Source organism: Arachis ipaensis, chromosome B3, assembly GCF_059453495.1.
Source record: "Arachis ipaensis isolate K30076 ecotype BB chromosome B3, ASM5945349v1, whole genome shotgun sequence".
Taxonomy (NCBI): Eukaryota; Viridiplantae; Streptophyta; class Magnoliopsida; order Fabales; family Fabaceae; genus Arachis; species Arachis ipaensis.
The window spans coordinates 50,030,740-50,102,828 of record NC_142438.1 but is presented as its reverse complement, the minus strand read 5'-3'; the positions used below and the strand labels follow the sequence as shown (position 1 = coordinate 50,102,828).

Sequence of the window (72,089 nt, the reverse complement as noted above, 5' to 3'; positions counted from 1 at the left end):
ATTGCATTGAACTACTTCTTTGCTTAGCCCTATATGTTCATATGCTTACTTGGAAATTTGTTAGTTTGTTTTCACCAATTCAATAGGATAGTATAGTATAGATAGATATATATATAGCATTTAGTATACTTGCATGCATATAGATAGTTGCATTTAATTAGATGCTTGCCCTTTTTCCCCTCTCCTTTATTTGTGTTTAGCATGAGGACATGCTATTGTTTAAGTGTGGGAGAATTGATGAGTCCATATTTGACGCTAAATTTTTGCTTAAATTGGACAGATTTCATCATATAAACTCACACTTAATCACCAAAATAGCGTACTTTTGTGTTTTATCCCTAAATTGAACCTAAATGTGAAAACATGCATTTTGTGCTTAAATTGAGCATTTTAATCCCACTTTTATTCCATTCGATGCCGTGATATGTTTTGTGAGTGATTTTAGGTCAATTAGGCAAGAATGGGTTGGTAGAAAGTGGAAGAAAGCATGCAAAATGGGAGAACACATGAAGAAAACAAAGGAGAATCATACAGCCAAGTGTGCGTACGCACGCGTGACTTCATTAATGAAGCATGTGGCTTGCGATTTTTGGTGCTCTTTGGCCCAATTTTGGAAGGCTAGAGGCTGAATTGAAGTGCTATATGAAGGGGACATCAACACATATGAAGGCATTAGTTTAGATTAGTTTACGAGGCCTCATTACATTACATAGATAATTTAGGGGTAGGAGTAGTGTAGAGTAGAAAATTCTCTCTTAGGGTTTACTTAAATTTTCATTGTAGCATTTTATAGTTAAGTTTTGATCTTGGATTTTGCTCATCTTTATTGTAAGTACTCTTTAATTCCCTCTTTAATTACACTACTTTTGCTATATTTTTCTCTTGTTCAAGTTACTTTGTTAATATATGAAATTTTGGTTTCTTGAAGTTTTGGTTAATGAATTTAGTATTTTATGGTTTATATTTGCATGATTGCATGTTTATTGTTGATATTGTGAACAGTTTGGTTATAGTTTTCCTTTTCCTTTGCAATTTCTTATGTTTTGTTTTTATGCCCACAAGGTGTTTGTGAAAATGTCAATTATGAATTTTGAGTAGATTTTCACACCTTGCCTTGGAAAATGAGTTCCTAGGATACTGGAGTCATAATGTTTGACATTTAGTGGTAATTCTTGGATAGTTAGTTGACTCTTGTTTCCATTGACGCTAGCTTTTTACAAAGTTAATTGGTAAGTTAGCTAGGACTTATAGATTAAAGTCAATTATGCTTTCTTGACTTACTCGTCGATGTTAGGGGTTGACGAAGTGAGATTGACTCATCATAGTTGCCATAGTTATGGTTATGACAATGATGGGATTCCTTAATTCTCATTCCCAAGTCAAGGCTCTTTATGCATTTATAGCATTTTCACTAGTTTTGACCTTACTTCCTTTTTACTTGCATTAATATCCTTTTTTTTTTATCATTTCTTAGTTCTTTTATACCTTAATTCTTTTAATTTTTTGTTCCTTGCTTCAAAACCCCTTTTCCTCACAAACCAAGAGTGTGACATCTTAATTGCATTGTCCGAGGGAGATGACCCGAGGTTTAATTACTCTCGGTTATTTTTATTTGAAAATTATACTTTGATGGTGGGAATTGGTTGTCGGTTTGGTCTATACTTGCAATGGAAGTTCTTTTAAGTGAAAAAAATTCCAAACTGGTGCAATCCCCTACTGCATCAGAGTCACCGGCGAGTGCGGCAGGATCGAGAGCGATGACGGTGGTGAAGGAGGAGTGGGGGCGGTTGACAGAGCGCTTGAAAACAGTGTGAAAGTATGAAATTTGGACGGCGAGGTCGGAGAGCACCTCGATCTCCTGGTGGTGAGGAGAAGCAAATTGGGAGTATGAAAGACTAGGTTGGGAGGGGCGACCGGCGCGGCACCAAAATAAAGGCCAGCGACAGAGAGCGTTGAGAAAAACTTGCCTTTGCAGTTGTGAATGAGAGAAGGGGAAGGGAAAGGGAATGCTCGGGGAAGGGTGGGGCTTTAGGCTTTAGTGTGTTTTTTTAGTAGACACAAAACTACGTCGTTTCCAATGTTTTGGTGAACGTTGCTTTTTTTTTTCCTCTCTAAATGATGTCATTTTAAGATTTCGATGAATGGAAAATGCCTCAAGAACTACTGTTCATACCCTGGGTCGAGCTATGCGACCCGGGCTGATTGAAGACAAGAGCTACCGACCTCTTCAAGTTGGGTCACCCCCGATCTCTCCTTAAAGAGTTCGGCCAAATCGCCATAGAGGCCCAAACAGGCCCAAATGAAGGAACGCAGCCCATTTTAAAGGCGACAAAGCCTAGAAAGATAAGGCGGTTCCCCTAAAAGATAAGAGTAGATAACTAACTTATCTTAAAGGACATCCCACACTACTATAAATACACTAGAGCACCCAGGTATAACTCATACTCTGATTCTACATAAAAACCTGCCTAAAGCACGTGCTAACTTAAGCATCGGAGTCTCTTGCAGGTACCACCATCCTACGGTGATCAAGGATCAGCAGCACCACCAGATCCAACAAGTCGGACACGACAGCTCCGGTCACCATAGCAGATCTCGTCCAAGATCGACCTCCAGTTTCAGGTAACCCTCGGAACAACTACTATGAGTCCCGAAGTGCAACTTCGGGATGAATTTGGGTAATTATTAACTTCAGGGATTACTTTGAGGCTCGAGTGCAATTTCAGGGACAACTTTGAGGCTTAACTTATTTAAAACACTGCACATTAACACTCATTTTGTTGAAGTTCTTGAACAAATGTCTATGTATATTAATTTCATGGAGGAGCTATTGTTTGAGAGGGTGCCTCTGAGGCGCGATCAAATAGTGGTATTAACCAGAGAGTGTAGTTCCATTATTCAGAGGAATTTACCAAGCAACATTCCTGACCCGGGGAGTTTCTGAATCCCATGTACTATCAGACATAGCACCTTTGAAGGGGGCATTGTGTGATCTAGGAGCAAGCATCAACTTAATGCCCCTCTCTGTGATGAAAAAGCTGCAGATTCAAGAGGTGAAGCCCACAAGGATAGCTCTTCAATTGGCAGATAAATCCGTAAGGGTGGCACACGACGTGGTGGAAAATGTGTTGATCAAGGTGGAAAAGTTCTTTCTTCCAACAGATTTTTTGATTCTTGACATGGAGGAAGATAAAAATTTCTCCATTATTCGGGAGAGACCATTCTTAGCCACTGGGCATGCTCTCATTGATTTAGAAAGAGGTGAGTTAGTATTGAGGGTGCATAATGAGCACTTAGTCTTTTGTGTCTTCAAAGCCTCACATCACTCCAACAAAGAGGAGAAGTGTGATAAACCACTATTTTATGGTTTATCTTGTACTCAATTGAGTGGTTTTTATCAACTCTTTACCCACTTATTTATACTATTTGCATGTTTTACATTTTTCTCCCTGGTTTTGTGCTATGATTGAAAACATGCTTCTTTGATCTTTGATGAGCGGATAATTTATACGCTTTTTGGCATTGTTTTTAGTAGAATCTAGTTACTTTTAGGGATGTTTTCATTAGTTTTTATGCTAAATTCACATTTCTGGACTTTACTATGAGTTTGTGTGTTTTTCTGTGATTTCATGTATTTTCTGGCTGAAATTGAGGGACTTGAGCAAAAATCAGATTCAGAGGTTGAAGAAGGACTGCTGATGCTGTTGGATTCTGACCTCCCTGCACTCAAAATGGATTTTCTGGAGCTACAGAACTCAATATGGCGCGCTTTTAATTACGTTGGAAAGTAGACATCCAGAGCTTTCCAGCAATATATAATAGTCCATACTTTGGCCGAGTTTAGACGATGCAAATGGGCGTTGAACGCCAGTTCTACGCTGTTGTCTGGAGTTAAACTCCAGAAAGAGCCTCTGCACGTGGAAAGCTAAAGCTCAGCCCAAGCACACACCAAGTGGGCCCCGGAAGTGGATTTATGCATCAATTACTTACTTCTGTAAACCCTAGTAGCTAGTTTATTATAAATAGAACTTTTTACTATTGTATTTGACATCTTCGGATCATCTTGGATTGTATTTTTGATCCTGTGATCTCGTTTTGGGGGCTGGCCATTCGACCATGCCTGGACCTTTCACTTATGTATTTTTAACGGTAGAGTTTCTACACTCCATAGATTAAGGTGTGGAGCTCTGCTGTTCCTCAAAGATTAATGCAAAGTACTACTGTTTTTCTATTCAATTCAACTTATTCCGCTTCTAAGATATTCATTCGCACTTCAACCTGAATGTGATGAACGTGACAATCATCATCATTCCCCCACGAACGCGTGCCTGGCAACCACTTCCGTTCTACCTTAGATTGAATGAGTATCTCTTGGATCTCTTAATCAGAATCTTCGTGGTATAAGCTAGATTAATGGCAGCATTCATGAGAGTCCGGAAAGTCTAAACCTTGTCTTTGGTATTCCGAGTAGGACTCTGGGATTGAATGACTGTGACGAACTTCAAACTCGCGAGTGCTGGGCGTAGTGATAGACACAAAAGGAGGGTGAATCCTATTCCAGTATGATCGAGAACCTTAGATGATTAGCCGTGCTGTGACAGAGCATTTGGACCATTTTCACAAGAGGATAGGATGCAGCCATTGACCACGGTGATGCCTCCAGATGATTAGCCATGCAGTGACAGCGCATCGGACCATTTTCCAGAGATGATGAAAAGTAGCCATTGACAATGGTGATGTCCTTACATAAAGCCAGTCATGGAAAGGAGTAGGATTGATTGGATGAAGACAGTAGGAAAGCAGAGGTTCAGAGGAACGAAAGCATCTCTATGCGCTTATCTGAAATTCTCACCAGTGATATACATAAGTATTTCTATCTTTATTTTCTGTTTAATTAGTATTATTTTCGAAAACTCCATAATCAATCATTATCCGCCTGACTGAGATTTACAAGGTGACCATAGCTTGCTTCACACCAACAATCTCCGTGGAATCGACCCTTACTCACGTAAGGTTTATTACTTGGACGACCCAGTGCACTTGCTGGTTAGTTGTATCGAAGTTGTGAATGAAAAACAATTTATTAAGACGTGCTTACAGAGTTTTTGGCGCCGTTGCCTGAGATCACAATTTCGTGCACCAATCTTATATTTGCTTATTATTAATCCTCTCTTATTACCATTAGATGCCTTGATATGTGTGTTAAGTGTTTTCAGAGATTACAGGGCAGGAATGGTTCAGAGGATGGAAAGGAAGCATGCAAAAGTGGAAGGAATACAATAAGTTGGAGAAATTGCTAAGCTGTCCAACCTGACCTCTTCGCACTCAAACGGCTATAACTTTAGCTACAGATGTCCAAATGATGCGGTTCCAGTTGCATTGGAAAGCTAACGTCCGGGGCTTCGATTTGATATATAATATGCCATAGTTGCTCTGACTCTAGGCGACGCAAACGCGTGATCCACGCGGACGTGTTGCATCTGCGAACTTCAATCCGCACGGCCGCGTGGACGACGCCTCCGCGTCACTTGTCCGCGACCTGAACGTACCAGAATATGCAGGGGGCGATTTCTAGGCTGTTTTTGACCTAGTTTTCGGCCCAGAAAATATAGACCAGAGGTTATGAAGTGAGGGAATGCATCCATTCTAGAGAGAGCTCGCCAATTTTTACTTCTCATGAATTAGATTAGTTTTGAGAGAGGTTCTCTCCTCTCTCTCTCAGGATTAGGATTTAGGACTTCTCTTAGTTTTAGGAGTAACTCTCGATCCAGGTTTAATGTTCCTTTACTTTAGTTGATTATTTACTTTTGCAATTTGATTTATGAATTCTTCTATGTTCCAGATTATTTGAATTAATGTTATTTGAGGTATTCCAGTTTAATATTGCTTTCTCTCATTTATGCTATTATTGCTTTTACTCTGAAGACATTTTTATTCCAGTAGATTTACTTCTCCCTTTTTGGTTTTGGTTAAGAAATCAGTAACTCAGGAATTATCCAATTCAACAGCATAATTGATAACTGTTATCTTGCCAATTGAATTGAACATCAATAATCCCAATCTTTTCTTAGGAAATAAATAGGATTCGAAGATCAAACTAATTAGTCCGTTGATCTTCCTTTGCTTTAGCAAAGGTTAACTAAGAGGAATTAAGATTCAGCTTTCATTACTATTGATAAGGATAACTAATTTGGACTTCCAATTTCTCATACCTTGCCAAAAGTTTGCTTTACAGTCATTTATTTATTTTAATTGCCATTTAATTTACTCCCCATTAAATTACTTGTTCCTCATTCTTGAAACCCCAATTTGCAATCTCCATAGCCAATAATAAGAACATACTTCCCTGCAGTTCCTTGAGAAGACGACCCGAGGTTAAATACTCGGTTATCAATTTAAAGGGGTTTGTTACTTGTGACAACCAAAACGTTTGCACGAAAGGGATTTTTGTTGGTTTAGAAACTATATCTACAACGCGACTGTTTTTATGACATTCTTTACTGGCAAAAATCCTACTCGTCAATTGGCGCCGTTGCCAGGGAACTGCTAACGTGTGCCTTATTATTGGTTATTGTAAATATTTTTCTTTTGCTTGTTTATTTATTTCTGTTTTTCCTTTTTATTTTTATTTGCTACTATGAACTCTCACCCCTCTCGCTTTGAGTTTGGTTCTAACTTTGTTGAAGGAAATAGAAGTTACAGCAGGAATATGCATCATGGTCAAACCAATCAAGGATGGATGGAGTCAAGAGGATCTAATCAACCCTTTAGGCAACAACACCCTCCAAGATATCATGGACAATGACCGTTCTACAATGCATACCCAGCTGATAGATATGGTGGACAACCTTGTGACTACCAACAAGCTCCACCCCGTGCCTATAGACCATCATCTCAACATAACCTCGAACCACCATACTCACAAGCTTCTTTTTACCATTCGCCACCGTATGATCCTTTTCTACCCCAGTTCCAATCCAATCACTCCCAAGCACCACCACTTCCCTATGTTTCATGTCCAAATCCATCACTCAGGGAATCAGAGGTTCGCCTCAAGGAAACAATAAATAAACTTCAAACAACCATTTGTCAACTGGAGCAAGCAGTAATTCAATTAGCTTCTAGACACGCAAACATTCAAGGACCAACCACAGCCCCATGTGGACAATCCAATGAAGAACGTAGCATGAAGGAGACACTAGAAACTCCAGTGGACAAGACAGAGCATGAATTCGTACTAGAACAAGTAGAAGAAGCTGTCATTGTACAAGAAGAAGAGTTGGTTGAAGATCTAGGAGACGCTGAACCTCCATGGGAATCCAGAGCTGAGGAGAACTCCGTCAAGGACGTTACAGTTGATGCTAAGGAGGATATTGCACAATCCCCAAGGCAAGTCGTTTATGAAGAACTAGACAGAATAACCTAGGACACAAATTCCCTTGATGATGATAGTCACAAGTCTAGCTCTCTTAGTAATGAACTTGCATCCACAAGTGAATTTCTGAGATCGAAGAATCTTCCCTAAATAAATACGAAGATGATGTAGAGGTAGATTTCTCTCAACCTCCAATCTATGACTCAAGTGATGAGGAAGACATAGAAGACTTTGACCAGGACTCAGATACATTTGAAGAACCTTACAAGGAAGTGGAGGAATTCACAGAAGAGCACAAGGGAGAAGAACTTACAGAACCACCAGAAACACCTGCCCCAAGGCCATTACTGTCTAATACAAGCTTCAAGTGGGTACAATCCTTAACCTTTAACTTTACTTATTCACTTGAATATGGTTTACTTGAAACAGATGGCCAGCTTAAAGCTCTCTGTGGCTTTAAGAGTAAGAGGGAAATGGCTCGTACTCAGAGCTGGTGTACAAGGTTCAATAAGGTTCCACGCTTCAACTTGAAGTGCAGGGATTGGTATCAAGCTCAATTGAATGGATCACGGAAAATGTTTGGTCACTATGGTGAGAATCCACTTTCTAAACCGCCCGGATGGAAAAATATAGATCAAGACAAAGGCAGATTTAGAACCAAAGTTTGGGATCCTGGAAAATATTCTGATATTCATCACCCCGGGAGCCTAAAAATCTGTTTGAAGCTGCTCAGAAGCTTCACATGCCTAGTTTGGGACTCCGGAGGTTACTGGCAATCCAAGCATTGGTGGAGATTTTTGGATGAATTTAAGCATAAGCCGCCATAACAAGAAGCTCCTCCAATGTCCAACTTAAGGACTTTAACTAAAAGTGCTAGGTGGGGGACAACCCACCATGGTATGATCGTCCCTTTTCATTTTTATTTAGTTTTATTTGTTTTTGAGTTTTATTTTATTTTATTATATTGAACCTGGAGTTTTGCATAACATTCATATAAGCATTGCATTCTGCATACTGCATCAAAAAAAAAGGGGGAAAACACGCACGCGACGCGGCAGCATCGCTGACGCGTCTGCGTCATAAGCGCGTTGGGAAGAAAAGAATTGAACAGAGAGTCACGCGAGAGCGTGCCTGGAGGTGTGCCAATGGCACAATTCGTCCCATGCGACCGCGTCATATGGGAATAATGGCCTCCCACGCGACCGCGTGCCCCACGCGGCCGCGTGACCAGGATTTCGACGTAATAATGGTGCACAGACGAAAGTTGTGCTAGAATGGTGCTGGACTGGCGCTGGAAGCGCAGTCCATCTCACGCGACCGCGTGCCCCACTCGGCCACGTCACATCCTACTAAGTGGCCACTTGCGCGATCGCATGCCCCATGCAATTGCGTCACCCAATATTTGGCAATTAATGATTTTTGAACAGAGAGTTGTGCGAGAGCGAGGCTGCCCTCGCGCCAGTTGCATAAAACGGGTCACGCGACCACATGACCGATGCGACCGCGTCAATCAGTTTAAGCGCAAGCCACGGGACCGCGTGCCCCACGCGACCGCGTCACTTGCGCCGCGCAGCTTATCCTAATTTGCCAAATATCTTATCTTTTCTTCCCCAATCCTAATTTTTCCTCCCTCCTTTTTTACTTACTTCTTCTTCCGTTCTTTCCCTTCTCATTCTTCTTATCTTTCATTTTATTTTACTTAATTTATTTGAATATTTCATTCATTGCATTTTAATTTTGTGCATATTTTTCTTTTCTTTTCTAAATTTATTATTTTACCATTGGTGTTCAAATGTTCTTATTCAACTGTTATATCTTTTCTGGTACTATCTTGGTGCTTATGACTTGTTTTATTCTGGTTAGGTAATATTATTTAAATCAATGCCAATCTTTTATACCTGTATTACTTTTTGCATTGACATGAATTTATATTATCTCTCTTTCCCCACTCTCTTCTCCATTGTTGCAATTTTGCACCACTGATATGCCATGGTTTCTATTGTTTTCTTACTTACATGTAAATGAGACCCTTATCATTTGGCATTAACCCACCCATACTTCTTTTATTTTCTTACCTCTATTAATGGGTTACTCTTCTTCCCTTTTTCTTTCAGGATGGCCACCCGGAAGGGAACCGGAAGACGTTTACATGGGGAGACAAACAAGCCCATCAGCACAATCCTTGAAGAAAAGCATCAGTTGGAACAGCCCGTCCACCTGCACATCTCAGCATGCACCGAGGACGGTGCAATCTTTAAGTGTGGGGAGGTCGATACCGACTTCCATGGGTTAGTCACTTCATATTTTAGCACCAATGTTTAATTTTCTTTGTTAAATTAGTTGTTGCATTTGCATATTTGTTTGATTTTATGCATCTAGTTACTACTTGGTTAAAGTAATAAAATTCTTCTAAAGACCCTATTTTTGAAAACTTTCACTAATTTAAATTGAAAATTTTTTTGTTAAATTTGTTTGAAGTTGTATTTGGAACTTTGAGCCAAAGAACACACGACCTGTGAGATTTTGAGCTTATTTACATGGTTACATTATTTAACCATAAATATTTTATTCTTGTGTGTTTACTTCTCTATAATTGTGATCTTTACTTTGTTTCAGTCTATATGTCTAATATTTTGTGTATTTACATGTTTGCATATGATTGAGGCCATTATTTGATTTTAGCTCACTTATCCCAAATAAGCCTACCCTTTAAATCACCCTTGTCAGCCACTTTGAGCCTTGAAATCCCTATTTGTTCTATATCTTACCACATCACTAGCCATAAGCAGAAAACAAATTAATTATCCCAATTAAATCTTTGGTTAGCTTAAGATAGTGTATTAATTAAGTGTGGGAAAACTGTGGGAACATGGGTTAATAAAGAAAAAGTATAATGTTTCTAATTTATTTGAATATCAGGAATTTGGGAACCTACTCATGAAAAACCAAAATAAAAAAAATAATAAAAAATCCATGTGCATTGATAAGTTTTGTTTGTTTCTCTACAAAAATAAAAGAGAAAAAAGAGAAAAATTCAAAAATACTCAATAAATAAGTAAATAAGGGGACAAAATTACCCCAATATTAAGTTTAATAAAAGATCAATGCACATGTGATAAAAATTAAAGAAAATTTGGTACATGAGTATGGAAATTATACAAAAGTGGGAATTATGGGTAGCTAGGCATGAATTTAAAAGTATATAGAGTATATGTATATTAGGTGAGAGCTTAGGTTAATTAAAGATTCAATTTATAAAGCTCACTTAGCCATATATATATCTTTACCCTTACCTTAGCCCCATTACAACCTTGAAAAAGACCTCATGATGTTTGCATTGGTATATTAAATATTGTTGATTGGTTAGATGAAGAACAAGGTTTAGAAAGCATGACTAGAGAAGAGTAGAGTGATTGACCCTAGACATCTTAGAGTAAGAGTGATATACACTACCAGTGAGGCTTCAATGCTTGATTCTATGTTCCCTGCTTTCATTTGCTATCTTCTTACAAGTTTACTTGTCCTTTATTGTATAATTTGAATTATTGAAATCTGATTTATGTTTGTTTTGGGGAACTTATTTATTTTTAACCAAGTAGGTAGAAACATTTTTTGCATATAGTTGCATTCATATAGATAGGTTGCATTTCATACATCCTACCATTCCTCTTCATCTTTATAGCTTCTCTTGAGCTTAGCATGAGGACATGCTATTGTTTAAGTGTGGGGAGGTTGATAAACCACTATTTTATGGTTTATCTTGTACTCAATTGAGTGGTTTTTATCAACTCTTTACCCACTTATTTATACTATTTGCATGTTTTACATTTTCCTCCCTGGTTTTGTGCTATGATTGAAAACATGCTTCTTTGATCTTATATTTGCTTATTATTAATCCTCTCTTATTACCATTAGATGCCTTGATATGTGTGTTAAGTGTTTTTAGAGATTACAGGGCAGGAATGGTTCAGAAAACGGAAAGGAAGCATGCAAAAGTGGAAGGAATACAATAAGTTGGAGAAATTGCTAAGCTGTCCAACCTGACCTCTTCGCACTCAAATGGTTATAACTTTAGCTACAGAAGTCCAAAGGACACGGTTCTAGTTGCATTGGAAAGCTAACATTCAGGGCTTCGATTTGATATATAATGTGCCATAGTTTCCCTGACGCTAGGTGACGCAAACGTGTGATCCACGCAGATGCGTCGCATCTGTGAACTTCAATCCGCGCGGCCGCGTGGACGACGCCTTCGCGTCACTTGTCCGCAACCTGAACGTACCAGAATACGCAGGGGGCGATTTTTGGGCTGTTTTTGACCCAGTTTTCGGCCCGAAAAATATAGACCAGAGGTTATGAAGTGAGAGAATGCATCCATTCTAGAGAGAGCTCGCCAATTTTTACTTCTCATGAATTAGATTAGTTTTGAGAGAGGTTCTCTCCTCTCTCTCTTAGGATTAGGATTTAGGACTTCTCTTAGTTTTAGGAGTAACTCTCGATCCAGGTTTAATGTTCCTTTACTTTAGTTGATTATTTACTTTTGCAATTTGATTTATGAATTCTTCTATGTTCCAGATTATTTGAATTAATGTTATTTGAGGTATTCCAGTTTAATATTGCTTTCTCTCATTTATGCTATTATTGCTTTTACCCTGAAGACATTTTTATTCCAGTAGATTTACTTCTCCCCTTTTGGTTTTGGTTAAGAAATCAGTAACTCAGGAATTATCCAATTCAACAGCATAATTGATAACTGTTATCTTGCCAATTGAATTGAACATCAATAATCCCAATCTTTTCTTAGGAAATAAATAGGATTCGAAGATCAAACTAATTAGTCCATTGATCTTCCTTTGCTTTAGCAAAGGTTAACTAAGAGGAATTAAGATTCAGCTTTCATTACTATTGATAAGGATAACTAATTTGGACTTCCAATTTCTCATACCTTGCCAAAAGTTTGCTTTACAGTCATTTATTTATTTTAATTGCCATTTAATTTACTCCCCATTAAATTACTTGTTCCTCATTCTTGAAACCCCAATTTGCAATCTCCATAGCCAATAATAAGAACATACTTCCCTGCAGTTCCTTGAGAAGACGACCCGAGGTTAAATACTCGGTTATCAATTTAAAGGGGTTTGTTACTTGTGACAACCAAAACGTTTGCACGAAAGGGATTTTTGTTGGTTTAGAAACTATATCTACAACGCGACTGTTTTTATGACATTCTTTACTGGCAAAAATCCTGCTCGTCAAAGTGCATGAAGACTGATTCCACTACTCAGTTCCTCCTAGAACCACTTGATAATACTAAGGTTGGGTTATATTCTAAAGCTTCTATAGTGGACAGTGATAAAACTCCCCCTGACATCAAATCTAAGTTTAGTGTCGGGTGTGCGACATCACCCAAGAAAATGGCACCCTGGGGATGGAGGAACAAGAATATCCACGCAAAAGATTTTTCACCAGGTTCGAAAGTGTTATTAACTCTCCACCCAACATTACTGTATACAGTAAATAGGATCCTCTCTCTTAAGCATGTTGAGTTGATTCATGAGGGCACAGGGAGAAGATTCACAGTGAGAGGAGAGTAGTTGAAGTAATATGATCAACCTCCCCCCTAATAGTAGGGGTGAATCGTCAAGCTAGTGACCTTAAATAAGCGCTTGTTGAAAGGCAACACAATACCTTTAGTATCCTTTAGTTATGTTTTGTACGTTGCATTTATTATTTCGTTCTCATATTTTTTATTTTTCCTTGTTTTTAACTAGGTTTGAGTTATGCATTTTGATTAGAACAGGAACAGGTACACTTTGAACAGAGCTGGGAACCTTGACGATCTGATGTTGGCTTCAAGAGGTTAGGTGCTGAATGCCAGCCTTGGGCGTTTAGCGCCAAGGAACACACAAGACGAGAAGAACTTGCTGCCACCTCGGCATTTAACACCGACATCTGGCATCTAGCACCAGGGGTGGTGAATCCTTGGGAAAATTGTTGCTAGACCCCTGGCATTTGACGCCAGCCTTGGGCGTCTAGCGCCAAGGGGATTAAAAAAAAAAAGGGAGTTAGCGCTAAATGCCAAGGGTTCGGCATTTAGCGCCAAAGGCACGAATTGGCATGGAATGGCTTCGGAGGTGTGGCGCTAAATGCCCACCACCCACCGTTTAGCACCAGGTATGCTGAACCCCCTAACCCCTTTTACTTTGAATTCAAACCACGAACCACTCTGCTTGATTCTCTCCCTCTTTTTCACCCCCAACACATCTCCTCTACCATCAAATCATTCTATTTCCCCATAACCTATTGATAAACCATTATTTCATAGTTTATCTTGTGCTCATTTGGGTGGTTTTTATCAGCTTTTCACCCATTTATTCATATGATTTGCATGGTTTTACATTTGCCTTCCTAATTATGTGCTTTGATTAAAAACATGCTTCTTTGGCCTTAAGTTTCCTATGTTTAAATCCTCTTTTATTAACATTAGATGTCTTGATATGTGTGTTAAGTGATTTCAGAGATTACAGGGCAGGAATGGCTCAGAGGATAGAAAGGAAGCATGCAAAAGTGGAAGGAATACAAGAAGTTGGAGAAACTGCTAAGCTGTCCAGCCTGACCTCTTCGCACTCAAACAGCTATAACTTTAGCTACAGAGGTCCAAATGATGCGGTTCCACTTGCGTTGGAAAGCTAACGCCCGGGACTTCGATTTGATATATAATATGCCATAGTTGGTCTGACGCTAGGCCATATGACCGCGTGCTCCATGCGGCCGCGTCGCAGTGATGAAAAATCAGCATGTTTGAATTCACAACCAGCGAATTCTGGGCTATTTCTGACCCAGTTTGCGGCCCAGAAAACACAGATTAGAGGCTATAAAGTAGGAGAATGCATCCATTCATGAGGACAAGCTTTCATATTCACAATTTTAGGAGTAGATGTAGTTTTTAGAGAGAGAGATTCTCTCCTCTCTCTTAGGATTAGGATTTAGGATTTCTCTTAGTCTTAGGAGTGATTCTCAATCCCAAGTTCAATGTTCTTTTTATTTCTTTTCTCAATTTAATTTATGAACTCTTTATGTTTAGATTGATCTTCTATTATTAATATAATTTGAGGTATTTTCAGATTTAATTTTTCTTTGCTTTATTTATGAATGCTTTTAATTCAATTTAGATATTCTTCCTTTTGGCCTTGGTTAAGTGATTGGTAACGCTTGAGCTGTCAATTAAAACAGTGGTTGAAATTGGGAGTTGCTCCAATAACTCTAGTCTTTCCATAGGAATTGACTAGGACCTGAGGATTAAGCTAATTAATCCACTTGATTTAACTTCATAGTTAGAGGTTAACAAAGTGAGATTAAAATCCAATTGTCATCACAATTGATAAGGATATGACTTCCAGTTATAATACCTTGCCAAGAGTTTATTTTATTATTATTTTATTTTTCTTATCATTCAACATACTGCTTCCTTACTTTCTAAAACCCCTAATTTACAAGACTCATAACCAATAATAAGAACATACCTCCCTGCAATTCCTTGAGAAGACGACCCAAGGTTTAAATACTCGGTTATCAATTTCAAAGGGGTTTGTTACTTGTGACAACCAAAATGTTTGTAAGAAAGGTTGATTGCTTGGTTTAGTAACTATACTTACAACGAGAGTTTACTATAACCTCTAAACCATCAATCTTCTGTTCTTCAAAATGGCGCCGTTGTCGGGGAATTGCAAACGTGTGTCTTATTATTGGTTATTGTAAATATTTTTCTTTTACTTGTTTATTTGTTTTTATTTTTGTTTTTATTTTTGCTTTTTCATAAATTAAGAGGTTATTGGTTTTTATTTAGTTATTAAATTTTTTTTTTCAAAAATTTGTTCTTGGTGTTCATCTTGACCTTCAAGTTGTTCTTCGTGTTCATCTTGACCTTCAAGTTGTTCTTAGTTGTTTTCTTCGTTTTGATCTAAAAATTTTAAGTTTTATGTCATTTTATTGTTTTTCTCTTTTCTCATTAAATTCAAAAATTCAAAATTTAAAACTCAAATTTCAAAATTCAAATTTCAATTTTCAAAATTCAAATTTAAAAATTTAAAATTAAAATCTCAAATTTCAAAATCTAAAATTTCAAAATTTAAATCTTTTTCAAAAAAATCATATCTTTTTCAAAATCTTATCTTATCTTATTTCAAAATCAAATTTCAATATTTAAATTTCAAATATCAAATTTCAAATTTCAAAATTCAAATTTGAAAAATTTAAAATTCAAAATTTTAAATTTCAGATTTCAAAATTTAATTTTCAAATTCAAAATTTAAATAACCTTTTAATTTAAATTTGTTTTTATTTTCGTTTTTAATTTTTATTTGCTATTATGAGTTCTCACCACCATCGCTATGAGTCTGGTTACAATTATGTTGCAGGAAGAAGAAATTACAACGAGAACAGGCATCAAGGTTGGAACAATCAAAGATGGGAGGAGCCACAAGGATTTGATCAACCCTCATGGCAACAACCACCTCCAATGGACTATCAAGAACCACCACCATATGCCTATAAACCCTCTCCTCAACATGACTTTGGACCACCATACTCACAAGCCCCTTTTCACCATTCACCTCCATATGACCTTAAACCGTGTCCACCATACCAACCACCTTATAAGCCAAATGAACCATCCTATCCACCCCAAACCTCCATGGAGAAAGCACTTACTGATCTAAACTCTACTATACAAGCTCTCGTCGCCCAAATCAGACCACCAAATACCTTCAACAATCAACCCTCAAGCTCTAGTGCACTTCCTTTTCAACCACAGAATAATCTCTCCATCCCATCACCACCATCCACGGAAGGACACCCACATCCATCAATCCAAGAGAGAAGGAATCATCTTCGCGAATCCATACTTCATAAGGAGCTAGAGGAGGCCCTAAAGGCGAAGGAGCCACCACCTCCATATACATCATGTCCATATCCATCTACCCAAGAGTCATATGATCCTAATCATGCAATCCAAGTGGAACAAGAATCAAGGGATCATCTCAAGGAATCAGTGGATCGATTTCATGCAACCCTTCACCAATTGAATCAAGCGATAAATCAATTAGCTTCCCGACGTTCGGACACTCAAGGAACCCCCATGGCTTCATGTGAACAATCTAATGAAGAACGTAGCATGAAGGAGACATTAGAAACTCCGGTGGACAGCAAGGAGCATGAATTTGTACTGGAACAAGTGGAGGAAGCCGGAATTATTGAAGAAGAAGAAGTGGTTGAAGACTTGAGAGATGCTAAACCTCCATGGGAAAGTCAAGATATAGAACCTCCTTCCAAGACAGTTGCATTTGATGTTGAGGAGGGTGTACAACCTCCAAGGCATGTCATGGTTAAAGACTTGAAAGAGGTTGATCAAGAGATGGAGATTCAAGAGAAAGAGGTTGAAATTAAAGAAGTTTGCAAAGAGGTGGAAGTTGTCAAAGAGCACAAGGGAGTGGAGCTTGCAATTTCATTAAAAACACCTCCCCCTAAGTTGCCATCATCATTCACAACATTCAAGTGGGTAAAATTCATATCCCTTAACTTTCTAATTCCACTTGAATATGGGCTACTGGAGACGGATGGTCAACTTAGAACTCTTTGTGGCATTAAGAGTAAGAGGAAGATGGTCAGTGGTAAGAACTGTCCTGCAAAGTTCATTATGGTTGGAAGCGTTAAGTTTAAACGCAAAGGTTGGTGTAGAGCTCAATTGAATGGGTCTAGGAAGTTGTTTGGACGCTTTAGTGAGAATTATAAAGCTGAATCATCCGGATGGAATCATAATAATCAACTTGAAGACGGGTGCAAAAGCAAGATTTGGGACCCCGGAATTCATTCTGGCAATCAACACTATTGGGGCCTTGTAACTTGCTTTAACTTACTTGAAGGCTTTCTGCGCCTAGTTTGGGACCCCGGAAGTTACTGGAATCACAAACATTGGTGGAGATTCCTGGATGAGTTCAAGCACAAGCCACCATAACAGGGAGCTCACCAAATGTCCAACTTAAGGACTTTAACTAAAAGTTCTAGGTGGGAGACAACCCAGCATGGTATGATCGTTTCTTTTTCAATTTTATTTCATGTTGTTTGTTTTTATTTTATTTTAATTTTTATTGAACCTGGAAGTTTTCATAGCATTCACATTAAGTATTACATTCTTCATATTGCATTAAAAAAAAAAGCACGCATGCGACGCGGCAGCGTCGCTGACGCGTCCGCGTCACCAGTGCAATGGGAAGAAAAAAAACGAACAGAAAGTCACGCGAGAGCGTGGCTGGAGGCGTGCCAATGGCACAAATCGTCCCACGCGACCGCATCGCTGATGCGACCGCGTCATATGGGAAAAATGGTTTCCCACGCGACCGCGTGCCCCACGTGGCCACATGACCAAGATTTCGACGTCAAAGTGGTGCACACCAGAAAGTTGTGTGAGAGTGGTGCTGGATTGGTGCTGAACGCATAATTCTTCCCACGCGGCCGCGTAACCCACGCGACCGCGTCATATTCATTTAAAGCCCACTCACACGATCACATGCCCCATGCGATCGCGTCACTTAAAATTTGGCACTAATATGATTTTGAACAGAGAGTTGTGCGAGCGCGAGGCTGCCCTCGCGCCAGTAGCATAAACTGTGTCACGCGACCGCGTGACCGACGCGACCGCGTGACCGACGCGACCGCGTCAATCCTTATAAGTGCAAGTCACGCGACCACGTGCCCCATGCGTCCACGTCTATTGCGCCGCACAGCTTAATCCTAATTTGCCAAATATCTTATCTTTTCTTCCCCAATCTTAATTTCTTCCATCTTTTCTTCTTTCTTCTTTCTTTCTTACTTTATCTTTTTAACTTCTCATCTTTTTTCACTTCCATTCTATTTTACCTAATTTATTTACATACTTTCATTCATTGCATTTTAATTTTGTACATATTTTTCTTTTTTTTCTAAAGTTATTATTTTACCATTGGTGTCACTTGTTCATATTCAACTGTTGTGTCTTTTCTGGTATTATTTGGTGCTTAGTGACTTGTTTACACTGTCGGGTAATATTATTTAAATCAATGCTAATCTTTTATGATATTTGTATTCCTTTTTGCATTGACATGAGCTTATACTGTCTTTCATTACCCACACTCTCCTCCCCTATGTTTCAAATCTTGCACCACTGGCATGCCATGGCTTCTATTATTTTCTCACTTGCATGTTTTAGCTACCATGTAATTGAGACCCTGATTATTTGGCATTAACCCACCCATACTTCATTTATTTTCTTATCTTTACTTCTGGGTATTACTGATCTTCTTTTTCTCTTCTTTCAGGATGGCTACCAGGAAGAGAACCGGAAGACGTTTACATGGGGAGACAAGACAAGTCCATCTGCACAATCCTTGAAGAAGAGCACCAGTTGGAACAGCCCGTCCACCTGCACATCTTAGCATGCATCGAGGACGGTGCAATCTTTAAGTGTGGGGAGGTCGATACCGATCTCCATGGGTTAGTACTTTCTTGTCTCAACACCAATGTTTAAATTTTCTTTGTAGATTAGTTGTTGTATTTGCATGTTTGTTTGATTTTTTTTTTTGCATATTTTACCACTTGGTTGAAGTAATATTTTCTTTTTCAAGAAACCTTCTTAAGAGCATTTCACTAATAAAATTTTTTGTTACACTTGTTTGAAGAAATATTATATTGGAACATGGTCTAGAGCTCGAACACACGAAACCCGTGAGATTTTTGAGCCTAATTGATTGGTTGCATTTTATCAACCAATAATTTATTTTTGATGTGTGTTTTTCTCTCTAAAATTGTGATCTTTGTGTTGCTTGATTCTATATTTCCATGGTTTGATGTATGCATACTCTTACATGATTGAGGCCTTTGTTTCACTGAGCTTACATACCCATATGGCCTTACCTTTTCATTATTCTTTGCAAACCAATGTTGAGCCTATTATACCCCTTTGTTCTTTACTTTAGCATATCATTAACTCTAAGCGGAAAACAATAATGTCCTTAATTTGAATCCTTAGTTAGCTTAGACTAGTGAGAGTGCTCATAAATTAAGTGTGGGGAAGTGAATTTGGAAACATTTGGTTTGAGAATTGAGTATGTTAGAATTTTCTAAAAATGTGAAAAAAAATGTTTAGGACATGATTCATGCATCCAATAATTTAATCATATGCATTGAGAAAAATAAAAGAAAAAAATATGTATATAAAAAAAAAGAAAAACAGCAAATAAGAAAAAGAGGACAAAATGCCCCAAAGTAAATGTTGAAAACAATGCATATGTACTGTACTTGAAATTAGAATGCATGAATATGTGGAAAACATGGTTAATGGATGGTTAGATATTGTATTATGATTACATGGATTGTCTAAAGTTAGGTGGAAAGTTTAAGTTAATTAAGGATTCAGATTTTAGTCCACTTGGCCAAATACAATCCTACCTTGACCCTAACCCCATTACAACCCTTAAAAGACCTCTTGATATGTGTATCTGTGCATTAAATTTATGTTGATTGTTAGATGAAAAGCAAGCCTTAGAAAGCAAGGTTAGCGGAGAATTGAGAGAATCGAACCTAAAACACTTGAGTAATTAGAGTGCATACACTTCCAGTGAGGGTTCGATGCTCGATTCTTTGTTCCCGGCTGTCATGAGCTATTTTCTTCTACAAGTCTATTTGTACTTCATTTTTATGATTTGAATTAGTGAAATCTAGTTCAAATTTATTCTTGGAGAACTTATTTACTCTTAACCAAGTAAGTAAAAGCATTTAGCATGTAGTTGCATTCATAGGTTGCATTTCATATATTCTATCATTCCTCTTCATTCTTTATAGCTTCTCTTGAGCTTAGCATGAGGACATGCTAACGTTTAAGTGTGGGGAAGTTGATAAATCACTATTTCATGGTTTATCTTGTGCTCATTTGGGTGGTTTTTATCAGCTTTTCACCCACTTATTCATATGATTTGCATGGTTTTACATTTGCCATCCTAATTATGTGCTTTGATTGAAAATATGCTTCTTTGGCCTTAAGTTCCCTATGTTTAAATCCTCTCTTATTACCATTAGATGCCTTGATATGTGTGTTAAGTGATTTCAGAGATTACAGGGCATGAATGGCTCAGAGGATAGAAAGGAAGCATGCAAAAGTGGAAGGAATACAAGAAGTTGGAGAAACTGCTAAGCTGTCCAGCCTGACCTCTTCGCACTCAAACGGCTATAACTTTAGCTACAGAGGTCCAAATAATGCGGTTCCAGTTGCGTTGGAAAGCTAACATCCGGGGCTTCGATTTGATATATAATATGCTATAGTTGCCTTGAAACTAGGCGACGCGACCGCGTGCTCCATGCGGCCGCGTCGCAGTGACGAAAAATCAGCATGTCTGAATTCGCAACCAGCGAATTCTGGGCTATTTCTGACCCAGTTTGTGGCCCAGAAAATATAGATTAGAGGCTATAAAGTGGGGGAATGCATCCATTCATGAGAACAAGCTTTCCTATTCACAATTTTAGGAGTAGATGTAGTTTTAAGAGAGAGAGGTCCTCCTCTCTCTTAGGATTAGGATTTAGGATTTCTCTTAGTTTTAGGAGTGACTCTCAATCCCAGGTTCAATGTTCTTTTTTTTTCTTTTCTCAATTTAATTTATGAACTCTTTATATTTAGATTGATCTTCTATTATTAATGCAATTCGAGGTATTTTCAGATTTAATTTTGCTTTGCTTTATTTATGAATGCTTTTAATTCAATTTAGATATTCTTCCTTTTGGCCTTGGTTAAGTGATTGGTAACGCTTGAGCTGTCAATTAAAACAGTGATTGAAATTGGGAGTTGCTCCAATAACTCTAGTCTTTCCATAGGAATTGACTAGGACCTGAGGATTAAGCTAATTAATCCACTTGATTTACCTTCATAGTTAGAGGTTAACAAAGTGAGATTAAAATCCAATTGTCATCACAATTGATAAGGATATGACTTCCAGTTATAATACCTTGCCAAGAGTTTATTTTATTATTATTTTATTTTTCTTATCATTCAACATACTGCTTCCTTACTTTCTAAAACCCCTAATTTACAAGACTCATAACCAATAATAAGAACATACCTCCCTGCAATTCCTTGAGAAGACGACCCGAGGTTTAAATACTCGGTTATTAATTTCAAAGGGGTTTGTTACTTGTGACAACCAAAACGTTTGTAAGAAAGGTTGATTGCTTGGTTTAGTAACTATACTTACAACGAGAGTTTACTATAACCTCTAAACCATCAATCTTCAGTTCTTCACCTGTCCCACCATCCTATCAAACAAACAATTCCAAGATTTTCTCCTCACCAATCCCATCCCTCTCTCTTCCTCATGATTCTCTCCAATTCCCAATAAACCCACTAACCCCCCCTCCATACCACTCCCCAACCGTGGCTCTCTCTCTCTCTCTCTCTCTCTCTCTCTCTCTCTCTCTCTCTCTCTCCCTTTTGCCCAACCCTTCCCTGTAAATATCCCCACCCCTACCTTATATCCCACACAACAATATTTCATCTTCTTCTTCTCCATTTCTTCCTTCGCATTCACAGCACTCCCCTCACTCTCTTCGCTCTTCTTATGATTTTCTTCTTCTTGCATTCATTCCACTCCCTACCCTTCTTCCGCTTATTCCTTTCCCCATCAACCACATGGCTTTCACCCCTTTTTCCCTTGCCTCTATTTTTCACTTCTTCTTTCATTCTTACCACTTACCCCCACATCCAATCTCACCACATACCCTTCTTTTTTCTCTTCCTCTTCTACCACCTTAAACGCATGGCCCAACCCTCCTATCCCTCCCTATTCTCTTCATTTTTGCTCGAGGATGAACAAACTTTTAAGTTTGGTATTATCGCACTGCTCGTTTTCTATCTTTTCCATTAATGGAACCAAAGAGAGGTAAGTCATCCTCAAGTATGAGGAAGGACAAGGCACCATAATCCAATGACTATGTCTTGGATAGGTTCTCCTCTAAGTTACATGAGGAGCGCTTTTTCGAGATCACGGTCAAGAAGAAGGTGATTCCGGAGGAGAAGTTCGATCTCAAGCCAGATGAATATCCAAAAATTCAGCACCAAATTGAGAGGAGAGGTTGGCAATTTCTATGCAATTTGCATATATACCAACGTGAGCTAGCTGAAGGTCCAAGAATTCTACGGTAATGCATGGATCACCTATAAAGACCTTATTCTGGGAGTAAATGAGATGAACTACCAGATGTATGTGAGGGGGAAGGTCTTGGATTTCAATCCAAGAATGGTTAGAGCTGCTCTGTGGCTACCACCTTCGGCTTATGGCTTAGAGACTTACAGTGAGAGGGTGAACTAATACCGGAGGTACGACCAGGTACTTGCTGATATTTGCCTTTCGAAAGCTCAGTAGAGGTTGAGTTCAGATGGACAACTGGTGCACGAAATTGTGATCACATTAATGTAGTACTCTTTGTTATTGTATGGAATCATTATTATGGCTCCTTACTATGTGTGGACACAACTCCGTTCAACTAACCAGCAAGTGTAATGGGTCGTCCAAGTAATAAACCTTACGTGAGTAAGGGTCGATCCCACAGAGATTGTTGGCTTGAAGCAAGCTATGGTCACCTTGTAAATCTCAGTCAGGCGGATTTAAACATGATACTTTATTAGATTAAAATAAACAATAAAAGGGATAGAGATACTTATGTAGATTCATTGGCAGGGATTTCAGATAAGCGAATGGAGATGCTTTTCGTTCCTCTGAACCTATGCTTTCCTACCATCTTCATCCAATCAGTCTTACTCCTTTCCATGGCTGGCTGTATGCAAGGGCATCACCGTTGTTAGTGGCTACATCCCCTCCTCTCAGTGAATCATATGCTCACGCACCCTGTCACGGCACGGCTATTCATCTGTCGGTTCTCGATCGTGCTGGAATAGGATTCACCCTCCTTTTGCGTCTGTCACTAACGCCCAGCACTCGCGAGTTTGAAGCTCGTCACAGTCATTCAATCATTGAATCCTACTCAGAATACCACAGACAAGGTTTAGACCTTTCGGATTCTCTTGAATGCCGCCATTATTCTAGCTTACGCCACGAAGATTCTGGTTAGGAGATCTAAGAGATACTCATTCTAGCTTAATTCATGTAGAACAGAAGTGTTTGTCAGGCACGCGTTCATAAGGGGGAAGGATGATGAGCGTCACACATAATCATCATCTTCATCACGTTCTTGGGTGCGAATGGATATCTTAGAAGCGAAATAAGAAGAATTGAATAGAAAACAGTAGTACTTTGCATTAATCTTTGAGGAACAGCAGAGCTCCACACCTTAATCTATGGAGTGTAGAAACTCTACCGTATGAAAATACATAAGTGAAGGTCCAGGCATGGCCGAGAGGCCAGCCCCTCTGATCTAAGAACCAGGCGTCCAAAGATGTCTAATAAAATAGTAAGAGGTCCTATTTATAATAAACTAGTCACTAGGGTTTACATGAGTAAGTAATTGATGTATAAATCCACTTCCGGGGCCCACTTGGTGTGTGTTTGGGCTGAGCTTAAGTGTAGCACGTGCAGAGGCCATTTGTGGAGTTGAACGCCAGTTTCTGTGCCAGTTTGGGCGTTCAACTCTGGTTTTGGATCCTTTTCTGGCGCTGGACGCCAGATTTGGGCAGAAGGCTGGCGTTGAACGCCAGTTTACGTCGTCAATTCTTGGCCAAAGTAAGGACTATTATATATTGCCGAAAAGCCCTGGATGTCTACTTTCCAACAGCATCAGCAGTCCTTTTTCAACCTCTGAATCTGATTTCTGCTCAAGTCCCTCAATTTCAGCCAGAAAATACCTGAAATCACAGAAAAAAACACAAACTCATAGTAAAGTCCAGAAATGTGAATTTAACATAAAATCTATTAAAAACATCCCTAAAAGTAACTAGATCCTACTAAAAACATACTAAAAACAATGTCAAAAAGCGTATAAATTATCCGCTCATCACAACACCAAACTTAAATTGTTGCTTGTCCCCAAGCAACTGAAAATCAAAATAGGATAAAAAGAATAGAATATACTATAAATTCCAAACTATCAATGAAACAGAGCTTCAATCATATGAGCGGGACTTATAGCTTTTTGCCTCTTGAATAGTTTTGGCATCTCACTTTATCCATTGAGGTTCAGAATGATTGGCATCTATAGGAACTTCAGATTTTGAATAGTGTTATTGACTCTCCTAGTTCAGTATGATGATTCTTGAACACAGCTTCTTTATGAGTCTTGGCCGTGGCCCTAAGCACTTTGTTTTCCAGTATTACCACCGGATACATAAATGCCACAGACACATAATTGGGTGAACCTTTTCAGATTGTGACTCAGCTTTGCTAAAGTCCCCAATTAGAGGTGTCCAGGGTTCTTAAACACACTCTTTTTTTGCTTTGGACCTTGACTTTAACCGCTTAGTCTCAAGTTTTCACTTGACACCTACACGCCACAAGCACATGGTTAGGGACAACTTGGTTTAGCCGCTTAGACCAGGATTTTATTCCTTTAGACCCTCCTATCCACTGATGCTCAAAGCCTTGGGATCCTTTTTATTTTCCCTTGCCTTTTGGTTTTAAGGGTTATTGGCTTTTTCTGCTTGCTTTTTCTTTTTCTTTCTATTTTTTTTTCGCCTATTTTTTTTTTTCTGCAAGCTTTGTTCTTTGCTGCTTTTTCTTGCTTCAAGAATCATTTTTATGATTTTTCAGATTATCAAATAACATGTCTCCTAGTCATCATTCTTTCAAGAGCTAACATATTTAACATTCTTAAACAACAACTTCAAAAGACATATGCACTGTTCAAGCATACATTCAGAAAACAAGAAGCATTGTCACCACATCAATATAATTAAACTAAGTTCAAGGATAAATTCGAAACTCATGTACTTCTTGTTCTTTTGAATTAAAACAGTTTTTATTTAAGAGAGGTGATGGATTCATAGGACATTCATAACTTTAAGACAAAGTTACTAACTACTAATGATCATGTAATGAAGACACAAACATGGATAAGCACATAACATATAAAACGAAAAAATAGAGAAAGTAAGAACAAGGAATGAGTCCACCTTAGTGATGTCCTTGAGCTCTTCTATGTCTTTTCCTTGTCTTTGCTGCTCCTCCTTCATTGCTTTAAGATCTTCTCTGATTTCATGAAGGATGATGGAGTGCTCTTGATGTTCCACCCTTAGTTGCTTCCAATAATTGTGTGGAAGAAAATGAATCCCCTCAGGGATCTCTTGATTTGTAGTCAAATGGTCTACCACTGAGCTATAGACCCTTGATGGAAGCTTTTGTCTTCCCTTTCCTTTTTCTAGAGGTTTCTCGGGCCTTAGTTGCCATCAATGGTTATGGAAAAAAACAAAAAAGCTATACTTTTACCACACCAAACTTAGAATGTTGCTCGCCCTCGAGCAAAAGAAGAAAGAATAGAAGAATTAGAAGAAGATATGGAGGAGATGGATGTGAGTGGTAAATGGAAAGTAGAAGGGATGATCATGAATGGGAAGAGAGATGATGAGGTAGGTGGGGATGCTGTGGGGTCCACAGATCCTGAGGTGTCAAGGCATTTACATCCCTGCACCAATTTAGGCATGTAAAATGCCCTTGCACACAACTCTGGGCGTTTAGCGCCAGGTTGGTGCCCATTTTGGGCGTTCAACGCCCCTTTGCTGCCATTTCTGGCGTTGAACGCCAGAACCATGCTTGTTCTGGGCGTTCAGCGCCAGGATGCTCCCATTCTGGGCGTTCAGCGCCAGAACTATGCTCTGTTCTGGCGTTTGAACGCCAGACAGATGCTCCTCCAGGGTGTGATTTTTCTTCTGCTGTTTTTGATTCCGTTTTTGATTTTTTTGTTTATTTTGTGACTCCACATGATCATGAACCTAAGAAAACATGAAAAACAATAAAAATAAGAATTAGATAAACATTGGGTTGCCTCCCAACAAGCGCTTCTTTAATGTCAATAGCTTGACAGTGAGCTCTCATGGAGCCTCACAGATGTGCAGAGCTTTGTTGAGACTCTCCAACACCAAACTTAGAGTTTGGATATGGGAGTTCAACACCAAACTTAGAGTTTGGTTGTGGCCTCCCAACACCAAACTTAGAGTTTGACTGTGGGGGCTATGGTTGACTCTGCTTTGAGAGAAGCTTTTCAAGCTTCCTCTCCATGGTTGTAGAGGGAGATCCTTGAGTTTTGAATACAAGGGAGTTCTCATTCCATTGAAGGACTATTTCACCTCTGTCAACATCAATCACAGCTCTTGCTGTGGCCAGGAAAGGTCTTCCTAGGATGATGGATTCATCCTCTTCCTTTCCAGTATCCAGGACTATGAAATCAGTAGGTATGTAAAGGCCCTCAACCTTTACTAATACATCTTCTACTTGTCCATAAGCCTGTCTTCTTGAGCTGTCTGCCATCTCTAGTGAGATTTTAGCAGCTTGCACCCCATAGATTCCCAGTTTCTCTATTACAGAGAGGGGCATGAGGTTTATTCCTGAACCAAGGTCACACAGAGCCTTAAAGATCATGGTGCCTATGGTACAGGGTATTATGAACTTTCCAGGATCCTGTCTCTTCTGAGGCAATGTCAGTTGATCCAGATCACTTAGTTCATTGATGAACAAGGGAGGTTCAACTTCCCAAGCATCAATGCCAAACAATTTGGCATTCAGCTTCATGATTGCACCAAGAAACTTGGCAGTTTGCTCTTCAGTGACATCCTCATTCTCTTCAGAAGAGGAATACTCATCAGAGCTCATGAAGGGCATAAGGAGGTTCAATGGAATCTCTATGGTCTCTAGATGAGCCTCAGAGTCCTTTGGTTCCTCAGAGGGAAGCTCCTTATTGATCACTGGACGTCCCAGGAGGTCTTCCTCCTTGGGATTCACGTCCTCTCCTCTCCTCAGAGGTTCGGCCATGGCGCTTATGTCAATGGCCTTGCACTCTCCTTTTGGGTTCTCTTCTGTATTGCTTGGGAGAGTAATAGGAGGGATTTCAGTGATCCTTTTACTCAGCTGGCCCACTTGTGCTTCCAGATTTCTAATGGAAGACCTTGTTTCATTCATGAAACGTACAGTGTCCTTAGATAGATCAGAGACTAGATTTGCTAAATTAGAAGCATTTTGTTCAGAGTTCTTTGTCTGTTGCTGAGTTGATGATGGAAAAGGTTTGCTATTGCTAAACCTGTTTCTTCCACCATTATTAAAGCCTTGTTGGGGCTTTTGATCCTTCCATGAGAAATTTGGATGATTTCTCCATGTTGAGTTATAGGTGTTTCCATAAGGTTCACCTAAGTAATTTACCTCTGCTATTGCAGGGTTCTCAGGATCATAGGCTTCTTCTTCAGAAGATGCCTCTTGAGTACTGTTGGATGCAGCTTGCATTCCATGCAGACTCTGAGAAATCATATTGACTTGCTGAGTCAATATTTTATTCTGAGCCAATATGGCATTCAGAGTATCAACCTCAAGAACTCCCTTCTTCATAGGCGTCCCATTACTCACAGGATTCCTTTCAGAAGTGTACATGAACTGGTTATTAGCAACCATGTCAATGAGTTCTTGAGCTTCTGCAGGCGTTTTCTTTAGGTGAATGGATCCACCTGTAGAGGTGTCCAATGACATCTTAGATAACTCAGACAGACCATCATAGAATATATCCAGGATGGTCCATTCTGAAAGCATGTCAGAAGGACACTTTTTGGTCAACTGTTTGTATCTTTCCCAAGCTTCATAGAGAGATTCACCTTCTTTCTTGTCTGAAGGTTTGAACATCCGCTCTAAGCTTGCTCAGCTTTTGAGGAGGAAAGTACTTGGCTAAGAAAGCCATGACCAGCTTATCCCAAGAGTTCAGGCTGTCTTTGGGTTGAGAATCCAACCATAATCTAGCTCTGTCTCTTACAGCAAAAAGGAAAAGCATGAGCCTGTAGACTTCAGGATCTATTCCATTAGTCTTAACAGTATCACATATCTGCAAGAATTCAGTTAAGAACTGAAAAGGATCTTCAGATGGAAGTCCATGAAACTTGCAGTTCTGCTGCATCAGAGAAACTAATTGAGGTTTCAGCTCAAAATTGTTTGCTCCAATGGCAGGAATGGAGATGCTTCTTCCATGTAAATTGGAATTAGGTGCAGTAAAGTCACCAAGCATCCTCCTTTCATTATTATTATTTTCGCCTGCCATCTCCTCTGCCTGTTCGAAAATTTCTGAAAGGTTATCTCTGGATTGTTGTATTTTAGCTTCTCTTAATTTTCTCTTCAGAGTTCTTTCAGGTTCTGGATCTGCTTCCACAAGAATGTTCTTATCCTTGCTCCTGCTCATATGACAAGGAAGAATGGCCAGAAAAATGATAATAATGATAGAGATCCTTTATACCACAGTATAGGGATCCCTTTGTAAGTAGAAGAAGAGGGGGAGATAAAGGATGTGATGTAAAGGAAGAAACACAACTGTGAGGATTGGAATGTGAGATGAGATGTTAGGACATAAATGAATAAATAGAATGAGATGGGGGAGGAATAATTTTCGAAAATTATTTTGAAAAAGAGTTAGTGATTTTTGAAAATTGGTTTTTGAAAATTAGTTAGTATTTTTCGAAAATTTTTGAATTCAAAAATAAAAAATAAAAATAATTAGTTAATTAAAAAGAAATTTTTGAAAAAGGGAGAGATATTTTCGAAAATTAGAGAGAGAGAGAGTTAGTTAGGTAGTTTTGAAAAAGTTAAGAAACAAACAAAAAGTTAGTTAGTTAGTTGAAACAAATTTTGAAAAGATAAGAAGTTAGGAAGTTAGAAAAGATATTTTGAGAAGATATTTTTGAAAAAGATAAGATAAGAAGATATTTTTGAAAAGATATGATTGAAATTAGTTTTGAAAAAGATTTGATTTTTAAAATCTCAATTAATGACTTGGTTCATAAGAAATCACAAGATATGATTCTAGAACTTAAAGTTTGAATCTTTCTTAACAAGCAAGTAACAAACTTCAAATTTTTGAATCAAAACATTAATTGATTAGTTATTTTCGAAAATTTTATATAAAAATAAGAAAAAGATTTTTGAAAAATATTTTTGAAATTTTCGAAAATAGCTAAAAATTTTGAAAAAGATTTGATTTTTGAAAAAGATTTTGAAGAAGATAAGATTTTCAAATTGAAAATTTGATTTGACTCATTGGCAATAACTTTGATTTTTAAAAATTTTTGAAAAAGTCAATCCAAATTTTCGAATTTGATGAGAGAAAAAGGGAAAGATTTTTTTTTTTTATTTTTGAAATTTTTATGATGCAAGAGAAAAACACTAAAAAGATGCAATGCATGAAATTTTTAAATCAAAACATGTGATGCATGCAAGAATGCTATGAATGTCAAGATGAACACCAAGAACACTTTGAATGTCATGATGAACATCAAGAACATATTTTTGAAAAATTTTTAATGCAAAGAAAACATGCAAGACACCAAACTTAGAATTCTTTAATGCTTAGACACTAAGAATTCAAGAATGCATATGAAAAACATGAAAAGACACAAAACAAAAATTCATCAAGATCAAACAAGAGGACTTACCAAGAACAACTTGAAGATCATGAAGAACACTTATGAATGCATGAAATTTTCGAAAAAATGCAAGATGCATATACAAGTGACACCAAACTTATAATGTGACTCAAGACTCAAACAAGAAACACAAAATATTTTTGATTTTTATGATTTTCTAAATTTTTTTTTTGTATTTTCTTTTAATTTTTTCGAAAATTATTGTGAAAAGTAAGAATAAGGATTTCAAAATCTTCAATATGAATTCCAGGAATCTTGTCATGTTAGTCTTAAAGCTCCAATCAAATGGGTCAGGCATGGCTTAATAGCCAGCCAAGCTTTAATAAAAATATGAGTGTAATTCAGACATGACAAGCCTGACATACCCTATCCAGAAGGATTGGGCATGACTCCACTGAAGTGATTAGCCAATCCCAAAGCAGTTTGGGTATGGCTTTACAGCCAGATAGGCTTCAACATGCTTCATGAAACACTAGAATTCATTCTTAAAAGTTTTGAAGCCATAGAATAATTTATTTTTGAAAACATTATTTTTAGTAAAATTTTTTTTTTCGAAAACAAAAGAAAAATTTTTGAAAGCTTTTTGAAAAATTTTTTGAAAACAAAACAAAAAGAAAATTACCTAATCTGAGCAACAAGATGAACCGTCAGTTGTCCAAACTCGAACAATCCCCGGCAACGGCGCCAAAAACTTGGTGCACGAAATTGTGATCACATTAATGTAGTACTCTTTGTTATTGTATGGAATCATTATTATGGCTCCTTACTATGTGTGGACACAACTCCGTTCAACTAACCAGCAAGTGTACTGGGTCGTCCAAGTAATAAACCTTACGTGAGTAAGGGTCGATCCCACAGAGATTGTTGGCTTGAAGCAAGCTATGGTCACCTTGTAAATCTCAGTCAGGCGGATTTAAACATGATACTTTATTAGATTAAAATAAACAATAAAAGGGATAGAGATACTTATGTAGATTCATTGGCAGGGATTTCAGATAAGCGAATGGAGATGCTTTTCGTTCCTCTGAACCTATGCTTTCCTACCATCTTCATCCAATCAGTCTTACTCCTTTCCATGGCTGGCTGTATGCAAGGGCATCACCGTTGTCAGTGGCTACATCCCCTCCTCTCAGTGAATCATATGCTCACGCACCCTGTCACGGCACGGCTATTCATCTGTCGGTTCTCGATCGTGCTGGAATAGGATTCACCCTCCTTTTGCGTCTGTCACTAACGCCCAGCACTCGCGAGTTTGAAGCTCGTCACAGTCATTCAATCATTGAATCCTACTCAGAATACCACAGACAAGGTTTAGACCTTTCGGATTCTCTTGAATGCCGCCATCATTCTAGCTTACGCCACGAAGATTCTGGTTAGGAGATCTAAGAGATACTCATTCTAGCTTAATTCATGTAGAACAGAAGTGTTTGTCAGGAACGCGTTCATAAGGGGGAAGGATGATGAGCGTCACACATAATCATCATCTTCATCACGTTCTTGGGTGCGAATGGATATCTTAGAAGCGAAATAAGAATAATTGAATAGAAAACAGTAGTACTTTGCATTAATCTTTGAGGAACAGCAGAGCTCCACACCTTAATCTATGGAGTGTAGAAACTCTACCGTATGAAAATACATAAGTGAAGGTCCAGGCATGGCCGAGAGGCCAGCCCCTCTGATCTAAGAACCAGGCGTCCAAAGATGTCTAATAAAATAGTAAGAGGTCCTATTTATAATAAACTAGTCACTAGGGTTTACATGAGTAAGTAATTGATGTATAAATCCACTTCCGGGGCCCACTTGGTGTGTGTTTGGGCTGAGCTTAAGTGTAGCACGTGCAGAGGCCATTTGTGGAGTTGAACGCCAGTTTCTGTGCCAGTTTGGGCGTTCAACTCTGGTTTTGGATCCTTTTCTGGCGCTGGACGCCAGATTTGGGCAGAAGGCTGGCGTTGAACGCCAGTTTACGTCGTCAATTCTTGGCCAAAGTAAGGACTATTATACATTGATGGAAAGCCCTGGATGTCTACATTCCAACGCAACTGGAAGCGCACCATTTCGAGTTCTGTAGCTCCAGAAAATCCACTTTGAGTGCAGGGAGGTCAGAATCCAACAGCATCAACAGTCCTTTTTCAACCTCTGAATCTGATTTCTGCTCAAGTCCCTCAATTTCAGCCAGAAAATACCTGAAATCACAGAAAAACACACAAACTCATAGTAAAGTCCAGAAATGTGAATTTAACATAAAATCTATTAAAAACATCCCTAAAAGTAACTAGATCCTACTAAAAACATACTAAAAACAATGTCAAAAAGCGTATAAATTATCCGCTCATCAACAACCGAACCAGTTAAGCCGGCATGACCTCAAGCCAGTTGCTAGGTGGTGGTTGGAGTCATCCAACGCTCTATTATCCCCACTAGCAACAGCTCAGAATGCACAGTGGATAGAGCAATCATGATCTAATGTATCATGATTGGCTATGAGGTGGCAGTGGAGGACATCATTCCACAACAGATTTATCATATTGCCTCCAACGCCAACATACATACCTAGTTGGTGGTTTGGGAAAAGAGATTCCGCACAGCTTAATCGGCAAGTGCACCAGGTCATCCAAGTAATACCTTAGGTGAGTGAGGGTCGATCCCAAGAGGATTGTCGGACTGAGCAAGTAATGGTTGTCACATATCACGCCTGATTCTCATCAACTGGAGATCTTTTTGAGCTTTTAGATGGTCCTTAAATTTATCACTTTCGTTCAATATGGTGAAAACAACGTTTTTGCATAATTCTTCACTATGTATAGCATATCAAGGTTGTTACGTAATTCATTGTTCTCCCATTATGGGAGTTCAAAGAATATACTCCTATTTTTTCAAGGAGACTCATCTTGCACCTTAATTTGCTATCCGCGTGTTCTTTTCTCAGCAACCATTTGCACCTTGCCAAGTGAGACGTGCACACTCTCTAATTGTCTCAAGATATCCCCGCCAGTCAACTTGATCGGTAGAGATCCATCCTCTACCTTACCATCAAACCTAGTCCAGTCTTGTTTATATCTATAGTCGTGATTTAAAAGGCGACGATGACCCATTGGTGCCCATGTACGCAAACCCCCACACTTTTCGTACAGCAGCAGTACCAGCAAGTGCACTGGGTCATCCAAGTAATACCTGAGCGAGTCAGGGTCGATCCCACAAGGATTGTAGTTTGAAGCAAGCTATGTTTAACTTGAAGGTCTTAGTCAGGCAGAATCAGAAGGTTGTTGATTGTGAAAGGAATACCGAATTGTAATAAAGTTAAAGGATAGGAATAGGAATAGAGTTGAGAGTTGGAGTTGCTTTTTCTTTCTGAATTAACTCTGGTACTACTGTTCTCCTTGCTTGTGAGTGATTTATTCAATGGTAGACTGTATGTGATTGACACTGGTTTGAGTAACTTCCAATACTCCTCCGGATTTGAACCCCAGGGTTAGTGTGGATTCATCTCTGCTTGAGGGTGAAGCGCGTATAGTTCATTCTTTTTAATGATCCCACTCAAAATGCCACAGACAAGGTCAGAGCTTCCAGATTAGAGAATGCTACATCATAGGGTTCTAGCCTCTACCACAGAGACCTTAATCTCCCTAAAATTGGCTGAACTAGTGTCTCGAGAAGTCTCCAACGAAGTCGTGGATTAGCCGTCTGGGAGACGTATATTTAAGCTGTTGGTCATCCTTGTCTGGTGAAAGACGCATTCTGACCCAAGTTGACACGGGTGTTTGTCAGGCACGTTCGTCTTAATGTGATGAACAGAGCTAATTGGTTAGATCATCCTATTCACCACGATGAAGTATGAATATACATCTTAGAATTAATCAAACATTGATTGAAGAGAAACAGTAGTACTTTTGTTAAATCTTAGGACTCAGTAGGACTCCTCCCCTCAACCTAGGAGGTTTAGAAACTCATACTGAAAGGAAATACAAAGTAAACATGTATGATGCTCTCCTAAATAGGAGATTTCCTGAATTACATAAATAAAATCCCTTAAATACTAAACAAATGACTAGTAAGGATAAAACAGTATATTTAGTGCTAAAATCCACTTCTGGGCCCCACTTGGTGAGTGTCTGGGCTGAGCTTTGATGAGATCCACGTGCTATGAGGTCTCTGGGGCATGGAACGCTAGCTAGGGGGTCCTCTTTGGGAGTTTGTACATTGGTCTTTGCTCTTTGGGCGCTGGACGCCTGGAAGGGGGCAGGAAGCTGGCGTTGAACGCCAGTTTTGGGCCTTCTAATCCGAAGCAAAGTATGGACTATTATATATTACTGGAAAGCTCTGGAAGTCAGATTTTCATAGCCATTAAGAGCGTTCTATTCGGACTTCTTTACCTCCAGAAAAGCTCTTCTGAATGCAGGAAGGTCAGATCTGGACAGCCTCTGCAGTGCTTTCTCTATCTCTGAATCAGACTTCTGCTCCAACTCCTCAATTTCAGCCAGAAAATACCTGAAATTGTCCAAAATAAATAAAAACTCATTGTGGAATCCAAAATTATGATTTTAACACTAAAACCTATAAAAACTCAATAAAAACTAAACAAAAACTACTAAAAACTATATGAAAGTGATGCCAAAAAGCGTATAAAATATCCTCTCATCACAACACCAAACTTAAACCGTTGCTAGTCCCCAAGCAACTAAAAACACAGTAGGATGGAAAAGAAAATTAAGATACAATAAATTTCTAAGTTTCAAATGAAGCTTAGTTACAATCAGATGAGTGGGACTTAGTAGCTTTTTGCTTCTGAATAGTTTTGGCATCTCACTATCCATTGAAACTCAGAGATGTTAGCATCCTTAGGAACTTAGAATCCGGATGATATTATTAATTCTTTTAGTTAAGCTTATTTTGATTCTTTAATACAGCTTTTTAGAGTCTTGGCCGTGACCCTAAGCACCTTGTTTTCCAGTATTACCACTGGATACAATAATGCCACAGACACTTTAACTGGGTGAACTTTTTCAGATTGTGACTCAGCTTTGCTAGAGTCCTCAGATAGAGGTGTCCAGAGTTCTTAAGCACACTCTTTTACTTTGGACCACGACTTGAACCGCTCAGTCTCAAGCTTTTCACTTGACACCTTCACGCCACAAGCACATGGTTAGGGATAGCTTGGTTTAGCTGCTTAGGCCAGGATTTTATTCCTTTGGGCCCTCCTATCTATTAATGCTCAGAGCCTTAGGTCCTTTTACCCTTGTCTTTTGGTTTAAAAGGGTTACTGGCTTTTTCAATCTGTGCTCATTTTCTTGTATTTTTGGACAGTAATGGATTTTTCTGCTTTTTTTTTGCCATTTTTTTCTTTCTTGTATATATATATATATATATATATATATATATATATTTTTTTTTTTCTTTTACAACATGCTTTTTCTTTTTTTTTTTTGCTTCTTTTTCTTGCTTCAAGAATCAATTTTTAGATTTTTCAGATTATCAATAATACTTTTCCTTTTTCCTTATTCTTTCAAGAGCCAACATTTTAAAATTTCAACTTCAAATATGCACTGTTTATTTCATACATTCAGAAAAAAAAAAGCAAATGACACGACATCAAACTAATTAAACTAATCTTATTTTAAACTTGAAATTCATGCATCTCTCAATTCTATTCAATTAAAAAAAATTTTTAAGCATCGTGAGAGATATATGGAACATTTTATAACTTAAAGACATCAATACAAATGATCATGCAACTAGAACAAGAGAACAGATAAATAAACAGATAGAAAACAGAAAAATAACAGGAAAGGGGTGTAAAAGAAAACGAATCCACCTGAATAATGGTGGCTAGTGCTCCTCCTTGAGGATCCAATGTAGTGCGCATGCTTGATATCTTCAATGTCACTCCTTTGTGTTTGTTGAGGCGGCTGCACAGGCTCATGTGTATGCTTCCTAGTTTGCTCCATCCTCTTCTTCCATACTTAAGAATGGTAGAAGTCAAAAAGCAAAGCTTTTACAACACAAAACTTAAGAGTTTTGCTCATCCTCGAGCAAAGTAGGGTAGAAGAAGGTGGGGTAGGTAGAGCAAAGTAGAGTTTTCCTGCTCTCTTGCACTGGCATTTGAACACCCAGGGGCTGCTCCCTGGCTAGCGTTCAACGCCAGCAATGCTGCCCATGATGGGCGTTGAACACACAGCAGGGATACCCTGTCTGGCGTTCAACTTTAACACTCCATCTAGAGTGTTCTGTTTTCACTGCTATAAAATTCTGTCTCTTGACTGAATGTTGCATATAATCATGACTCTGACAATTGAAAGAAAAACAAAATGGAAGAAAATAAATATGGTTGAGTAAGATTGGGTTGCCTCCCAACAAGAGCTCTTTTAAAGTCACTAGCTTAACCTTCAGCTCCTTAAGGAGGTGAGTAAGGACTCAGATTTTTGCCCCTGATAGTAAATTTTCTTTCTGTCCTCTCATGAATGAGCTCTACATGCTCTAGAGATAGGACACGGCTCACTGTATGTGGTAGGATTGGATTCTTAGTGAAGATACCTCTCATGCCAGGTGAGAGGCCTTCAGTAGGAACTTTCTTGTCCCTCCAGCCTTTAGGTACTTTCTTCTTTGTACCTTCGTGCTTAGAGCTTGTTGAGGGCTACCCAACACCAAACTTAGAATTGATGTCTGGGGCTCTGCAGAGCTCTGCACAGAAAGAGAGGGTTGGCACACTAGGTGTTACACTGTTATCTCTCTTTTAGAGGGAGAATCAGGATGCATCATCTTGAATAAGATATGATCCTCCCTTAAATTTAGGGTTAGTTCTCCCTTAGCTACATTAATGATAGCATTAGCTGTAGCTAGGAAAGGTCTTCCAAGGATGACACAATCATCCTCATCCTCTCCTATGTCCAAGACAATGAAGTTTGTAGGGATGTAGTGGTTTTCATCTTTAACCAAGACATCCTCCACTAAGCCATATGGCTTCTTCATGGTCTTGTCTACCATCTCTAAAGAGACGTATGTAGCTTGTACCTCAAGGATTCCCAACTTCTCCATTACAGAGAGTGGCATGAGATTGATGCTTGACCTTAGGTCACATAGAGCCTTTTCAAAGGTCATAGTGCCTATGGTGCAAGGAATCAGAAAGCGTTTAGGGTCTGGAAGCTTCTGAGGTAGCTCTTGCTGAACCAACGCATGGAGTTCTTTGGTAAGCAGTGGAGGTTCTTCCTCCAGAGGCTTTGTACCAAATAGCTTGGCATTTAGCTTCATTAGAGCTCTTAGGAAATGAGCAACTTGCTCTTCCCTAGTGTCTTCATCCTCACTTGAGGATGAGTAGTCATCAGAACTTATGCACTACAAAAAGTGCATTCAAAGGAACCTCAATTGTCTTTATGGTTTTCTTTGGTTCTGGGCTAGAGGGTTCTTGAGTGGGCTTTCAGCTTATTAGGTGTTGAACGCCCTTGCTGTCCACCTTGATTGGCATTTTTAACGGCAGTCCCTCTAGCATTCTTGGTGTTGAACGCCTAGCAGGGATATCCGTGCAGGCGTTCAACGCCAGCTTCCCTGGGTTAGTGGGAGTTGAACGCCCAGTGAGGGGTTCCTCACCGGCATTCAACGCTAGGAAGCCTAGGTGTTTGGGTGTTGAATGCCTAGCCAGTGCTCCCTAGCTGGCGTTCAACGCCAGGCTTGCTGACAGATTGGGCATTAAACACCCAGTGAAGGCTTCTTCACTGGTGTTTAACACCTTCTCATTCTCCTCTGATTCGGCCATGTCTTTCAATGTTATGGCCTTGCACTCTTCTCTAGGATTAACCTCAGTATTACTGGGAAGAGTTTCAGGAGGAATCTTAGGGATCCTCTTGCTTAGTTGACCAACTTACACCTCCAAGTTTCTAATGAAGGACTGGTGCGTGGCATAAGTTAGGCCAATTTAGAGATTTTTAAATAAGAGAATAGCGTTGCACGTATAGCTCTTAACCAGCTAAGATCTGCCTCACCAATTTAAAAAGGGTGTCACAAATTTTAGAATTAAAAATACTGGGAGTATGAGTCCCAAGTCGTCTCCCAACTAGTTGCAGGAAAGAGTGCTATTTTATTAATTAGGAGTTTTCCAAAAAATTGAGTTGAATGATGAGCAATTTAAAATAATTGTAAATTAAAGCAATTAACTAATAATTATTATTAATATTAAAAATCCTTGACTGGGGGAATAATTAATTGGAAGTCCTATCCTTGTTGGAATATTCTCAAGTGTAGTGTAAAGAGGTTGTTGTTTTCACTTAGTTAACCCTTACTAAATAAAGGAAAGTCAAGTGATTGAGCTAACTCTTACCCGCAAATCCTAGTCCTCTCCCTTGGGAAGGTCTAGCGTTAGTAGGTACAGAATTAGCCAACAACGTCCAATTTATCTAAGCACTTGAGCATTCCAACTCAAGTGTCTCCTCTTAATCAACCCCCATGTCAAGTGGAGTTTCTACTCCATTGACATGGAATTAATACTCATAAAAATATAAGAAGACATAATTAAACGAAATAAAATAGAGAATTAAAATTAATTAAAAATAAAAGTAACTCTATATATTAATAAATTCAAAATGCAACATACTTATCTGAACAAGGTCAATAAGTAACTAATAAAGAGTAAGGAAATAAGGAAACAAACTAAAGTAATAACTTCAACGGAGGTATGACTCTTCAGCATCCAAAATCCAAGCAAAAGCATAAACTATGAATGAAAAGGCTATTCTAGATTCAGATCTAAAACTAAAAGTAATCCTAATATCAATGTATCTAAATGTGTGTGGATGCGTGTTGAGTCTCTGCATGTTCTGATAAACCATTATTTTATGATTTAAATTGTGTTTAAACGAGTGGTTTTATCAAGCCTTTACCTACTTATTCATATGATTTGCATGTATTTACAATTCCTTCCCGAAAATTGTCCATGGTTGAAAACTTGTTTCCTAGAGATCTTTTAATTATGTATTTTTATTCTCCTTTATACCATTCGATGTCGTGATCCGTGTGTTAAGTGTTTCAGGCCTCATAGGGCAGGAATGGCTTAGAGAATGGAGAGGAAGCTTTCAAAAATGGAAGGAACACAAGAAACCAAGGAGATGACCAGCGAACACTGACGCGAGCGCATGGCTCACGCGAGCGCGCGAAATGTAGAAATCGTAGCGACGCGAACGCATGCCTGACACAAACGCGTGGATTGAAGTCTGCATGCCTGACGCGAACGCGTGGATGAAGCGAACGCGTGACAAGAAAAATCGCTGACTGACACGAACTCGTGGACGACGCGTACACGTGACCTGCGCGATCTGCAGAAATAATAGAATACGCTGGGGGTGATTTCGGGCCGCATTTAACCCAGTTTTTGGCCCAGAAACACAGACAAAAACCTAGGGAACATGCTGAGACTCAACACGCATCCACACATATTCAGATTCATCACATTAGGATTACTTCAGTTTTAGATCTGAATCTAGATTAGTGTTACATTGATAGTTTATGCTTTTGCTTTTGATTGTGGATGTTGTAGAGCCATTACCTCCGTGAAGACACTACTTTAGTTTGTTTCCTTATTCCTTTACTCTTTTTAGTTGATCATTGACTCTATTCAATTAAGTATGTTACATTTTGAGTTCATTAATATATAAATTTACTTTTATTTTTAATTAATTTTAAGTCTCTATTTTATTTTTGTTTAATTATGTCTTATATTTTTATGAGTATTAATTCCATGTCAATGGAGTAGATTTTCTACTTGACATGGGGGTTGATTAAGAGGAGACACTTGAGTTGAAATGCTCAAGTGCCTAGTTAAATTGGACGTTGTTGGCCAATTCTGTACCTACTAATGCTAGACCTTCCCAAGAGAGAGGACTAGGATTTGCGGGTAAGAGTTAGCTCAATCACTTGACTTTCCTTTATTTAATAAGGGTTAACTAAGTGAAAACAACAACCTCTTTACACTACATTTGAGAAGATTCCAACAAGGATAGAACTTCCAATTAATCATACCCCCAGTCGAGGCCTTTTTATTTAGAATATTAAAAATTATTCTTAATATATTTTTATTGCTCTGATTTATAATTAATCAATTGCTCATTATTACCCAACTTTTAAAACCTTCGGAAAAATTCTAGTTAATAAAATAGCAATCTTTCCTGTAACTCGTTGGGAGACGACCTGGGACTCATACTCCCAGTATTTTTATTTCTAAAATTTGTGACAACCCTTCTAAATTGATAAGCGGACTTTTGCTGGTTAAGAATTGTACTCGCAACGTTATTTCTATATTAATTTCTTAATCGGCAAATTTCTGCCTCGTCAATTTTTGGCGCCGTTGCCGGGGAGTTGTAATAGTGTGCTAAATTATTAATTAGTGTATATATTTTATTTTTATTTGCATATTTTATTTTTATTTCTGTTACCATGAGCTATTTGTTTTTCTCATTGAATGACGCGTTCATTTCCATTTTTGATGTGTGAACTTTTGTTGATATAGAATTTCTCAATTGAGTTCTCGTTTCAAGTATAGTTCTAGACCAACAAAGAGTCCTCACATACAAAAATTTAGGTTGTCACATGTACAAACCCCAAATAAGAATTAACCGGAGTATTTGGACTCCGGGTCGTCTCACGAGAAATTGCAACAAAGTGTCTTGTTATTGGTCATGGAGTTATGTTTGGGGTTTTTGAGATATTAGACATGAAAGGTAAATGGCAATGAAATTAAAATAACAACTAGAAAGCTCTTGACAAGGAATGAGAATTAGAAGTCCTATCCTAGTTATCCTCCTCGATTGTGACCACAATTATCCATTACTACCACTTAGTTAACCTCTAACCATGGAGGAAAGTCAAGTGGATGAATTAATTTGATTCCACAAGTCTTAGCCAACTCCCAAGGGAAAAGACTAGCTTTAGTGGTATCCAAATCAATTAGCAACTTCTAATTATCAATCAACACGGGAATTAGATAACTCAAGCGTCACTAATTACTTTACCAAAGCCAAGAACACTAAAATATACACTAAAATTCAACCAAGCATTTTGTCAAACACTTGGAAAGCATAAAAGGAAAACATAGCAAATTGCAAGGAATATAAATCTACACTACTTAATTGCAAGGAATTAAACAACAACAAAATCAAATCAACACTAAAGGAACATGAATCATAAATTGCATTGAATTGAAAATAGAAGAATAAAAATGCATCAACATAAAAGTAGAGAATTACATGAATTGAATGCAAAACTAGAAAGGGGAAGAGTAGCAGAAAAAGTATTGCAAAGGAAGAGTAAATCAAAGCATGAATTAAACCTAGATCTAAGATGGAAATATCCTAAGCACCCTAATGCTAGAGAGAAGAGGGAGCTTCTCTCTCTAGAAACTAAACTACATGATGCTAAGCTACCAAACAATTGCTCCCCCTTTGCCCAAGCTTGAATTCTGCATGAAATAGCATTAGAAATGAGTTGGGTTAGGCCCAAAGTGCTTCAGAAATCGCTGGGGGCGATTTTACTTTAGTGGACCACGAGAAGCATCGGCGCGCCCCTGAATGTGAAGTAACATATGACAAATTTTATATCATTTTGAAGCTCCGGATATTAGCTTTCCAACACAACTTGAACCGCCTCATTTGGATCTTTGTTGCTCAAGTTATGGTCGATTGAGTGCGAAGAGGTCGGATTTGACAGCTTTACCGTTCCTTCATTTCTTCATGAGTTCTCCCACTTTGCATACTTTTCTCCTCACTTCTTCCATCCAATACTTGCCCTATGAACCTGAAATCACTCAAAAAATACATCAAGGCATCGAATGGAATTAAAGTGAATTGAATTTAGCTATTTTAAGGCCTAAAAAGCATGTTTTCACATTTAAGCACAAATCAAGGGAGAATTGCAAAACCATGCTATTTCATTGAATAAATGTGGGAAAAGGTGATAAAATCTCCCAAATTAAGCACAAGATAAACCACAAAATTGGGGTTTATCAAATCTCCCCACACTTAAACTAAGCATGTCCTCATGCTAAAATCAAGAAAGAAGCAAAGGGACATCAACATTTATTCAATGCAAACTAACTAAATGCAATCTATCTATATGCAACCTATCTACATGAATGCATCCACTTGGTCAAAACAAGTCAACTTCCAAGAAAACATATTTAAGTACAAGGGCTAAAGCCATAGCAGTCAAATCAAACCCACAATTGAATTGAATTATTAAAAAGATTTTACAAACTTGCAAGAAAAGATGATCATGTGTGGAGACATGTAATTGAGCAATCGAACCCTCACCGGATGTGTATCCGCTCAAATCGCTCAAGTGTATGGGGTTGATTCACTCAATTCTCCCCTAATCATGTTTTCCAAGATTTGTTTTTCATCTAACAATCAACAATTATTTCATGCATGCATACAAATATCATGAGGACTTCCCATAGGTTGTAATGGGGTTAGGGTCAAGGTAGGATACATATGGTCAAGTGGGCTTGAGATTTGAATATTTGATTAACTTAAACTTTCCACCTAACCTATGACAACCTATACAATTCTAAACAAACCTAACTACTCATTCTTCACTTTTTCACACACTCATGCATTCTCTTTTTGATCACCACCCATATGCATTGACTTTTATTGAACCTTGCTTTGGGACATTTTGTCTCCTTTTTATTGCAATTCTTTTTTCTTTCTTTTCTATGTATTTTCTTTTTTTCTTCTTACATATATATATATATATATTTTTTTTTTTCTTTTTTTTTTTCTCATTTTTTTTCAAACTAAAATATATACAAGAACATCAATGCATATGGTTTACACATGATTAATACGTAAGTATATTCCCAATTCCCAAGATTCTCAACACAAATATAAAAATACACTTTTATCTCTACCCAATGTTCCCAACTTTCCCAAAATCAAATAATAAACACTCTCACTAGCCTAAACTAATCAAAGATCCAAATTAAGGACATTTATTATTTTTCACTTAGGCTTGTAATGTGCTACAATTAAGAACAAATGGGTTAAGCATAGGCTCAAATTGGTTATCAATAGAAGATAAAAGGTAGGCTTATTTGGGTAAGTGAGCAATTTGAACAATGTCCTCAATCATATAAATGCATGTATACACAAAATAATGGACATATAGAATTAAACAAATCAAAGATTACAATCATAGGAAGAGAATAATGCACACAAGAATGAAAATAAGTGGTCATATATGATGTAACCACACAATTAGGCTCAAATTTCACATGCTTGTGTTCTTTGCTAAAAAATCATGTTCCACAAAGTATATAATTCAAGCAAGTTCTAATTTTTTTTCAATTGGGGTGCCCTATAGATAAAATCCTTGGAAAATATCATGATTTTGACTAAGCTTAATATATACATATGCAATGCAACCAAAAATCCTAAAAGACCTAAAAATGAAATGCAAAAGTGTTGGGATTAGAAACTTGTCACCCAAAAATGGTGAGTGGTCGGACGACCTCCCCACACGTAAAAGTTTGCACCGTCCTCGGTGCATCCAAAGATGAACAATGGGGTACGACGACTTTCCTAGTTCCTACCTTCAGTTGGTAGGTCAACTGATGCTGCGTGTTCTTCCTCCCGCTTCCATTTTTGCTTATGGTGCATCAATCATGAAAAACAAAATAAACACCGTAAGATGAAAACATACAAAAGCTAGGAAGCGTGAATTGTTGGAATGAGGTAAATCACTAGAATTGAGTGAGTGAATTAGTGTGACAATAATGAAAAATAAGTGTGTGGGTCTTAACTTGCATGCGGTTTAGAACTCACACCCTAGTATTAAAAAATCATGTCACAATTATACAAAAGAAAACATGCACTTCACTCATTCTAGTGTGCTTGAGATACTTTAAAAGACTTGTAGGTTAAGTCAACCACACAAGTAGTGAAAAGGCATGGAAGCATTCAAGCAATTAATCAAGCAATTGTGAAATTGGATAATGCATGGACATTGATTGATGTGTAGGTAGACTTAGTGAACAAAATGGTATATGAAACTCACACAACAATCAATGACACATATTGAAGTTGTTGCAACACCTAAGTGACATAGAGGTGAAACACATGGATGCTATGGAACTTAGAAAAAAGAAGATAGAAGTGGAAATTAATCACATAGCAAGCATGGCCCACAAAGCTTTACAAAGCTCAAAAATATGTCACTAGGTAAGCTTTCGATCCAATTTCACAATTCCACAATGTTAATGTATGAAATAAGTGATGTGAATGAGGGTAAATCATAAACAAGCATCACCTAAAAAAAATGCAATGAGAATATACAATTGCCTAACAATAGATGACGAATGCATGGTGGCCAAAACATGCAATTCAAAGAGGTAAGATGCATGAAGGCAATGTAACAAGTACTTGGTATTCAAAAGTGTTGAACATAAAAAATTCCAAACCAAGTAACCAAATACAACATCAACAAAGAAATCCAACAATGACAATTAACAATAATGATGTTAAACTAACATCCTATTAGTAATAAGCAGCAGTAAACAGTAAACAAGATTAGTAATCCAACACTTATAATGGAAAACAAAAATTAAACTAACTAACTAACTAAAAGAAATGGTGTTACATGATGCTTGGTAGTGTTGGATGATGATTGAAGGGTGGAAAGAGAAGAGAAGAAGGAAAGAAATGGAAAGAGGAGAAGAAAAGAAGATGAGTGAAACAGGGCAATCCACGTGTGCGCGTCATGTGCGCGTAAGCGTGGATTGATGAAAATGGAAGTGACGTGTACGCGCGGCTGACGTGTACGCGTGCATGGCAAAGCAGAGAGTCGGCGCGGACGTGCAAGGTACGCGTGCGCGTGCCTTGGGGCACAAAGTTGGCACACTTCAGGCACAACTCTCGCGTGAATGTATGGGAAGTGGAAAAATCAATCCACCCGTACGCATACATGGAGCGTCCGCGTGGATGGCTGAAATTGCTTGATTCACGCGTACGCGTGAAGTGTGCGTACGCATGGGTGGTGCTCTGTTTTTTTTTTAATTTTTCTATGTTTTTGCACCAAACCAAGCATTCCAAGTCTCCAAACAACTACCAAAACATCATAAAACCTTATTTAATCTACTAGATTACCAAACAAACTTAACAAATCAATCAAAACATGAGATTAAACCTATTTTACCAATATGTACAAAAGGGAAAATGAAAAGATGTTACTGATGAGCGGATAATTTATACGCTTTTTGGCATTGTTTTTACATAGTTTTCAGTATAATTTAGTTAGTTTTTAGTACATTTTTATTAGTTTTTAAATAAAATTCACAATTCTGGACTTCACTATGAGTTTGTGTATTTTTCTATGATTTCAGGTATTTTCTGGCTAAAATTGAGGGACCTGAGCAAAATTTGATTCAGAGGCTGACAAAGGACTGCAGATGCTGTTGGATTCTGACCTCCCTGCACTCAAAGAGGATTTTCTAGAGCTACAGAACTTCAAATGGCACACTCTCAATTGCGTTGGAAAGTAGACATCCAGGGCTTTCCAGCAATATATAATAGTCCATACTGTTTCCGAGATTAGATGACACAAATTGGCGTTCAACGCCAGCTTCCTGCCCAATTCTGGAGTTAAACGCCAGAAACAGGTTGCAAAGTGGAGTTAAACGCCAGAAACAGGTTACAAACTGGCGTTCAACTCCAAGAATGACCTCTCCACGTGAAAGCTTCATGCTCAGCCCAAGCACACACCAAGTGGGCCCCTGAAGTGGATTTCTGCACTATTTACTTATTTCTGTAAACCCTAGTAACTAGTTTAGGATAAATAGGACTTTTTACTATTGTATTTACATCTTCAGAACATCTTCGGATCATTTTAGTCTTGGTTACTCCGGTTCCCCTCTGGGGCCGAGACCAATGAACTCCATTATCACTTATGTATTTTCAACGGTAGAGTTTCTACACACCATAGATTGAGGTGTGGAGCTCTGCTGTTCCTCATGAATTAATATAAAGTACTATTATTTTTCTATTCAATTCAAGCTTATTCCGATTCTAAGATATTCATTCGCACCTCAATATGAATGTGATGATCGTGACACTCATCATCATTCCAACCTATGAACGTGTGCCTGACAACCACTTCCGTTCTACCTTAGATTGAATGAGTATCTCTTGGATTCCTTAATCAGAATCTTCGTGGTATAAGTTAGAATCCATGGACGGCCATTCTTGAGATCCGGAAAGTCTAAACCTTGTCTGTGGTATTCCGAGTAGGATCTGGGAAGGGATGGCTGTGACGAGCTTCAAACTCGCGAGTACTGGGCGTAGTGACAGACGCAAAAGGATAGTAAATCTTATTCCAGTATGATCGAGAACCGATAGATGATTAGCCATGCAGTGACAGCGCATTGGACCATTTTCAGTGAGAGGACAAGATGTAGCCATTGACAACGGTGATGCCAAACATATAGCTTGCCATAGAAAGGAGTAAGACTGATTGGATGAAGACAGTATGAAAGCAGAGGTTCAGGAGGAACGAAAGCATATCTATACGCTTATCTAAAATTCTCACCAATGAATTACATAAGTACCTCTATCTTTATTTTACGTTTTATTTATCTTTTTATTATTAAATTTCTATAACCATTTGAATCCGCCTAACTGAGATTTACAAGGTGACCATAGCTTGCTTCAAGCCGACAATCTCCGTGGGATCGACCCTTACTCACGTAAGATTTATTACTTGGACGACCTAGTGCACTTGCTGGTTAGTTGTGCGGAATTGTGACAAAATGTGATTCACATTAGAGAGCACCAAGTCTTTGGTGCCAATGTTGATGATCACGATTTCGCATACCAAGTTTTTGGCGCCGTTGCCGGGGATTGTTCGAGTTTGGACAACTAACGGTTCATCTGGTTGCTCAGATTAGGTAATTTTATTTTAATTTTAAGCTTTTTGTTTTTATTATTCTTATTTTCGAAAAAAATAAAAAAAAAATAAATATTTTCAAAAATATATTTTTCTTCAGAATTTTTAAGAATGAATTCTAGAGTTTCATGAAGCACGTTGAAGCCTGGCTGGCTGTAAAGCCATGTCTAATTCATTTGTACCGAGGCTTCCACTTATCAGCATATGAAGTCGGATGAAGTATCAGTTGTTGTATGTCTGATTTGTATCTGCTAAAGCTTGGCTGGCCATTGGCCATGTCTAGTGTTTTGGACCGGAGCTTTCACTGAAAGCTTGGCTGGCTAGTAAGCCATGTCTAATTCCTAGACTGGAGCTTTAGACTAACATTGCAAGATTCCTGGAATTCCTATTAAAATTTTTTTGAAATCCTTATTTTTCTTTTTCCAAAATATTTTTGAAAAATCCAAAAAAAAATTTATAAAATCATAAAATTAAAAATATTTTTGTGTTTCTTGTTTGAGTTTTGAGTCAAATTTTAAGTTTGGTGTCAATTGCATGTTTATCTCTCTCTTGCATTTTTCGAAAATTCATGCATTGCATTCTTCATGATCTTCAAGTTGTTCTTGATGAATTTCTTTGTTTGATCTTTGCATTTTTATGTTTTGTGTCTTTTCTTGTTTTTCATATGCATTCTTGCATTCATAGTGTTTAAAAATTAAAAATTTCTAAGTTTGGTGACTTGCATGTTTTCTTTTCTTGAAAATTTTTCAAAAATAAGTTTTTGGTGTTCATCTTGACATTCAAAGTGTTCTTGGTGTTCATCTTGACATTCATAGTGTTCTTGCATGCATCATTTGTTTTGATCCAAAATTTTCATGCATTGAGTCTTTTAGATATTTTTCTCTCTCATCATTAAAAATTCAAAAATAAAAAAAATATCTTTCCCTTTTCTTCTCATAAAATTCGAATATTTGACTTGACTTTTTCAAAAAATTTTAAAATCTAGTTGTTCCTCATGAGTCAAATCAAATTTTCAATTTAAAAATCTTATCTTTTTCAAATTTTTTTCAAAAATCAAACCTTTTTCATTTTTCTTTAATATTTTCGAATTCAATGCTAACAATTAATGTGATTGATTCAAAAATATTAAGTTTGTTACTTGCCTAATAAGAAAGGTTCAATCTTTAAATTTTAAAATCAAATCTTTTTGCGTCTTGTTAGTCAAGTAATCAACTTTAATTTTCAAAATAAAATCTTTTTAAAATTCTTTTTCAAATATTTTTCAAAATAAAATTCAATCACATCTTTTTCAAAATTTAATTTCAAAATCTTCTCTAACCTCTTATCTTTTCAAAGTTGATTTTCAAATCTTTTTCAATTAAACCACTTTACTTTTTGTTTGATTCTTATCTTTTTCAAAACTACCTAACTAACTCTCTCTCTCTAATTTTCAAAAATCCCTTCCCTCTTTTTCAAAATTTCTTTTTAATTAACTAATTATTTTAATTTTAATTTAATTTGATTCCAATTTTAATTTTCGAATTTTAACTTTAATTTTAAAATATTTTTATTTTATTTTTCGAATTGTTCCCTTTCTCATCTCCTTCTATTTATTTATTCATCTACTAACACTTCTCTTTCACCCAAAATTCGAACCCCATCTCCTTCTATGTGTTCGAATTTTCCTCTTCTCCTTCTTATATTCTTCTCTTCTTATACTTGCATAAGGAATCTCTATTCTGTGACATAGAGGATTCCATATTTTCTTGTGTTCTCTTCTTTTTCATATGAGCAGGAACAAGGATAAGCACATTCTTGTTGAAGCTGATCCTGAACCTGAAAGGACTCTGAAGAGGAAGCTAAGGGAAGCTAAAGCTCAACTCTCTGGAGAAAATCTGACAGAAATTTTCGAAAAGGAAGGAGACATGGCCGAAAATAATAACAATGCAAGGAAGATGCTTGGTGACTTTACTGCACCAAATTCCAATTTACATGGAAGAAGCATCTCAATCCCTGCCATTAGAGCAAACAATTTTGAGCTGAAACCTCAATTAGTTTCTCTGATGCAACAGAACTGCAAGTTTCATGGACTTCCATCTGAAGATCCTTTTCAGTTCTTAACTGAATTCTTACAGATTTGTGATACTGTTAAGACCAATGGGGTTGATCCCGAGGTCTACAGGCTCATGCTTTTCCCATTTGCTGTAAGAGACAGAGCTAGAATTTGGTTAGACTCTCAACCTAAAGATAGCCTGAACTCTTGGGATAAGCTGGTCATGTCTTTCTTAGCCAAGTTCTTTCCTCCTCAAAAGCTTAGTAAGCTTAGAGTGGATGTTCAAACCTTCAGACAGAAAGAGGGTGAATCCCTCTATGAAGCTTGGGAGAGATATAAGCAACTGACCAAAAAGTGTCCATCTGACATGCTTTCAGAATGGACCATCCTGGATATATTCTATGATGGTCTGTCTGAGTTATCAAAGATGTCACTAGACCATTCTACAGGTGGATCTATTCACCTAAAGAAAATGCCTGCAGAAGCTCAAGAACTCATTGACATGGTTGCTAACAACCAGTTTATGTACACTTCTGAGAGGAATCCTGTAAGTAATGGGACACCTCAAAGGAAGGGAGTTCTTGAAATTGATGCTCTGAATGCCATATTGGCTCAGAACACAATATTGACTCAGCAAGTCAATATGATTTCTCAGAGTCTGAATAGAATGCAAGCTGCATCCAACAGTACTCAAGAGGCATCTTCTGAAGAAGAAGCTTATGATCCTGAGAACCCTGCAATAGCAGAGGTGAATTACATGGGGAAACCCTATGGAAATACCTATAACCCCTCATGGAGAAATCATCTAAATTTCTCATGGAAGGATCAACAAAAGCCTCAACAAGGCTTTAATAATGGTGGAAGAAACAGGTTTAACAACAGCAAACCTTTTGCATCATCCACTCAGCAACAGACAGAGAATTCTGAGCAGAGTCTCTCTAGCTTAGCAAATATAGTCTCTGATCTATCTAAGGCCACTTTGAGTTTCATGAATGAAACAAGGTCCTCCATTAGAAATTTGGAGGCACAAGTGGGCCAGCTGAGTAAAAGGGTCACTGAAACTCCTCCTAGTACTCTCCCAAGCAATACAGAAGAGAATCCAAAGAGAGAGTGCAAGGCCATTGATATAACCAAAATGGCCGAACCCACATAAGAGGAGGAGGACGTGAATCCCAGTGAGGAAGACCTCCTGGGACGTTCAGTGGATAATAAGGAGTTTCCCTTAGAGGAACCAAAGGAATCTGAGGCTCCTCTAAAGACCATAGAGATTCCAATGAACCTCCTTCTGCCCTTCATGAGCTCTGATGAATATTCTTCTTCTGAAGAGAATGAAGATGTCACTGAAGAGCAAGTTGCCAAGTACCTTGGTGCAATCATGAAGCTGAATGCCAAATTATTTGGTAATGAGACTTGGGAAGATGAACCTCCCTTGCTCACCAATGAACTGAATGCATTGGATAGGCAGAAATTACCTCAAAAGAGGCAAGATCCTGGCAAATTCTTTATACCCTATGACATAGGCACCAGGACCTTTGAGAAGGCTCTGTGTGACCTGGGGTCAGGAATAAATTTAATGCCACTCTCTGTAATAGAGAAACTTGGGATCTTTGAGGTACAAGCTGCCAGAATCTCATTAGAGATGGCAGACAACTCAAGAAAAGAGGCTTATGGACAAGTAGAGGACGTGTTAGTAAAGGTTGAAGGCCTTTACATCCCTGCTGATTTCATAATCCTAGACACTGGGAAGGATGAGGATGAATCCATCATCCTTGGAAGACCCTTCCTAGCCACAGCAAATGCTGTGATTGATGTGGACAGAGGAGAGTTGGTCCTTCAACTGAATGAAGACTACCTTGTGTTCAAGACTCAAGGTTCTCCTTCTGTAACCATGGAGAGGAAGCATGAAAAGCTTCTCTCACTGTAGAGTCAACCAAAGCCCCCACAGTCAAACTCTAAGTTTGGTGTTGGGAGGCCACAACCAAACTCTAAGTTTGGTGTTGAACTCCCATATCCAAACTCTCAGTTTGGTGTTGGGAGGTCTCAACAAAGCTCTGAACATCTGTGAGGCTGGTGCACAAAATTGTGATCTCTGGTAATGGCTCCAAAGGCTTGGTGCTCTAATCTCAATTCATAATTTGTCACAACTTCGATACAACTAACCAGCAAGTGCACTGGGTCGTCCAAGTAATAAACCTTACGTGAGTAAGGGTCGATCCCACGGAGATTGTTGGTATGAAGCAAGCTATGGTCACCTTGTAAATCCAGTCAGGCGGATATAAAATAATTATGGAGTTTTCGAAAATAGGATAATATAATAAGGATAGAAATACTTATGTAAATCATTGGTGAGAATTTCAGATAAGCGCATAGAGATGCTTTCGTTCCTCTGAACCTCTGCTTTCCTGCTGTCTTCATCCAATCAGTCTTACTCCTTTCTATGGCTGGCTTTTTGTAAGGATGTCACCGGTGCCAATGGCTACTTTCAATCCTCTCGGAAAAATGGTCCAAATGCTCTGTCACAGCACGGCTAATCGTCTGGAGGCATCACCCTTGTCGATGGTTGCATCCTATTCCTCTCTGTGAAAATGGTCCGATGCGCTGTCACTACATGGCTAATCATCTTTGAGGTTCTCGATCATACTGGAATAGAATTTACTATCCTTTTGCGTCTGTCACTACGCCCAGCACTTGCGAGTTTGAAGTTCATCACAGTAATTCAATCCCAGAGTCCTACTCGGAATACCACGGACAAGGTTTAGACTTTCCGGACTCTCATGAATGCCGCCATCAATCTAGCTTATACCACGAAGATTCTGATTAAGAGATCAAAGAGATGCTCATTCAATCTAATGTAGAACGGAAGTGGTTGTCAGGCACGCGTTTATAGGGAATGATGATGATTCTCACGTTCATCACATTCAGGTTGAAGTGCGAATGAATATCTTAGAAGCGAAATAAGATGAATTGAATAGAAAACAGTAGTACTTTGCATTAATCTTTGAGGAACAGCAGAGCTCCACACCTTAATCTATGGAGTGCAGAAACTCTACCGTTTGAAAATACATAAGTGAAAGGTCCAGGCATGGCCGAATGGCCAACCCTCAAAACGTGATCTAAGATAGCATACAACTGATCAAAGATGTCTAATACAATAGTAAAAAGTCTTATTTATATTAAACTAGCTGCTAGGGTTTACAGAAGTAAGTAACTGATGCATAAATCCACTTCCGGGGCCCACTTGGTGTGTGCTTGGGCTGAGCTTGAAGTCTACACGTGGAGAGGTCATTCTTGGAGTTGAACGCCAGCTTTTGTGCCATTTTGGGCGTTGAACTCCACTTTGCAACTTATTTCTGGCGCTGGACGCCAGAATTGGGCAGAGAGCTGGCGTTGAACGCCAGTTTGCATCGTCTAAACTTAGACAAAGTATAGACTATTATATATTTCTGAAAATCCCTGGATGTCTACTTTCCAACTCATTTGGAAGCGCGCCATTTTGAGTTCTGTAGCTCCAGAAAATCCATTTTGAGTGCAGGGAGGTCAGAATCCAATAGTATCAGCAGTCCTTCTTCAACCTCTGAATCTGATTTTTGCTCAAGGTCAATTTCAGCCAGAAAATACCTGAAATCACAGAAAAATAGACAAACTCATAGTAAAGTCCAGAAATGTGAATTTAACATAAAAACTAATGAAAACATCCCTAAAAGTAACTAGATTCTACTAAAAACATATTAAAAAACAATGCCAAAAAGCGTATAAATTATCCGCTCATCACAACACCAAACTTAAATTGTTGCTTGTCCCCAAGCAACTGAAAATCAAATAGGATAAAAAGAAGAGAATATACTATAACTTCCAAACTATCAATGAAACATAGCTCCAATCAGATGAGCGGGACTTGTAGCTTTTTGCCTCTTGAATAGTTTTGGCATCTCACTTTATCCATTGAGGTTCAGAATGATTGGCATCTATAGGAACTCAGAGTTCAGATAGTGTTATTGATTCTCCTAGTTCAGTATGATGATTCTTGAACACAGCTATTTTATGAGTCTTGGCCGTGGCCCTAAGCACTTTGTTTTCCAGTATTACCACCGGATACATAAATGCCACAGACACATAATCGGGTGAACCTTTTCAGATTGTGACTCAGCTTTGCTAAAGTCCCCAATTAGAGGTGTCCAGGGTTCTTAAGCACACTCTTTTTTTGCTTTGGAGCTTGACTTTAACCGCTCAGTCTCAATTTTTCACTTGACACCTTCACGCCACAAGCACATGGTTAGGGACAGCTTGGTTTAGCCGCTTAGACCAGGATTTTATTCCTTTAGGCCCTCCTATCCACTGATGCTCAAAGCCTTGGGATCCTTTTTATTTACCCTTGCCTTTTGGTTTTAAGGGTTATTGGCTTTTTGCTCTTGCCTCTTGGTTTTAAGAGCTTTGGCTTTTTCTGCTTGTTTTTTATTTCTTTTTTCTATTTTTTTTTCGCTCCTTTTTTTTCTGCAAGCTTTGTTCTTTTCTACTTTTTCTTGCTTCAAGAATCATTTTTATGATTTTTCAGATTATCAAATAACATGTCTCCTTGTCATCATTCTTTCAAGAGCCAACATATTTAACATTCTTAAACAACAACTTCAAAACATATATGCACTGTTTAAGCATTCATTCAGAAAACAAGAATTATTGTCACCACATCAATATAATTAAACTAAGTTCAAGGATAAATTCAAAACTCATGTACTTCTTGTTCTTTTGAATTAAAACATTTTTCATTTAAGAGAGGTGATGGATTCATAGGACATTCATAACTTTAAGACAAAGTTACTAACTACTAATGATCATGTACTGAAGACACAAACATAGATAAGCACTTTAACATAGAGAAAACGAAAACAGAGAATGTAAGAACAAGGAATGAGTCCACCTTAGTGATGGTGGCGTTTCCTTCTTGAGGAACCAATGATGTCCTTGAGCTCTTCTATGTCTCTTCCTTGTCTTTGTTGCTCCTCCCTCATTGTTTTTTGATCTTCTCTGATTTCATGAAGGATGATGGAGTGCTCTTGATGTTCCACCCTTAATTGTCCCATGTTGGAACTTAATTCTCCTAGGGAGGTATTGATTTGATCCCAATAGTTTTGTGGAGGAAAATGCATTTGAGGCATCTCCGGGATCTCATGGTGATGAGATTCATGCGCCTCTTGAGCTCCATGAATGGGCTCTCTTGCTTGCTCTATCTTTTTCTTAGTGATGGGCTTCTCTTCCTCAATGTGAATGTCTCATTCTATGAAAGCTCCAGCTGAGTAACATAGATGGCAAATAAGATGAGGAAAAGCTAGCCTTGCCCCAGGGGAGGGCTTTTCGGCTATTTTGTATAGTTCAAGGGAGATGACTTCATGAACTTCTACTTCCTCTCCAATCATGATGCTATGGATCATGATGGCCCGATCCACAGTAACTTCAGATCGGTTGCTAGTGGGGATGATGGAGCGTTGGATGAACTCCAACTATCCTCTAGCCACAGGCTTGAGGTCCAGTCTTCTCAGTTGAACCGGCTTGCCTTTGGAGTCAATCTTCCATTGAGCTCCTTCCACACATATGTCCATGAGGACTTGGTCCAACCTTTGATTAAAGTTGACCCTTCTAGTGTAGGGGCGTTCATCTCCTTGCATCATAGGCAAGTTAAACGCCAACCTCACATTCTCCGGGCTAAAATCTAAGTATTTTCCCCGAACCATTGTAACATAATTCTTTGGATTCGGGTTCTTACTTTGATCATGGTTCCTAGTGATCCATGCATTGGCATAGAACTCTTGAACCATTAGGATGCCGACTTGTTGGATGGGGTTTGTTAGAACTTCCCAACCTCTTCTTTGGATTTCATGTCGGATCTCCGAATAGTCATTTCTCTTGAGTTTGAAAGGGACCTCAGGGATCACCTTCTTTTTGGCCACAACATCATAGAAGTGGTCTTGATGAGCTTTGGAGATGAATCTTTCCATCTCCCATGACTCGGAGGTGGAAGATTTTGTCTTCCCTTTTCCTTTTCTAGAGGATTCTCCGGTCTTTGGTGCCATCAATGGTAATGGAAAAACAAAAAGCTTATGCTTTTAGCACACCAAACTTAGAATTTTGCTCGCCCTCGAGCAAGAGAAGAAAGAATAGATGAAGAAGAAGAAGAAATGGAGGAGAGGGAGAAGGGGTTGTGTTTCGGCCAAGAAGAGAAGATAGGGTTGTGGTGTGTGAAAATGAAGAAGAATGGAGGGCTTTATATAGTGGGGGGAGAGGGTGTTAGGTTCGGCCATTTAGGGTGGGATGGGTGGGAAATTGATTTTGAATTTTGAAGGTAGGTGGAGTTTATGAGGTAGGTTTATGGGGAAGAGTGGATGGATGTGAGTGGTGAAGTGGTGATACGGAAGAGAGATTGAGGTGATTGGTGAAGGGTTTTGGGGAAGAGTGTTTATGGGATTGTGTGAAAGAGGGGTGAGAAAAAGTGAGTGGAGGTAGGTGGGGATCCTGTGGGGTCCACAGATCCTGAGGTGATCCTGTGGGGTCTACAGATCCTGAGGTGTTCAAGGATTTACACCCTTGCACCAAATTAGGCATGTAAAATGCCTTTGCACACAACTCTGGGCGTTCAGCGCCAGATTGGTGCTTGTTTTGGGCGTTGAGCGCCCATTTGTTGCCCATTTCTGGCGTTGAACGCCAGAACCATGCTTGTTTTGGGCGTTCAGCGCCAGCTCTTCTCCAGGGTGCATTTCTGGCGTTCAAACGCCCAGATGCTGCCCATTTCTGGCGTTCAGCGCCAGAACCATGCTCTGTTCTGGCGTTGAACGCCCAAAACATGCTTCTTACTGGCGTTTAAACGCCAGTAAGGTCTTCCTCCAGGGTGTGATTTTTCTTCTGCTATTTTTGATTCCATTTTCAATTTTTATATTTATTTTGTGACTCCATATGATCATGAACCTATAAAGACATATAACTAAGAAAAATATAGTTAGATAAAAATTGGGTTGCCTCCCAACAAGCGCTTCTTTAATGTCAATAGCTTGACAGTGGGCTCTCATGGAGCCTCACAGATGTTCAGAGCATTGTTGAGACTCTCCAACACCAAACTTAGAGTTTGGATATGGGAGTTCAACACCAAACTTAGAGTTTGGTTGTGGCCTCCCAACACCAAACTTAGAGTTCGACTGTGGGGGCTCTGGTTGACTCTGTTTTGAGAGAAGCTTTTTATGCTTCCTCTCCATGTTTACAGAAGGATGACCTTGAGTTGCAAACACAAGGGAGTCCCCATTCAATTGAAGGACTAATTCACCTCTGTCAACATCAATCACAGCTCTTGCTGTGGCTAGGAAGGGTCTTCCAAGGATGATGAATTCATCCTCATTCTTCCCAGTATCTAGGACTATGAAATTAGCAGGGATGTAAAGGCCTTTCACCTTTACTAACACATCCTCTACTTCTCCATAAGCCTGTTTTCTTGAGTTGTCTACCATCTCTAATGAGATTTTAGCAGCTTGCACCCTATGGATTCCCAATTTCTCTATTACAGAGAGAGGCATGAGGTTTATCCCTGAACCAAGGTCACACAGAGCCTTAAAGATCATGGTGCCTATGGTACAAGGTATTAAGAACTTTCTAGGATCCTGTTTCTTCTGAGGCAATGTCAGTTGATCCAGATCACTTAGTTCATTGGTGAACAAGGGAGGTTCATCTTCCCAAGTCTCAATGCCAAATAATTTGGCATTCAGCTTCATGATTGCACCAAGGAACTTGGCAGCTTGCTCTTCAGTGACATCCTCATTCTCTTCAGAAGAGGAATACTCATCAGAGCTCAGGAATGGCATAAGGAGGTTCAATGGAATCTCTATGGTCTCTAATTGAGCCTCAGAGTCCTTTGGTTCCTCAGAAGAAAGCTCCTTATTGATCACTGGACATCCCAGGAGGTCTTCCTCCTTGGGATTCACGTCCTCTCCTTCCCTTACAGGTTCGGCCATGGTGATTAATTCAATGGCCTTGCACTCTCCTTTTGGATTTTCTTCTGTATTGCTTGGGAGAGTACTAGGAGGGATTTCAGTGATCCTTTTACTCAGCTGGCCCACTTGTGCTTCCAAATTTCTAATGGAAGACCTTGTTTCATTCATAAAACTTGCAGTGGCCTTGGACAGATCAGAGACTAAGTTTGCTAAATTAGAAGTATTTTGTTCAGAGTTCTCTGTCTGTTGCTGAGTGGATGATGGAAAAGGTTTATTATTGTTGAACCTATTTCTTCCACCATTATTAAAGCCTTGTTGAGGCTTTTGATCCTTCCATGAGAGATTTGGATGATTTCTCCAGGAGGGATTATAGGTGTTTCCATATGGTTCACCCATGTAATTTACCTCTGCTATTGCAGGGTTCTCAGGATCATAAGCTTCTTCTTCATAAGAAGCCTCTTGAGTACTATTGGATGCAGCTTGTATTCCAGCCAGACTCTGAGAAATCATATTGACTTGCTGAGTCAATATTTTATTCTGAGCCAGTATGGCATTCAGAGTATCAATTTCAAGAACTCCCTTCTTCATAGGCGTCCCATTACTTACAGGATTCCTCTCAGAAGTGTACATGAACTGGTTATTAGCAACCACGTCAATGAGTTCTTGAGCTTCTGCAGGCGTTTTCTTTAGGTGAATAGATCCACCTGCAGAAGTATCCAATGACATGTTTGATAGCTCAGATAAACCATCATAGAATATATCCAGGATGGTCCATTCTGAAAGCATGTCAGAAGGACACTTTTTGGTCAGCTGCTTGTATCTTTCCCAAGCTTCATAGAGGGATTCACCTTCCTTCTGTCTGAAGGTCTGAACATCCACTCTAAGCTTGCTCAGCTTTTGAGGAGGAAAGAACTTGGCTAAGAAAGCCGTGACCAGCTTATCCCAAGAGTTCAGGCTGTCTTTGGGTTGAGAGTCCAACCACACTCTAGCTCTGTCTCTTACAGCAAAAGGGAAAAGCATGAGCCTGTAGACTTCAGGATCTACTCCATTAGTCTTAACAGTATCACAGATCTGTAAGAATTCAGTTAAGAACTGAAAAGGATCTTCAGATGGAAGTCCATGAAACTTGCAGTTCTACTGCATCAGAGAAACTAGCTGAGGTTTCAGCTCAAAATTGTTTGCTCCAATAGCAGGAATGGAGATGTTTCTTCCATGTAACTTGGAATTTGGTGCAGTAAAGTCACCAAGCATCCTCCTTGCATTATTATTATTTTCGGCTGCCATCTTTTCTTCCTGTTCGAAAATTTCTGAAAGGTTATCTCTGGATTGTTGTAATTTAGCTTCTCTTAGTTTCCTCTTCAGAGTCCTTTCAGGTTCTGGATCTGCTTCCACAAGAATATTCTTGTCCTTGCTCCTGCTCATATGACAAAGAAGAGGGCACAGAAAATAATAATAATAATAATAATAATAGGGATCCTTTATACCACAGTATAGAGGTCCCTATGTGAGTGGAAGAAAAGAAGAAGAAAATCTGAACTCAGAAAGAGAGAGGGAGTTCGGATTTTTGGTGAGGAAGAGATGTTAGTGGATGAATAAATAAATAGAATAAGATGAGAGAGGGAAAATTTCGAAAATAATTTTTGAAAAAGAGTTAGTGATTTTTGAAAATAGTTTTTGAAAAAGGTTAGTAATTTTCGAAAATAAAATAAAATGAAAATAATTAGTTAATTAAAAAGAATTTTTGAAAAAGAGGGAAGATATTTTCGAAAATTAGAGAGAGAGAGAGAGAGAGTTAGTTAGTTAGGTAGTTTTGAAAAAGATAAGAAACAAACAAAAAGTTAGTTGAAACAAATTTTGAAAAGATAAGAAGTTAGGAAGTTAGAAAAGATATTTTAAAATCAATTTTTTTTAAAAAAGATAAGAAGATATTTTTTTTTGAAAAGATATGATTGAAATTAGTTTTGAAAAAGATTTGATTTTTAAAATCACAATTAATGACTTGATTCACAAGAAATCACAAGATATGATTCTAGAACTCAAAGTTTGAATCTTTCTTAACAAGCAAGTAACAAACTTGAAATTTTTGAATCAAAACATTAATTGTTATTGTTATTTTCAAAAATTTGATATAAAATAAGAAAAAGATTTTTGAAAAATATTTTTAGAATTTTCGAAAATAACTAAGAAAAATGAAAAAGATTTGATTTTTGAAAAAGAATTTGATTTTTAAATTGAAAATTTGATTTGACTCATAAAAACAACTAGATTTTTAAAAATTTTTGAAAAAGTCAAATCTAATTTTCTAAATTTTAAGAGAGAAAAAGGGAAAGATATTTTTTTTATTTTTGAATTTTTTTTATGATGAGAGAAAAACACTAAAATGATGCAATGCATGAAATTTTTAGATCAAAACAATAAAAGCATGCAAGAATGCTATGAATGTCAAGATGAACACCAAGAACACTATGAAGAACATGATGAACATCAAGAATATATTTTTGAAAATTTTATATGCAAGGAAAACATGCAAGATACCAAACTTAGAATTCTTTAATGCTTAGACACTAAGAATTCAAGAATGTATATGAAAAACAAGAAAAGACACAAAACATGCAAATGTAAAGATCAAACAAGAAGACTTACCAAGAACAACTTGAAGATCATGAAGAACACTATGAATGCATGAAAATTTTTCGAAAAATGCAAGATGAGTATGCAATTGACACCAAACTTATAACATGACTCAAGACTCAAAACAAGAAACACAAAATTATTTTTTATTTTTATGATTTTATAAAAATTTTTGTATTTTCTTTTAATTTTTTTCGAAAATCATTTTGAAAAAGAAAAATAAGGATTCCAAAATTTTTAATATGAATTCCAGGAATCTTATGCTCTTTAGTCTAAAGCTCCAATCAAAGGGTCAGGTATGGCTTAATAGCCAGCCAAGCTTTAGTAAAAATATGAGTGTAATTCATTCAATTTTAAGCCAAAACCTCTGTCCAAAAGAATTTAGACATGGTTTTATAGCCAGCATGCTTCAACATGTTTCATGAAACTCTAGAATTCATTCTTAAAAATTCTGAAGAAAAATATATTTTTGAAAACATTTTTATTTTAAAAAGTTTTTTTTTTAATTTTTTTCAAAAACAAAGGAGAAATTTTTGAAAGATTTTTTTGAACAATTTTTGAAAACTTTTTGAAAAGAAAACGAAAAGAAAGTTACCCAATCTGAGCAACAAGATGAACCGTCAGTTGTCCAAACTCGAACAATCCCCGGCAACGGCGCCAAAAACTTGGTGCACGAAATTGTGATCTCTGGTAATGGCTCCAAAGGCTTGGTGCTCTAATCTCAATTCATAATTTGTCACAACTTCGATACAACTAACCAGCAAGTGCACTGGGTTGTCCAAGTAATAAACCTTATGTGAGTAAGGGTCGATCCCACAGAGATTGTTGGTATGAAGCAAGCTATGGTCACCTTGTAAATCTCAGTCAGGCGGATATAAAATAATTATGGAGTTTTCGAAAATAGGATAATATAATAAGGATAGAAATACTTATGTAAATCATAGGTGAGAATTTCAGATAAGCGCATAGAGATGCTTTCGTTCCTCTGAACCTCTACTTTCCTACTGTCTTCATCCAATCAGTCTTACTCCTTTTTATGGCTGACTTTTTGTAAGGATGTCACCGGTGCCAATGGCTACTTTCAATCCTCTCGGGAAAATGGTCCAAATGCTCTGTCACAGCACGGCTAGTCGTCTGGAGGCATTACCCTTGTCGATGGTTGCATCCTATTCCTCTCTGTGAAAATAGTCTGATGCGCTGTCACTGCATCTTTGAGGTTCTCGATCATACTGGAATAGAATTTACTATCCTTTTGCGTCTGTCACTACGCCCAGCACTTGCGAGTTTGAAGTTCGTCACAGTAATTCAATCCCAGAGTCCTACTCGGAATACCACGGACAAGGTTTAGACATTCCGGACTCTCATGAATGCCGCCATCAATCTAGCTTATACCACGAAGATTCTGATTAAGAGATCTAAGAGATGCTCATTCAATCTAATGTAGAACGGAAGTGGTTGTCAGGCACGCATTCATAGGGAATGATGATGATTGTCACGTTCATCACATTCAGGTTGAAGTGCGAATGAATATCTTAGAAGCGAAATAAGATGAATTGAATAGAAAATAGTAGTACTTTGCATTAATCTTTGAGGAACAGCAGAGCTCCACACCTTAATCTATGGAGTGTAGAAACTCTACCGTTTGAAAATACATAAGTTAAAGGTCCAAGCATGGCCAAATGGCCAGCCCCCAAAACGTGATCTAAGATAGCATACAACTGATCAAAGATGTCTAATACAATAGTAAAAAGTCCTATTTATAATAAACTAGCTACTAGGGTTTACAGAAGTAAGTAATTGATGCATAAATCCACTTCCGGGGCCCACTTGGTGTGTGCTTGGGCTGAGCTTGAAGTCTACATGTGGAGAGGTCATTCTTGGAGTTGAACGCCAGCTTTTGTGCCATTTTGGGCATTGAACTCCACTTTGCAACTTGTTTCTGGCGCTGGACGCCAGAATTGGGCAGAGAGCTGGCGTTGAACGCCAGTTTGCGTCATCTAAACTTGGACAAAGTATGGACTATTATAAATTACTGGAAAGCCCTGGATGTCTACTTTCCAACGCAATTAAAAGCACGCCATTTTGAGTTCTGTAGCTCCAGAAAATCCATTTTGAGTGCAGGGAGGTCAGAATCCAACAGCATCAGCAGTCCTTCTTCAACCTCTGAATCTGATTTTTGCTCAAGTCCCTCAATTTCAGCCAGAAAATACCTGAAATCATAGAAAAACACATAAACTCATAGTAAAGTCCAGAAATGTGAATTTAACATAAAAACTAATGAAAACATCCCTAAAAGTAACTAGATTCTACTAAAAACATATTCAAAAACAATGCCAAAAAGCGTATAAATTATCCGCTCATCAGAGGCTCCATGAGAGCTCACTGTCAAGCTACTGACATTAAAGAAGCACTTGTTGGGAGGCAACCCAATATAATTAATTATATCTATATTATTTTTATTTTCATGTTTATTTTGTGTTTTCTTAGGTTGATGATCATGTGGAGTCACAAAAACTACTGAAAAATCAAAAACAAAATGAAAAATAGAATGAAAAACTGCACACCCTGGAGGAAGAACTTATTGGCGTTTAAACGCGAGTAAGGGTAGCAAAATGGGCGTTAAACGCCCAGTCTGGCACCATTCTGGGCGTTTAACGCCAGAAACAAGAACCAGACTGGCGTTTAACGCCAGAACAGAGTATGAAACTGGCGTTAAACGCCAGAAACAAGCAGCAGTCTGGCGTTTAAATGCCAGGATTGCACCCAAAGGAAGGCTGGCGTTAAACGCCAGAAGCAAGCATAGAGCTGGCGTTTAACGCCAGAAACAAGCTACATTTGGGCGTTTAACGCCAGAACAAAGCATGGAAGTGGCGTTAAACGCTAGGATTGCATGCATAGGGCGTTTTACACGCCTAAAAGGTACAGGAATGTGAAATCCTTGACACCTCAGGATCTGTGGACCCCACAAGATCCCCACCTACCTCAACTCACCTTCTCCCTCTTCTTCACACAATCCAATAACCCTTTTTCCCAAACACCCTTCACCAATCAACTCAACCACTCTTCCCCATTACCCTTTCACCAATCACCTCCCCCTTCATTATATAAACCCGTCATTCCTTCTTCATTTTCACACAACACTACCCTCTCTTCTTCTCTTGGCCGAAACACACACATCTCTCCCTCTCCTCCATCTCTTCTTCTTCTTATCCTTCTTCTTCTTCTTTTGCTCGAGGACGAGCAACATTCTAAGTTTGGTGTGGTAAAAGCATAGCTTTTTTGTTTCTCTATAACCATTGATGGCACCTAAGGCCAGAGAATCCTCAAGAAAGAGGAAAGGGAAGGCAATTGCTTCTACCTTTGAGTCATGGGAGATGGAGAAATTCATCTGAAAAGTCCATCAAGACCACTTCTATGAAGTTGTGGCCAAGAAGAAAGTGATCCCCGAGGTTCCTTTCAAACTCAAGAAGAATGAGTATCCGGAGATCCGACTTGAAATCCAAAGAAGAGGTTGGGAAGTCCTTACCAACCCCATTCAACAAGTCGGGATCCTAATGGTTCAAGAGTTCTATGCAAACGCATGGATCACTAGGAACCATGATCAAAGTGTAAACCCGAATCCAAAGCATTGGCTTACCATGGTTCGGGGCAAATACTTAGATTTCAGTCCGGAAAATGTAAGGCTGGCGTTCAACTTGCCAATGATGGAAGAAAATGCACGCCCCTACACAAGAAGGGTCAACTTTGATTAAAGGTTGGATCAAGTCCTCATGGACATATGTGTGGAAGGAGCTCAATGGAAGATTGACTCAAAAGGCAAACCGGTTCAACTGAGAAGACTGGACCTTAAGCCTATAGCTAGAGGATGGTTGGAGTTTATTCAACGCTCAATTATTCCCACTAGCAACCGGTCTGAAGTTACTGTAGACCGGGCCATCATGATCCATAGTATCATGATTGGGGAGGAAGTGGAAGTTCATGAGATTATACCCCAAGAACTCTACAAGGTGGCTGACAAGTCCTCCACTTTGGCAAGGTTAGCCTTTCCTCACCTCATTTGCCATCTATGCAATTCGACTGAGATTGACATAGAGGGAGACATTCTCATTGATGAGGATAAGCCCATCACTAAGAAAAGTATAGAGCAAAAAAAAAGATCATGGGTCTCAAGAGACGCATGAGGAAATTCCTCACCATGAAATCCCTGAGATGCCTCAGGGGACGCACTTCCCTCCACAGAATTTTTGGAAGCAAATCAACACCTCCCTAGGAGAATTAAGTTCCAACATGGGACAACTAAGGATGGAGCATCAAGAGCACTCCATCATCCTCCATGAAATTAGAGAAGATCAAAGAGCTATGAGGGAGGAGCAACAAAGGCAAGGAAGAGACATAGAGGAGCTCAAAAGCACCATTGGTTCTTCAAGAAGAGGAAGACGCCACCCTCACTAAGGTGGACTCATTCCTTAATCTCCTTGTCTATTTATTTTACTGTTTTTCGATTTTTGAGCTTTATGTTTTAATTATGTTTGTGTCTTTACTATATGATCATTAGTGTTTAAGTGTCTATGCCTTAAAGTTGTGAATGTCCTATGAATCCATCACCTCTCTTAAATGAAAACTGTTTTAATTACAAAAGAACAAGAAGTACATGGTTTCGAATTCATCCTTGAAACTAGTTTAATTATTTTGATGTGGTGACAATACTTTTTCTTTTCTGAATGAATGCTTGAACAGTAAATATGTCTTTTGAATTTGTTATTTAAGAATGTTAAATATGTTGGCTCTTGAAGAATAAGGAAAAAGGAGAAATGTTATTTGATGATCTGAAAAATCATAAAAATGATTCTTGAAGCAAGGAAAAGCAGTGAATGCAAAAGCTTGCAGAAAAAAATATAATATGCGAAAAAAAAAGAGAGAAAGAAAGAAAAAGAAAAGCAAGTAGAAAAATCCAGTAGCCCTTAAAACCAAAAGGCAAGGGTAATAAAGAGGATCCAAGGCTTTGAGCATCAGTGGATAGGAGGGCATAAAGGAATAAAATCCTGGCCTAAGCGGCTAAATCAAGCTGTCCCTAACCATGTGCTTGTGGCGTAAAGGTGTCAAGTGAAAACTTGAGATTGAGCGGTTAAAGTCAAGATCCAAAGCAAAAAGAAGAGTGTGCCTAAGAACCCTGGACACCTCTAATTGGGGACTTTAGCAAAACTAAGTCACAATCTGAAAAGGTTCACCCAGTTATGTGTTTGTGGCATTTATGTATCCGGTGGTAATACTGGAAAACAAAGTGCTTAGGGCCACGGCCAAGACTCATAAAGTAGCTGTGTTCAAGAATCAACATACTGAACTAAGAAAGTCAATAACACTATCTGAATTCTAAGTTCCTATAGATGCCAATCATTCTGAGCTTCAATGGATAAAGTGAGATGCCAAAACTATTCAAGAGGTAAAAAGCTACTAGTCCCGCTCATCTGATTGGAGCTAAGTTTCATTGATATTTTGGAATTTATAGTATATTCTCTTCTTTTTATCCTATTTGATTTTCAGTTGCTTGGGGACAAGCAACAATTTAAGTTTGGTGTTGTGATAAGTGGATAATTTATACGCTTTTTGGCATTGTTTTTACATAGTTTTCAGTATAATTTAGTTAGTTTTTAGTATATTTTTATTAGTTTTTAAATAAAATTTACAATTCTGGACTTCACTATGAGTTTGTGTGTTTTTCTATGATTTCAGGTATTTTCTGGCTGAAATTGAGGGACCTGAGCAAAATCTGATTCAGAGGCTGACAAAGGACTGCAGATGCTGTTGGATTCTGACCTCCCTGCACTCAAAGTGGATTTTCTGGAACTACAGAACTCCAAATGGCGCGCTCTCAATTGCGTTGGAAAGTAGACATCCAGGGCTTTCCAGCAATATATAATAGTCCATACTTTACCCGATTTTAGAGGACGCAAACTGGCGTTCAACGCCAGCTTCCTGCCTAATTCTGGAGTTACACACCAGAAACAGGTTGCAAAGTGGAGTTAAACGCCAGAAACAGGTTACAAACTGGCGTTCAACTCCAAGAATGACCTCTCCACGTGAAAGCTTCATGCTCAGCCCAAGCACACACCAAGTGGGCCCCGGAAGTGGATTTCTGCACTATTTACTTATTTCTGTAAACCCTAGTAACTAGTTTAGGATAAATAGGACTTTTTACTATTGTATTTACATCTTCGGAACATCTTCGGATCATTTTAGTCTTGGTTACTCTGGTTCCCCTCTAGGGCTGAGACCAATGAACTCCATTATCACTTATATATTTTCAACGGTAGAGTTTCTACACACCATAGATTGAGGTGTGGAGCTCTGCTGTTCCTCATGAATTAATACAAAGTACTATTATTTTTCTATTCAATTCAAGCTTATTCCGATTCTAAGATATTCATTCGCACCTCAATATGAATGTGATGATCGTGACACTCATCATCATTCCAACCTATGAACATGTGCCTGACAACCACTTCCATTCTACCTTAGATTGAATGAGTATCTCTTAGATTCCTTAATCAGAATCTTCGTGGTATAAGTTAGAATCCATGGACGGCCATTCTTGAGATCCGAAAAGTCTAAACTTTGTATGTGGTATTCCGAGTAGGATATGGGAAGGGATGGCTGTGACGAGCTTCAAACTCGCGAGTGTTGGGCGTAGTGACAGACGCAAAAGGATAGTAAATCCTATTCTAGTATGATCGAGAACCGACAGATGATTAGCCATGCAGTGACAGCGCTTGGACCATTTTCAGTGAGTGGAAAGGATGTAGCCATTGACAACGGTGATGCCTAACATACAGCTTGCCATAGAAAGGAGTAGGACTGATTGGATGAAGACAGCAGGAAAGCAAAGGTTCAGGAGAAATGAAAGCATCTCTATACGCTTATCTGAAATTCTCACCAATGAATTACATAAGTACCTCTATCTTTATTTTACGTTTTATTTATCTTTTTATTATTAAATCTCCATAACCATTTGAATCCGCCTAACTGAGATTTACAAGGTGACCATAGCTTGCTTCAAGCCGACAATCTCCGTGGGATCGACCCTTACTCATGTAAGGTTTATTACTTGGACGACCCAGTGCACTTGCTGGTTAGTTGTGCAGAATTGTGACAAAGTGTGATTCACCTTAGAGAGCACCAAGTATTTGGCGCCATTGTTGATGATCACGATTTCGCATACCAGTTACCATGGTGGGGTGTCTCCCACCTAGCACTTTTGTTTATTGTCCTTAAGTTGGACTTATGGGGAGCTCCTCATCAAGGTGGCTTGTGCTTGAAGCCATCTTGGAACATCCACCAATGCTTGGTTCTCCATTGTGCCTCAAGATTCCTTATCATTTGCACCAAGTGTTGATGGAGTTCTTCACAAGTTTGGGGCTCCCAAAATTGATTTTCTCCTTGTAATCCGGGGTCCCACACTTTGTTTTCACACCCGTCTTGAAGTGGACTCTCATTATTAGCCCATCCGGGTGGTGAGCAAGGTGAATTCTCTATAAAGTGACCAACAATCCTTCTAGACCTATCTAGGTGAACACTACTCCAACCTTTATATCTCATGATTGATGCATCAACCATAATGAGCCTTGATTTGCAACGGCAACCACGAAACATCTTTCTTTTACGCTTCATCCCACAAAGCATCCTAAGTTGGCCATCCGTTTCAAGCAAACCATATTCAAGTGGGATAATAAATCTAATAGAAATGAGCTTCACCCACTCAAATGAACGTGTACATGGTAACCTAGGCAAAGGTGGTTCCAAGGGTCTTGACAAAGCGTATTCAATTCCCATCCTTCTCTTTCTAAGGACTTCCACCTCTTCACAAGATCTCTTAATTTCAATCTTTTGTTCGACAATTTTATCTAAACATTTTCCCTTACTTAAATCACAAATGGGAGGACAAGAGAGATTTACCTCCACATTGCTTTCCATCTCCTTGGGAGAAGGTTCTTCATGCTCAAAGGATTCTTCACCATTAAGACTTGATGCTTGATCTCCATCACCAAGGGAACTCAATTCTTGCTCTATCCCATCCAAGGCTTCTTATGAAATATGCCTTGGAAGGTGTGCACTTTCCTCTCTAGCATCAATTTCAATCTTCTTGGAGGGGTTCTATTCAACTTTATGTTCCCAAGGAGGTTTTGCATCTCCTAAGTCTTCAACCATCTCTTCCCCTACTTCAACAATTATGGCTTCCTCCAATTGTTCCAATACAAAGCAACTTCCCTCATTCTCCACCAATCTCTCCTTCATGTTGTGCTCTTCATTTGATTCTCCACATATAGCCATGGAAGTTCCATGAGTGTTCAAGCATTGGGATGCTAAACGGTTTACCACCTCGTCCAAGGTAGCCGTGAATTATTCTACATCCCCCTTCATCTCCTCTTGTCCTTGAACAAGAACATTAAGGAAGTCATCCATCAGAGGTTGGGGTGAATAGAAGGGTTTATCAATTTGGGGGAAGGATTCATAGTAGGAAGGTAGTTCTTCTTGGTAGAGTTATGGTGGTCTAATGTTTTTCCTTCTTTCCATTTATTGCACAACACACTCCATGGTTGCTTGAATTTGATCCAATGCTTCCTTGAAACGATCCCTTGACTCTTGCTCCTCTTGGATATCATGAGTAGGATCATATGGCTTTTGGATTGATGGGAATGAGTATTCTTCCATGGGAGGTTGTGGTGGAAAGTAGAATTCATCTTGTGGTTGGAAATTTTCATACATTGGAGGTAGTTCATCTTGGTAATAGTATGTAGGGGGTGGCTCTTGAAAATGTTGATGTTGGAATGGTGGTGGCTCTGTATGTGGTTCATATGGCTCATATGGTTGTTGGTAGGATGGATATGGATTAGGGTCATATGAAGATGGTTGGTGAAAGGTGTCTTGTGAGTATGATTGATGGCTATGTTGAGAATACGACTCATAGGTGTATGGTGGTGGTTCTTGGAAGTCACAAGGGGATTCACCATAACCATTGGATTGGTCTGCATCATAGAATGGCTCTTCTTCATAGTGCATTAGTGGAGGTTGTTGCCAAGAGGATTGATCATATGCATATGGCTCCTCCCACCTTTGGTTATCCCATCCTTCATGCACATCTTCATTGAAGTTCCCATTTCCTACAACATAGTTGTAATCACACTCATAGCCAAAGTGAGAATTCATAGTGAAAAGTGAAAATAAGAAACAAAAGCTAACTAGAAATAATGAAACAAAGTCCTAAAACTAACAAAAACTAACAAGCAATCCAAAAATCAAGCTATTCACAATATTCACATATATACAATAGCCAATAACGTAACACCATTGCGATTTCCCGGCAACGACGCCATTTTTGATGTGTGAACTTTTGTTGATATAGAATTTCTCAATTGAGTTCTCGTTTCAAGTATAGTTCTAGACCAACAAAGAGTCCTCACATACAAAAATTTAGGTTGTCACATGTACAAACCCCAAATAAGAATTAACCGGAGTATTTGAACTCCGGGTCGTCTCACGAGGAATTGCAACAAAGTGTCTTGTTATTGGTCATGGAGTTATGTGTGGAGTTTTTGAGATATTAGACATGAAAGGTAAATGGCAATAAAATTAAAATAACAACTAGAAAGCTCTTGAGAAAGAATGAGAATTAGAAGTCCTATCCTAGTTATCCTCCTCAATTGTGACCACAATTATCCATTGCTACCACTTAGTTAACCTCTAACCATGGAGGAAAGTCAAGTGGATGAATTAATTTGATTCCACAAGTCCTAGCCAATTTCCAAGGGGAAAGACTAGTTTTAGTGGTATCCAAATCAATTAGCAACTTCTAATTATCAATCAACACGGGAATTAGATAACTCAAGCGTCACTAATTACTCTACCAAAGCCAAGAACACTAAAATCTACACTAAAATCCAACCAAGTATTTTGTCAAACACTTGGAAAGCATAAAAGGAAAACATAGCAAATTGCAAGGAATGTAAATCTACACTACTCAATTGCAAGGAATTAAACAACAACAAAATCAAATCAACAATAAAGGAACATGAATCATAAATTGCATTGAATTGAAAATAGAAGAACAAAAATGCATCAACATAAAAGTAGAGAATTACATGAATTAAATGCAAAACTAGAAAAAGGAAGAGTAGAAGAAAAAGTATTGCAAAGGAAGAGTAAATCAAAGCATGAATTAAACCTAGATCTAAGATGGAAATATCCTAAGCACCCTAATTCTAGAGAGAAGATGGAGCTTCTCTCTCTAGAAACTAAACTACATTATGCTAAGCTACCAAACAATTACTCCCCATTTGCCCAAGCTTGAATTATGCATGAAATAGCATTAGAAATGAGTTGGGTTGGACCCAAAGTGCTTCAGATATCACTGGGGGCGATTTTACTTTAGTGGGCCAGGAGCAGCATCGGCGCGCACGCGTACATGGCGCGTGCGCGCCCCTGAACGCAAAGTAACATATGGCAAAATTTATATCATTTTGAAGCCCCAGATGTTAGCTTTCCAACGCAACTGAAACCGTCTCATTTGGACCTCTATAGCTCAAGTTATGGTCGATTGAGTGCGAAGAGGTCAGACTTGACAGCTTTACTGTTCCTTCATTTCTTCATGAATTCTCCCACTTTGCATACTTTTTTCCTCACTTCTTCCATCCAATACTTGCCCTATGAACCTGAAATCACTCAAAAAATACATCAAGCCATCAAATGGAATTAAAGTGAATTGAATTTAGCTATTTTAAGCCCTAAAAAGTATGTTTTTATATTTAAGCACAAATCAAGGGAGAATTACAAAACCATGCTATTTTATTGAATAAATGTGGGAAAAGGTGATAAAATCCTCCAAATTAAGTACAAGATAAACCACAAAATTGGGGTTTATCAGAGGGCAAATCTGAACCGCCATCTGAGAGCGAAACAAGCTCCTTTACTACTGATTCAGTTGATTCACGTGCAGATACCATGGCAGCACCTAGGAGAATTACCCTCCAGGAAGCTGGAGCCCCAAATTTTACACTGCAGCCGTATCAAGTGCATCACCCGACCGTAGCTGTAGATTTTGAACTAAAAACCACACTGATCAACTTGATGCCCAAGTTTCATGGCTTACCTGCTCAAGAGCCTATCAAGCACCTTAGGGATATCCAGACAGCCTGTTCTACTGTTAGGCGTCATGGTGCAGATAAAACTTCTATTCTACTAACCGCCTTCCCGTTTTCTCATGAGGGAAAGGCAAGGGAGTGGTAGTACACTCAGCCTAAAGCGACCGTTACTAACTGGGATACACTTAGAAGAGAATTTTTGGAAAAATACTTTCCATCTGAAGTTACTGATAGATTGAGGAAGGAGATTTCAATGATTATTCAGGGCGAATTTGAGACTCTCTACGAATATTGGGAGCACTTCAATAATCTCCTGGACGCATGTCTCCATCACATGATTGATAGACTAGTATTGATTAGCTACTTCACTCAAGGCATGAATCCCCAGGATAAGACTACACTAGAAGGTGCCAGTAATGGTTCTTTGAAAAAGTACAAAATCGCAGATGAAGCATGGCAGCTGATCAGCGACTTAGCTAAGTCCACTAGGAATCACAGACAGAGGCGCAACCATCCCAAAGCTGTTGCAGAAATTTTCTCTAGCAAAGAAACCACTGCTCTGACCCAGAGTATATGTGAAATGACCAACCTACTGAAATAGATGTAGTTAAATCAATAACAGGCACAACAAGCTTAGCCTTTACCACAACAAAGCCAACAGTTAGTTCCGCAAAGAGTATGCGGGATCTGTGTTGATTATAGTCATTATACTGATGAATGTCCGCATCTCCAACAGGAAGACAACACTGTGGTAGCCACTCACAACTTCTATGACCGCCCGAATCAAGGATACAATCAACAAGGTGGTAACTACAACCAAGGTGGCAACTATAACCATGGATGGCAGGACAAATCCAACCAAGGTTGGAGAGATAATTCTAACCATAGCTGGAAGGATAACTATAACAGAGGAGGTAGAGACAACAATAGAAACCAGAGGTGGAATAACAACATTAACAACAGACAGCAGAATCAAAATCAACCTTACAGAGCACCTCACCTAAGACAATCACAAGGAACCCAGCACAACTAACAACAAGATCCTCAGATCACTTATTCTAATTCCTCATCAAATGATGAGATGCTCCGTTCTCTTACGCAAGGACAACAAGACATGCAGGCCCAGCTGAACTCTAGTTTGAATGGCTTGACTGCCACTTTACAAGCTCTCGTCTCCTGGATGGATTCCTCACTTAATTCCACACATCAGCCTTCAAGCTCTAGTGGAATTCCTTCTCAACCACTGCCCAATCCCAAGGGTGGCATCAATGACATCACTCTAAGGTCCAAAACCACACTACAGGAAAAGAACCATGAAAAGCCAAGCCCACCAGAAAATGTGCCAGCAGAGGATATGGTGGAAGTGGAAGATGCTGAAGAGGAAGAGGACATACAAGACATAGTTGAAGAAGAA

The 72,089-nt window shown here is 38.5% G+C and overlaps 2 non-coding genes across 2 annotated transcripts; one reads left to right on the top strand and one right to left on the bottom strand.

Annotated features, from left to right (window-relative positions):
* Positions 1-49,210: 49,210 nt before the first annotated feature.
* LOC148570588 (small nucleolar RNA R71) lies at positions 49,211-49,314 on the bottom strand. The gene has a single exon (XR_015908920.1). It is a non-coding gene; the product is annotated as a small nucleolar RNA R71 (small nucleolar RNA).
* An 8,378-nt stretch (positions 49,315-57,692) lies between these two features.
* On the top strand, positions 57,693-57,800 carry LOC148570587 (small nucleolar RNA R71). Its single transcript, XR_015908819.1, has one exon. It is a non-coding gene; the product is annotated as a small nucleolar RNA R71 (small nucleolar RNA).
* Positions 57,801-72,089: the final 14,289 nt, after the last annotated feature.